Source organism: Coptis chinensis, chromosome 7 (genome assembly GCF_015680905.1).
Source record: "Coptis chinensis isolate HL-2020 chromosome 7, ASM1568090v1, whole genome shotgun sequence".
Classification (NCBI taxonomy): Eukaryota; Viridiplantae; Streptophyta; class Magnoliopsida; order Ranunculales; family Ranunculaceae; genus Coptis; species Coptis chinensis.
In genome coordinates this window covers 4030514-4100566 of record NC_141462.1, presented here as the reverse complement: position 1 = coordinate 4100566, position 70053 = coordinate 4030514, and the positions used below count along the sequence as shown (strand labels likewise).

At 36.6% G+C, this 70053-nt stretch overlaps 9 protein-coding genes across 13 annotated transcripts in view; 6 read left to right on the top strand and 3 right to left on the bottom strand.

Annotated features, from left to right (window-relative positions):
- LOC147485343 (DTW domain-containing protein) overlaps positions 1–6484 on the bottom strand; it is a 7970-nt gene extending 1486 nt beyond the window's left edge. For 3 of the 4 annotated variants that reach the window (XM_086574854.1, XM_086574855.1, XM_086574856.1), the window contains exons 1-2: positions 5996–6484; positions 1–110 (exon numbers count right to left, since the gene is read on the bottom strand). The exon at positions 1–110 is cut by the window's left edge and continues 367 nt beyond it. In XM_086574854.1, coding sequence (XP_086430980.1) covers positions 1–110; positions 5996–6362 — 477 coding nt within the window. In that variant the 5' untranslated portion in view covers positions 6363–6484. The remainder of the gene's footprint in view (positions 111–5995) is intronic. The other variant, XM_086574858.1, reaches the window with a different exon arrangement.
- A 10465-nt stretch (positions 6485–16949) lies between these two features.
- Positions 16950–20423, top strand: LOC147485342 (amino-terminal glutamine amidohydrolase). Of its 2 annotated transcripts, XM_086575268.1 has the most exons (7): positions 16950–17143; positions 17223–17328; positions 17933–18010; positions 18127–18254; positions 19334–19458; positions 19650–19713; positions 19811–20423. In XM_086575268.1, the coding sequence occupies exons 1-6, from the start codon at positions 17058–17060 to the stop codon at positions 19667–19669; spliced, it is 543 nt and encodes a 180-aa protein (XP_086431394.1). In that variant the 5' UTR covers positions 16950–17057; the 3' UTR covers positions 19670–19713; positions 19811–20423. The 2 variants fall into 2 exon arrangements, with proteins under 2 accessions (XP_086431394.1, XP_086431393.1); XM_086575267.1 differs by lacking the exon at positions 19650–19713 and having other exon boundaries at positions 16958–17143.
- Positions 20424–20748: 325 nt separating this feature from the next.
- EMB3126 (Ribosomal protein L1p/L10e family) lies at positions 20749–25074 on the top strand. The gene is made up of 7 exons (XM_086575266.1): positions 20749–21130; positions 21580–21759; positions 21900–21954; positions 23005–23132; positions 23972–24055; positions 24459–24584; positions 24696–25074. Exons 1-7 carry the CDS (start codon positions 20792–20794, stop codon positions 24819–24821), a joined length of 1038 nt encoding a protein of 345 aa, XP_086431392.1. The 5' UTR covers positions 20749–20791; the 3' UTR covers positions 24822–25074.
- A 727-nt stretch (positions 25075–25801) lies between these two features.
- LOC147485340 (Tetratricopeptide repeat (TPR)-like superfamily protein) lies at positions 25802–27028 on the top strand. The gene has a single exon (XM_086573514.1). It carries the CDS (start codon positions 25802–25804, stop codon positions 27026–27028), a length of 1227 nt encoding a protein of 408 aa, XP_086429640.1.
- Positions 27029–28144: 1116 nt separating this feature from the next.
- LOC147485339 (protein XRI1-like) lies at positions 28145–33852 on the bottom strand. Its single transcript, XM_086575269.1, has 11 exons — positions 33799–33852; positions 33643–33694; positions 32181–32232; positions 30421–30476; positions 30216–30332; positions 30031–30136; positions 29594–29657; positions 29394–29496; positions 29265–29305; positions 29080–29163; positions 28145–28957 (listed from the first exon to the last, which is right to left on the bottom strand). Coding segments are annotated over exons 3-9 (489 nt in total). The 5' UTR covers positions 32222–32232; positions 33643–33694; positions 33799–33852; the 3' UTR covers positions 28145–28957; positions 29080–29163; positions 29265–29303.
- Positions 33853–41140: 7288 nt separating this feature from the next.
- LOC147485338 (uncharacterized) lies at positions 41141–41836 on the top strand. Its single transcript, XM_086570075.1, has 2 exons — positions 41141–41432; positions 41736–41836. The coding sequence occupies exons 1-2, from the start codon at positions 41158–41160 to the stop codon at positions 41812–41814; spliced, it is 354 nt and encodes a 117-aa protein (XP_086426201.1). The 5' UTR covers positions 41141–41157; the 3' UTR covers positions 41815–41836.
- Positions 41837–42218: 382 nt separating this feature from the next.
- On the top strand, positions 42219–43075 carry LOC147485337 (uncharacterized). Its single transcript, XM_086570074.1, has one exon. The coding sequence runs from the start codon at positions 42364–42366 to the stop codon at positions 42868–42870; it is 507 nt and encodes a 168-aa protein (XP_086426200.1). The 5' UTR covers positions 42219–42363; the 3' UTR covers positions 42871–43075.
- Positions 43076–43601: 526 nt separating this feature from the next.
- Positions 43602–58278, bottom strand: SMC5 (structural maintenance of chromosomes 5). The gene is made up of 30 exons (XM_086570073.1): positions 58106–58278; positions 57846–58023; positions 57602–57758; positions 57438–57511; positions 56818–56967; positions 56604–56708; positions 56370–56515; positions 56032–56143; positions 55786–55941; positions 54765–54886; positions 54499–54643; positions 54288–54353; positions 53088–53216; positions 52864–52962; positions 52420–52585; positions 52197–52342; positions 51982–52045; positions 51762–51886; positions 51578–51655; positions 51150–51222; positions 48561–48664; positions 47280–47396; positions 47123–47200; positions 46395–46494; positions 46249–46303; positions 45168–45216; positions 44995–45082; positions 44847–44919; positions 44429–44532; positions 43602–43841 (listed from the first exon to the last, which is right to left on the bottom strand). Exons 1-30 carry the CDS (start codon positions 58168–58170, stop codon positions 43795–43797), a joined length of 3171 nt encoding a protein of 1056 aa, XP_086426199.1. The 5' UTR covers positions 58171–58278; the 3' UTR covers positions 43602–43794.
- A 5829-nt stretch (positions 58279–64107) lies between these two features.
- On the top strand, positions 64108–67974 carry LOC147485335 (Plasma-membrane choline transporter family protein). Its single transcript, XM_086572388.1, has 4 exons — positions 64108–64616; positions 64725–65633; positions 66584–66817; positions 67166–67974. The coding sequence occupies exons 1-4, from the start codon at positions 64350–64352 to the stop codon at positions 67337–67339; spliced, it is 1584 nt and encodes a 527-aa protein (XP_086428514.1). The 5' UTR covers positions 64108–64349; the 3' UTR covers positions 67340–67974.
- The last annotated feature ends 2079 nt before the right edge of the window (positions 67975–70053 follow it).

Genomic DNA, 70053 nt, shown 5'->3' with positions numbered 1-70053 from the left:
ATGTTTCCACGTCCCATCGAACACAATCAAAACTAAGTTGTTTATATCAATTTTATCTCTATTTGCCGACACCCATTGGTTTAATTCAACAGAAGGTGAAGATTCTGTACCTGGAAAGAGGAAAAATTAGCCATCACTCAAATATCCACGTTGACTCGATTCAAGATAAGACGAACTAAAAACTGTTATTGAGCTCAACTACATAAATTTTGAAGAAAGTTATTAAAATCTAACAATGCCTGTAAGTATATATATCTACCTCTACCTATCAACCAATCACAAAGAGACACATGTTCGACCAACTAAAAAATTCTCTAAATACAAACAATGACGTCCTATAAATAACGTCTTAGAAACGACGTCCTACAGACGTATGTCCTATGCCACCATGCTTTGCACCTACTACACTATTCCACCATGCTTGGCACCATGCCTCCCACCAACTACAACAACCATACTTTCCCCCATGCTTTGCACCTACTACATTATTCCACCATGTTTTGCTCCATGTTTGGCACCATACCTTCACATCTATAAAAAGCCAACCCCAGAACTACGTGGACTTGATTCCACTTCCCCCAAGAGGAACGGATACGTAGACACCTTCTCCAACAAAGAAGGGTAGCCATTAATAAACCTCAACCCCATCTCCTCTCTCAAGGTCTCAATCTTCAATATTTGGTGTAGTATCAAACCATGTCTTAGAGACTAAATTTGGTATTTACATTTGGCCGAGATCCTCCCACATCTGTAAGTACATTCATACACCACATCCCAGATGCCCCAAAGGCTCTAGCAACTACAACTACTCCATCAGTTCCACCTACCACATACGCCACACCATGCTTGCCACTCATTACCACACCATGTTTCACCATGTCTACTTCACCTATATAAAGAAAGATTCATAACTACAAAGAAGGGGACTCTCTCTCCTCTCCTTCTTCCTCTCTAATGGCTTCCCCCCTTTTCAAGACCATTCTCCACCATCACATATATGTTCATGCAATGGGTAAACTATAAACCCATTCCATACCCACTTACATCAATGTAATCTCTCCACAATACACATCATTAATACATAATGATCTTACCCTTTTTTTGGATGTAGGCGCCCACTATGCCGAACCACATTATATCGCCATGTCTATTTCTCTTTATTATTTACAATCTTCACTAATCAAATACTTCGCTTCTGTTGAAGTAGTTAGTTGATTTAGTCTTTGTTTGATCAAGTCTTTAGGGCTTAGTTGGATTAGTGGTTTGAATAACCCTATTGTTCAGGGATAGTTAGTTTGTTGTTACTATATTAGTAGAAGTGTAAAACGTGGGCAGCAAGTGGTTTCTTTTGCAAGGCTATATATATAGCCGAGTTGCTTCAATAGATAAGCAGTAGAGAACATTCTTCAATCAATAAAACAATACAGAGAGTTCTCAGCATTTGGTATCGGAGCCTTAGAAGCAACAACTTTCTAAAGCGTAAGAGGAGCAAAGAGATGGCAACAAGCAGTTGGCTTTGTGCAACCTTCCATTCCTAAGTTCGACGGGTACTATGATCATTGGTGTATGCTTATGGAGAATTTCCTTCGATTGAAGGAATATTGGGGTCTAATTGAGCATGGGATTCCAACCGAAGAAGAGGGAGCCCAACCCACTGAAACTCAGAAGAAGACAATTGCCGATGCAAAGTTGAATGATTTGAAAGAGAAAAATTATCTTTTTCAGGCCATTGATCGATCAATCCTGGAGACTATTTTGAACAAGGACTCAGCCAAAAGTATTTGGGATTCCTTGAAGCAAAATTATCAAGGAACAGCACGAGTGCAACGTGCATAGCGACAGGCTCTCCAGAAGGAGTTCGAGGTTCTCAACATGAGGGCGGGGGAGTCTGTGAACGAGTACTTTGCTCGTACTCTAATTGTGGTCAACAAGATGAAACAAACTGGTGGAAAGATGACTGATATAGCAGTCATTGAGAAGATTTTGAGATCTATGACTCCAAAATTTGACTACGTGGTGTGTTCTATTGAGGAATCAAACTATCTTGATGCGCTTTCCATAGATGAATTGCAAAGTAGCCTGTTGGTACATGAGCAACGTATGAATGCTCACGTTGTAGAGGAGCAAGCTTTGAAGGTTACATATGGAGAGTCATTGGGAGGACAAGGACGTGGTCATGTCAATACTCGTGGACGAGGAAGAGGAGGTGGCATACGCAGTTTTGATAAATCCATCATTGAATGTTACAATTGTCACAAGCTTGGGCACTTTCAGTATGAGTGTCCAAATGGTGAAAGACAAGCAAATTATACAGAGGCAGGAGGAGATATGCTATTAATGGCATATGTCGATAACAAGGTGTTGATCAAAGAGGAATTGTGGTTTCTCGACTCTGGATGTAGCAACCACATGTGTGGTAAGCAGGAGATATTTTCAGACTTTGGTGATTGCTTTAGAGAGAAGGTAAAATTGGGAGATGACTCAAGCATGGACGTGATGGGCAAGGGAAACATTAGGATGCTGGTGAATGGGTTCATGCAAATTATCACCGGAGTATTCTATATTCCAGGATTGAAGAACAATTTGTTGAGCATTGGACAATTAGCTGAGAAGGGTCTTGCAACTCTCATACAACAGGGAATATGCAAAATATACCATCCTGAAAGAGGCTTAATTATAGAGACTACAATGTCTTCAAATCAAATGTTTAAGCTGTTTGCTCAGATCCATTCGAAGAAGCAAGTGTGCTTTCATACTCCCACAGAAGATACAGCTAGGCTTTGGCATTGCAAATATGGACACCTAAGCTATAAGGGTCTAAAAGTTCTTCAACAGAAAATGATGGTGAGAGGATTGCCTAGCTTTGAAGCTCAATTGAAGGTGTGTGAAGATTGCTTGGTTGGGAAGCAGCAAAGAGATTCATTCCCTAAGGAAACTACATAGAGAGCTACTCATGTTCTTCAACTCGTGCATGTTGACATATGTGGACCCATTAATCCTATTTATAATAGCAAAAAGAGGTACATAATCACGTTCATTGATGATTTCAGCCGGAAAACATGGGTTTACTTTCTTGTGGGGAAGTCTGAAGCATTCATTACTTTCAAACATTATAAGAGTAGTGTCAAAAGGAGGTTGGTTCATGCATCAAAGGTTTTCGTACTGATCGTGGAGGTGAATTTACTTCACGAGAGTTCACTGAATTCTATAACGAGAATGGTATACGACGACAACTGACTGCTTCTTACACCCCGCAACAAAACATGGGTTGCGGAGCGGAAAAATCGGACTATTATGAATATGGTTCAAAGCATGCTATCAGAAAAGCATATCCCAAAAACATTTTGGCCAGAAGCTGTTAACTGGACAATTCATGTTCTGAACAGAAGCCCAACACTTGCAGTGAAAAACAAAACTCCGGAAGAAGCTTGGAGAGGCGTTAAACCCTCAGTTGATCACTTCTGAGTATTTGGATGTATATCATGTTCATGTTCATGTCCCTGATTGCAAAAGAACCAAGCTTGATGATAAGAGTATAAGGTGCGTCTTGCTTGGAGTCAGTGAAGAATCAAAAGCTTATCGATTATACGATCCTACTTCTCAAAAGATAATGGTGAGTAGAGATGTTGTCTTTGAAGAAAACAAAAGCTGGGATTGGGACATGGGTCACGAGAAGGCTATTGTTGCTGATTTGGAATGGGGAGACAAGGAGACCGAATCAGTTGTGCCTCATGGAGGTGATGTTACTGAAGCTGATCAACATGATAGTACAGGCGAAGAAAGTGGTGGTTCAGATATGAGTGGAACTGAAGGGAGTTCATCAAGCTCGAGTGAGAGTCATTCATCTTGTGAAGAAAGCGAGAGAAGGCAACATGTCTAGATGAAGGACTATGTGAGTGGAGAGGGTCTCTCCAAAGAAGAAGAAGACTTGGCATACTTAGCCATGTTTGCTTCCAATAATGATCCAGTTCTTTTTGGGGATGCTGTGAAGAGTTTGAAGTAGAGGACAGCAATGGATGAGGAGATAAAGGTTATTGAGAGAAATTATACATGGGATTTGACGGATTTGCCTGCTGGGGCAAAGAAGGTTGGTGTGAAATGGGTGTATAAGACAAAGCTTAATAAAAAATGGTGAGGTGGAGAAGTACAAGGCCCATTTGGTTGCAAAGGGATACGCCCAAGTACATAGGGTGGATTACACTGAAGTTTTTGCACCTGTAGCTCGTTTGGATACTGTTCGATTGGTGGTTTCTCTTGCAGCTCAGAAAAGGTGGACGATTTATCAATTAGACGTGAAATCAGTTTTCCTCCATGGAGAACTTAGTGAAGAGGTTTTTGTCGAGCAACCTCCTGGTTATGAGAAGAAAGGTGATGAGCAAAAAGTATACAGGTTGAAGAAAGCTTTATACGGACTAAAACAAGCTCCACGTGCTTGGTATAGTCGTATAGAGTCATACTTTGCTAAGGAAGGTTTCGAACGGTGCCCTTATGAACATACTTTGTTCATAAAAGCGAAGGAAGGAGGTAAAATGCTAATTGTCTGTCTCTATGTTGATGATTTTATCTTTACCGGGAATGATGAGCATATGTTCTTTGAATTTAAAAGATCTATGATGCATGAGTTCGACATGACAGACCTTGGAAAGATGAGGTATTTCCTTGGTATAGAAGTGATGCAACGATCAGAGGGTATTTTTATGTGTCAAAAGAAGTATACACAGGAGGTGTTGGAAAGGTTTGATATGGATAAATGCAATTCAGTTCATAATCCGATTGTTCCAGGTTTCAAACTCATGAGAGATGAAAATGGAGTAAGGGTGGATAGCAGTCGTTACAAGCAAGTAGTGGTCAGTCTAATGTATTTGACTGCTACTCGACCAAACATCATGTTTGTGGTGAGTCTTCTTACCAGGTATATGGATCGTCCCACAGAGATTCATCTTCAGGCAACCAAAAGGGTGTTGAGGTATTTGAAAGGGACCTTTGATTTTGGGATACTTTATAAAAAGGGAGGAGATGAGGAACTGATTGCTTATACAGATAGTGACTACGCTGGAGACTTAGACGATAGAAAGAGTACTTCAGGTTATGTATTCATGCTATGTTCGGGAGCGGTTTCTTGGCAGTCGAAGAAACAGCCAATAGTCACTTTGTCCACTACTGAAGCTGAATTCGTTGCTGCGGCTTCATGTGCTTGTCAAGCAATTTGGATGAGAAGGATTCTAAAGGGGTTTAATCTTGTTCAAAATGATGGGACAACAGTCTTTTGTGATAACAGTTCAGCCATTAAGCTTTCGAGGAATCCTGTATTACATGGTCGAAGCAAGCATATAGATGTCAGGTTTCATTTTCTTCGCGAGCTTACCAAAGATGAAGTTCTGAAGCTGGTCTTTTGTTACACTCAAGAACAGATTGCGGACATAATGACCAAGCCACTGAAGCTTGATGTATTCGTGAAGCTGAGAAGTCTGTTGGGGGTCTGCACTGATCCTGGTATAACCTAAATGCAGGTGGCATTCAGATTAAGGGAGGATGTTGAAGTAGTTAGTTGATTTAGTCTTTGTTTGATCGAGTCTTTAGGGCTTAGTTGGATTAGTGGTTTGAATAAACCTATTGTTCAGGGCTAGTTAGTTTGCTGTTACCACATTAGTAGAAGTGCAAAACGTGGGCAGCAAGTAGTTTCTTTTGTAAGGCTATATATATAGCCAAGTGAGTTGCTTCAATAGATAAGCAGTAGAGAACATTCTTCAATCAATAAAACAATACACAAATATATAAAAATCAAAGGAAAACTGTTTACTAATGAATTTGCAAAGACACCCATTGATTCAATTCCACAAAAGATGGACCTACAAACAGTTAATGAGCTAGAGTAATCAAAATCAATACTTTACACAATCTTACAAACATTTAACAATACCCATTGCTTCAATTCAATAAAAAGCTTATATAACATGCTTGAATTCAACAAAAAAATGTGAAAAAAAACTTATACCTGGGAAGAGAAACACAGCATGATGAGGAAGTAGTGGATCCATAACAGAAGCATTGTAAAGAGAATCAAGAAAAGAGAAAGAAGCAGAACGTAAGCGACGACCAATCTTAATTTGGCAATTGGTCAAACACTTGGTGAGAATGGGAACAGTGGCTAGTTTGTGACGATGTTCATGAGGGTGGTGTAGGATAACGAGTTTGGTTGAGGTAAAGATGGGTTGTTTGGGTAGCACGTTACATAGGCACACGTTAGCAGGACGTGCGCATCCTTTTGAACATATTTGGCGCGGTTTGTTTTGGTTGGGTTGTTCCTCAAATTCGAATTGGGTTAGTTGTGGTTCTGATTCTGATTCTGATTCTGGGTCCATAGGAGAGAGAAGAGAGGGAAAGGAAAAGGAAAACCAATGGAAAATGGAAGGAACTTTTTTAGAAGTAAAAGGCTGGGGCTATTTGCACCCCAGTTGTAATTTTACTCCAGTTAAACAAAATTTGGAAATTTTTTTTTTTTTTTAAAGTGGAAATTTTATTAATAATGATAACGAAGTTTTATTAAATAATTAGGGATGAAGCAAGCAACAAGCCGCTACCGCAAGTCCTTTCTCGAATGGCAAATCCTATCCTCCTAAAACAAACTCGTTAACCAATTTGTCATTACGTTGCAGCCCATAACTTTTGCAATAATTCTTAAGCGAGCTCAACGTGATCAAGGCGCCAAGAAACCAAAAGTGTCAAAACCGAAAGGAATGAAACAATCTTTGGGTTAGCTCTACAAGCCTCCTCGTGTTTCTCAATTTTCCCTACCACGCTTCTATTAGCCGCTTCTCCCACCTCAAAGACTCCATTCCCAAGCCCTACCAATGGAGAGGCTCCAGTTACATCAACACACGATGCCTCCCTCGGACCAACTGTAGATCAATACATCCGCAGTCGGGCGCCGATCTCCCCTCATTTGGATCGGTGAGAAAATTCACAGAGCCTCTCCTTCTTCAATTGCACTCAACCCTCCAAAATGCATCACATAAAATATCTCTAACATGATCATGTCGGTATTTGAAACCTGGGAAATATCTACAATGTGCCGCGATGGTCCCCAAAAGCATCTAGTCCGCTTTTTTGCAAACGGGGCATAGACCACCATCGAGAGTACAAAGGAATCATGAGACGGCACGGAGAATAGAACGATACTCTACCGGGCGACATATGTCGGCCCAAGTCCCTCCATCGAATAGCAAGTAGGAAATCCTTTGCATGTTCTGACTGTAAGCATCCAATGACTGCTTTCTGACGAGCAGATAACACAAACTCCCTCTCAAGACCAGCAACAAACTCCTTTTTTTTTTTTTTTTTTTTTTGTAGGTAAGCCTGTTTTAAATGAGATCAGTAACTCTTTAATGCTGGCGGGGTTCGAGCCCCATACCTCTAGTATCATCACCCAAAGATTTTACCGACTTTACTAGTCGACACCTGCAAAAAAATATACTATTAGAGACAAGATGGACCGTGATTAGTTAAGTTTTGATTCTACTAAAAAAAAGTGGAGACCGATGTAAAGAGAAGAACAAGAAGATAATGGTGGTGTAGGAAAAAAAAATGAGAAAAGAAAAAGATGAATAGAGATGAAGCTGATAAAAAGATTGAGAGATTGTGTGTTGTATGTAGGAAAGAGATGATATATTTTACCCCCTTTTAATATACTAAATACCTCTTTACATCGAGCAATCATGCATGTAACGACTCACTCTCCTAACTTGCTAATGGGATGATTGTGCACGGATGTAATGCCAAAGTCAGTGTGACTAGTTGGATTTTGATGTAATGCCAAAAATAGGGAAAAAAATGAATTTCTATAACCAAAATTCACATAATGTGCAACATACTATTTTTTTAGCACGTGGTTTTTATTTTTATTGTTATCTTTTTATATTATTTTTGCAATTTTTTTTATAGTAGTCCACGTGTGTAATTAAGTGTCCACCGGAGTTTATGCTAACTATTTGAGACGGAATCCCCCACATTGTTACAATTATAAACCACAATGTCCATAGTATTAAAAAAAAAAGTTCTTTGCCTATTTTGTGTGTGTGTATATATATATATAATCTCACGCATTTTCTCTCTCCTCACCATATACATCTATTTTCTTAACCAATCAATATTAGAGACTCCTAAAAAAAATAAGCTCAAATTAGAAATAGCTCCCCTACATTTTTTTAATTCTCCTTATTCTATTATTAAATTACTCTAACCTCTTCAAACTAAATAAAAGTAGTAAAAGAAAACCATAAATCATAATCCAGCTACACATTCAACTCACAATCTTTTTCATTTTTCCAAAATTTAGATATATACCAATACAGTAAAACTAGTGTGCGCAGGGGAGAGAGTGGTGTATTGAATCTAGGCCACTCATTAGGCAGGAATGAGGGTATATTGCACTAAAAAGTATTGTAATCAATGTCTCTCATGCCTATGTATAGGTGCACCCTGCACATACTGGACGTCCTCATACCAATAAACCTGCGTATTCAAAAACACACAAACTTCCACCAATAAATCAACAGCGGCAATATTTCTATCCAAAAAAATCAATTTAATTCTCATCACCCACCGATGACCTGTTTCAGGCTAATTTCGATAATTTGATAGATGAGTGGAAGGATGCAATGCGAATTGTGAGAAATGTGAAATGCATAAATGATTTTGAGTTGACATTACAAATGGGCTTTTTGCATTTTGGGGCAAGTGATATTAGGATTTGGTCCACAATTAATTGTTTATTGCACTTTGGCCTCATCAGCCCATCTAAAATTTCATAATACCGTATTTACCCTTAAAATCATTAGCTATCATTTAATAATTTGATTTTAATCAACAACTCATTTTACACCATGTGTATCTCAACTATAACCAAGTCCCAAACTTACATTTTATCTTCTTCATATCTTACCACCACAACCACCACCACTTTTTCCTCCACCACTCAATTATCACCTCATTCATTATCATTCCACAATCACCGTCATCTAGCTCTCTCAACTTTATACAAAGATCAAAATCATTTGTCCTATTGAACTTAAAACACTATATGACTACAAAAATTAATTTTGAATTTAAAATAAAATAAAATAAGATTGGGTATTTGAAATTTCAACTTAAACTCCCTAATAAATGAGACAAAAATTTTAACAACCCTTATCTTAACCTGAAATCTAAAAAAAATTGAGTATCAAAGATCAACAACAAACTTGAATGTTTAGAGATCGCCAACAAACTTGAAAATATGATCGTAAAGTGAAAATGTGATAAATAGATTTTTGATTGGTAGTTGATTATTGTGTTAATGGCGGCTAGTGCTTTTGGATGGTGGTGGTGGTGGCGATTCAGATTGTTATGGAGAGTGTGGTGGAGCGGTGTTCAAGAAAAAAAATGTTAACTATCTAAACTCCACGGTTGGATTGAATGAATGAGATGATGTCATATATAGTTTTTAGTAATTGGTCCCACTTTTAATAACAATATTTGCAGTTTGGTCCTCAAGTAAGTTATGTGTACGACATGTGCAAAGTATTATGGGCATTTTAGAAAATATATGGACGGAATAGACGTGGGTCGTTCGGTCAACTCGCAGTCAACACACTTTAATAATGTCAATTTTGGCCAAAGTTCAATAAATGATTAATTGTGGACCAAACTCTAATATCACTATTATCACCATAGTTATCAGACCCAGCCCGGACACTGACCCGACAAAGTAACTGGGTCACTGGGTCACCGGTTCGACTAGTGGGTCAATACTTAAGTTAAAAATATTATATAATTCACTTAGTACATATATTTTCACAACTTCATTAGTGGCTCAGGTGGTCTTAGAGCCATTTCATTTTCCAATAAACCAAGGTTTGAGTCTATACAGATTATGTTTTTCAAAATTAAAATGTTTCTTTACTAGTTTATTATTAGATGTTATTTATATTTCTTATATAGTTAATAACTAGCAAGAAAAGCTGTCGTGGTGTAATGGTAGAGATCCTAGCTTACCCCATTACAAATAGTAGAGTTTGAAGATTGTATCGAAGTGCAAGAATTCTACATGCGACTTAGGGTTTTAAATGATTAGACTTTACCCACCAATCCTACCATGCTTGATGTGCATGGTTATATAAATAATTGTAGGTTAATTACGTCTTAAGGAAAGATTGGATGCTCGTTAACAACTGATAGATTTTGCTGTAAGAGTGCTGAAATTTATACTTTGGATTAAAAAACGTTTATGAAAATAAAGTACAACAGATGGAGCTCACAACTTTAGACATTTTTTTTGTTTGTTTGTTAATAGAGTGAACATTTTATTAATAACAAGTTTTACAGATAATTAAGACAAACGTGCAACAAACTGTACCGCAAGTCCTATCTGAATAGCAAATCTTTTATGTATAAAAAATTTTATTGTTTTTTTGTTGGTTTTTTTTTAATGAGCCAGTGACATGCTGAGATTGTGGTCGGATTTGATATATTTTGCACGGTATAATTTTGTGGTTGAAAATAGTAAACTAGATTATGCAAATAGCCTGACTATAGTCAAATGGGATTGGGCTGACCCGACCCACAATATCACCAGGGCCGGCTCTGGGGCAAGGCCATCTAGGCAGCCGCCTAGGGCCCCCACAGTTAGGTCAAGAAAAAAGGCCCCTAGGTAAACAATAAACACTTGTATGTTACATACCTCCCAGCCAGCCCAAGCCAATACTTTCATGGTCCAAGCCCAATAATTGAATCATCTATTCATGTATTAGATTATAAGCCCAACGATCTACATGGTCCAAGCCCAAAAACTAAATCATCACTCATTCAATTCTTAAAAATGAAGAGGAATGCATACGTTGGAATGAAAAAATGCAAAGTTCCAACCCATCGAAGCCAAGGCTTTTGCTGAATGCTGATAATATTACAAGTTTACACCGAAAAACCAAATTAAAGGTTTTGTAATTGAATAGGCCCTATATTTTGTGCTCGCCTTGGGCCCCAAGGAACTCAGAGCCGGCCCTGAATATCACAAGGTTAAAGTTTATCATCATTCCAACCAACCATGCAGCTGAATAGGTGTGCCATAAGCGAATGTAACAAACCCTAAAACCCAAAATTTAGATTCTCACAAACCCTAAAAACCCAAATGATTGATCTTTCAATATACGATGAAGACGATAAAATACAGATAAGAATAGATGAAGTTCTCTCATCACCCTCCGATGAATTGTTTCAGACTAATCTCGATGAGAATTTTGATAACAAGTTGGCTTTTGAGGTTGTCTATGTGGTTGTTTCAACAAGATTTGTCAAAAACACACCAAATAGGTTTGTATTGATCTTTACCCTTTACCGAGTAGATTGCGAATAAAAGAAAATAAAAAAGTTATTTGAGAGAGATGAGACTAGACTTTTTGTGTTTAATAAAATCTTGTGGAAACTGGGGAAAAAAATGATGATTTGAGACAGAAAACAAGTTGATGGAAATAAAGCTCAATAGATATAGGGTCTTTTAGGCATTAGTCCTAGCTGATAATAGAAAATTAGACATTAAGGACTAAATAATGTGTATTTAGGGATTGACCCTAGTTTTGTCTGTGGACCAGTTTGGCCGTGAGCAATCTGTTTATATTTTCCCCTTTTTATATGATGTCAGGATTCAATATTTTTGATACCCAAAATACCCATGGGCAGTCACATGAGTCACATGTATTAATAGCCGTTGGGAATTGTCACTTTCCTTATTCACCTATAAACACCATCATTTTTCATGACCTTTCTTCCCCAACACATTTCTTCTCCATAACCCTTCTTCTTCAACATCCTTCTCACAATCTGCGTGCAAGTCGGTACTTGAAGAAAGTATAACAAATTACAAATGGGTGGAGCTGATGTGGAAGTCTATAGGACACCAAAGGTATATGTTCATGCTTTAATGGTAGAAAAGTAGGACTTAAACCTAATTTTCTCATTTACAGGTAGGACTTAAACTTGATATTTTTATTTTACAGATTTGTCAACTTTGTGTGCAACAAGGGCATAAAGCACCATCATGCCCTTACTTGAATCGTAGATGCAAAGAACCTGGGTGTAATGGCATCATGGAAATTATTAAAGGAGGTGATGATGAGGGTAATGTGGATGTGATGCTTCTCAAGTGTGAGTATGATGATTGCAAAGGTGCTGAGTATCTCTACAAAGATAACAAGCCCATGGTCCCTGAAGAGAGCAAAGCTCCATTTGTAATTGAGTATGATAACTGTGAGAAAAAAATGCACATGTCTTGTTGAACTACTATCTAGCCCTTTGTTGTTGCTAGGGAGGCTGCTGCTGCACATTTGGTGGAGGCTGTTGCTGCACATTTTGGGGAGCTTGTTGCTGCACATTTGGGGGAGCTTGCTGCTATTGTGGTGGAACTTGCTGCTGCACATTTGCTGGAGCATGCTGCTGTTGTGGTGGAACTTGCTGCTGCACATTTGCCTGTTGCTGCACACTTGGAGGAGCTGCTTCTTGTTGTTGCTGGAAATTGCCTTGTAGTTCATCTTAAATTATGTTTTTCTTAGCTGTTACATGATTAAAATGTTCAAATCCAATAAGTTGGGACAAATATACAAAAACTATGTTCACTTTTCTTACCTCTCTTCTTTGGCCTAGTTCCATTCTTCCTTGTATCACATGTCCTTGTATTATGATTTAACTTACCACATTTGCCACATTTTCTTAAGAATTTACTAATTGCTTCAGGTTCATCTTCATCTCTGATTCTTTGCTTCTTGGGCCTTCCTACTTGGGGTTTAAATTCAGGAGGGTTTACCAAATCCTCAGGATCAATCTTGAAAAAACAAATGAAGTTAGCAAAGAAATGAACTTACTTACAATTATGACCTTCAAAAAAAAATAAAAAAAATATAACACTTACAATTATCTCCCAATCTTCTTGATTGGCAATATGATGTATGTGAGTATGATAAGTTGACTTGAATGCCTCTACTGTAAAGTATTCACTACAATACTTGCTCCATTTATCTCTTCTTTGTCTGATCACACATATTGCATGCACACAAGGAACTCCTGACATCTACCAGACAATGCACTCACATGCCTTGTTCTCCAAATCTACACAATAATGCTTATTATTTTTTGTGTTTTAAACTAAACTGATATGGTCTGACACCCCCACAAACTTTATAATTCTTATACTTAGCTTTTCTCTTCTTGATAATATGAATAACTGTTGGAACTACAACATCATCATCACCCAACTCCCTAGACACCATCATCCTATCATACATGAGTTTCACAAGAGAAAGATTGTACATGTCTACAAACTGCACTAAGGGCTTGTCTCTCATTTTTAGAATCCAGGAATTAAATGACTAAGAGAAATTATTGGTAATTTCATCACACTTACATGTGTGGTCAAAGTAAGCTCTAGCCCAACAACGTCTTTCTTCTAAATCTAACCAATCAGCTGCCTTTTGATATGTCTTCACCATATCACCCATTTTCTCTGTAAATGAAGCCATTATGTACTTTCTAGTTGCATCCCATGCAAGTTTCTCCCACATATCACCTTTGAACACTTTCTTAAAAAAATTAAACATATGTCTGAAGCAAAACTTGTTGACATAATAATATATTAGTTGCAAATGTTAATTAGAAATGTTACTTACACTTAGAATCAGTTTAATCAATGAAGGAAATATTACCTATGGTTAGTCTGGAAAGTATGCATGCACAGCTGGTATCAGTCCTTTGTGTCTGTCTGAGATGAATGTGAGTTTTTCCCTGTGCTGATCAAGCTAAGGTCAGGTTTTAGAAGTTTCAACAACATCTGCCAGTTGGCTTTGTTTTCACCTTGACATATGTATATGCCAATTGGGAACAAGTCATTCATTGCATCAAGCCCAATAACAGACAAGCAACACCCACCATACTTTCCCTTTAAAAATGAACCATCAAGACCAAGAATTGGTCTTCACCCTTCCAACCACCCATCAATTGATGCCTTAAAGGCAATAATACACACACCTACAAACTCTCTTGTATTCTTAGTACATAACCATCTTGCAATGGTCCAAGGATTTTTGTTCTGAACTTGCCTACAAAGCTCTGGCAATAACCTATACCCTTCCTCACAGCTTCCATTGATATTTTATAGAATTTTCACTCTTGCAGACCAGGCAGTCCAATAAGAAATGTGAACACTATGTCTTAACATGATTTCAACTTGAATATCATCAGGCCTGTAAGTGGGATGCGTCATAAATTCATCTTCCAAGGCATTTGCAACCCATGGAGCTGTGCATTGTTTATACATATCCTTCTCATTTGCCTCGACATGTGCTTACCACAAAACTTCCTCAATGGAAAGTGTACCCATCAAGAATAAATTGCATTGATCCTCCACTTGCACTCTGCATCTATACACTTCAAGATGTACCTTGTTTTGTCATTTTTACGTGGTTTGAAACTAAACTTGTTTTTATAGCTAGATTCTTAAAAAATTCTCGCAATCATCTATCAGTAGGCCATGTCATCCCACCTAATTAAGGCTAAGCTACCCATTCTGTCTACATGATCTTTTGTAACCTTTTCCATTTCTTCTTTTTCAAATATGTTATTGCTCAACATAGAAATGTCTACATCAAGATTCACAGCGGTGGTGGTCTCATGTCACCATCACCATTCTCTTCTCGCAGATTATCCTCAAAGATTTGTCACAAATTCCTCTTCCAAGCTGTCACTCTCATCTCCTCTAGTACCTTCACTCATAAATGGTCCAAAATTTGAACTATATGCATATTCATCTCCCCCATCATCTCCACTTTCAGATTCTTCTTCTTCTTCAATATCAACTTCAACAAATTCTGATATATTATGTGAAATTGCAGATATCTTTGATCATCAATTTGTAGGATCAGATACCCTCATCATACACAACATTAACTTTGGGTGTAGTGGGAATATGAGATAGGGATTGACTCAGCCCTTGATTCAACCTAGGTGACCTCCTAATAACCCCATCACTTCTGCTTAACCCCTTTTGTTTTGGTGTAGTTGGAGTGGTAGGATTCTGTGTTGTTGCTGGAGGAGATAATGGTGGGGTTAGTTAGAGTGGTAGGATTATGTGTTGTTGCTGGAGGAGATAATGGTGGGGTTAGAGTGGTAGGATTCTGTGTTGTTGTTGGAGGAAATAATGGTGGGGTTAGAGTGGTAGGATTATGTGTTGTTGCTAGAGGAGATAATGGTGGGAAGTGGTAGGGGACACTTGTGGAGGGGGATCAGCTGTAAAAGACAGAAATAGATGAAACTTCTTGTCTTTTCCAGGTTTCATAAGATTCCACAAATGCATAAGTACGTATTTGATCACTTTTAATCTTACACAAATCACCACCAATCAAACATGCAATATCAACAAATGAACAAGGACTCATCCCTAGACCCAACAACTTGTTCACATCCTTGTTTAGATCCATAAAAGAGAGTTCATCTCCATTTAACTCCCATTTCTCTATCTTCCCACCCTTATAGTTAGACATCTTCAAAATCCTAGTTCCAATTTTCCCCCAACACCCCCCATAATGGGTAACAAACTTTCTTACACCTAATAAGTCGCGAGCCATACATGCATACCACTAGAAATAACACAATTTAATTAATGATTTCACATAATTTCACACAATTTAATATCACATAATGTATAAACACAATTATATACAGTAATTTAGTCAAATTATACAATATAATTGCATGATTACTGTAAACAAAAAGACCCAACTTGTTAGAGTTAAGTGCAAATATGCAATGGCAGACATCAATTGACAAACAAGGGTACCCAACAAACATATATATTAATTAAGGGGCCCATATACCCATTAAAGAATATTCAGTGCCAATTAAAGAATTAGTAAAAAAAACCCCAATTTCTTCTAAACAATTAGGGTTCGATCCTACCACATCAATTAAAAATTGGACTCAAAATTTGAAGTGGTGAAAGCCTTTAAAAACAAGTTTTCAACACGCACAAACATACAGAAGAAGAATGCAAACAATTAGATCGAGTACTTACATGCAGAGATTTGTTTTCGTCGTATTTCGCTTCCAAGAGGTAGCATTCACTTTATTTCGTAAAACCTTCAATTCATATATAAGAAAATGGCTGAGAGATTGTGGGAGGTAAGGTTCATATGAGTGTGAAGTGTCAGAGGTGACCAAAGTAAAACCCTAATTAGTTCCATAAATTTTGTGGTTTATTTGTGTTAGATTCCTCGAGATATGTGCGAGATAGACGACACGAGATTAAAGCACTACACGCATGACATGTGTGACCTAATACTGATTCTAAATGCTCACGTGCAGCGCACATGGAAGGGTATCATAGGCATTTCACAAATATAAACAGATTGCTCACGACCAAACTGGTTCACAGACAGAACTAGAGTCAATCCCTAAATACACATTATTTAGTCCTTAATGTCTAATTTCCTATTATCAGCTAGGACCAATACCTAAAAGACCCATATATATAGCTCATCTTTTATTATTTTATTTATTTATTTGCGGTTGGATTTGATGATTTTGCACAATTGGGCGAATAGTCGAGTGAGCGGAGCGAACGATTTTTGGGAGAAGGGGGGCAATGCGAGACAAAAACCAACTTGGTTGGTTTCTTTCTGTCTGTCTGTCCTCATCTTCTCTCTTATTTTATTTTTTTTTTCCGCCCAAATACCTTTCTCCTTCACCCATCTCTCTCTCTCCCCCCGCATCACCCAACTCTCTCTCCACCGCAGCTCCGCTCACTCCCCACTGCCACGCAGTATACTAGTAAACTAGGTGATGCAAATCGCGTGACTGTAGTCAAATGGAATTGGGCTGGACCCGGCCCACAATGTCGCCTGGTTAGGCTGAGTCCAATTTGGTTTGAGAACATTCTACGCCTCTTCAAGTTAACCCCGCGTGCCAACAACAGCCATTTATATTCTCTTCCTTGACCATTTTCTTCTAATATAACTCCATTAGAATGCCAAGAAGCAAACATGGCTACTTCAAAGCTTGAGTTTCCACCAGTCACCACTTCATCTCCTTTGAACATCTCAGACTTCGATCACACCCCTTCTTACTGGTAATCCTTCTTTCTTTTTCTTTCTTTTTGCATGTGCGTTTGTTGTATTTTTTAATGCTGTGTTTGGTTTGTTATACAGTGAGGAGAATGTATACTTGCTTTGCAAGAAGCTAAGTGAAATTGGTGTATCAAAAAACGATGGGTCTGACCTCTTTGTTGCTTTTATCTCCAATGATCACAAACAGGTATATGATCTCATGATCTGTATTCCCTGTTTTTTTTATATATATATATATATATATATATATATATATATATATATATATATATATATATATATATATATATCAATGCCTCAATACTTTTGAAGTTGGAAATGAAAAAAGTAGCCTATTACATTTTCTTATAATTGAAAAGATAAGCCTTTAATACTTGAAAAGAGAAAGAAATCGCTTCCTCTTGTGATACATGGCGTACTTGCACCGTCTCACACAATGACATGTTGGTAATGCGCTTGGACAGCGTATGACTTTGTACATTGCTTGAAGTTTTAGTGACATTGTGCCTTGTAGTCTCTGCAGAATTTAGCGCAGTTTTTAGCTGGTTTAATCAATTAGAATATAACGCCTATACCTAACTTAAATATCAAAGTAATTCCAATCATTGTTTGATGCATTGGGTGTACATCACAGATTAGATGTAAGTAAAAATAGAGCTTCAGTAAATCAATAAGCACTCGCCAAGTCTTGCTTTACTTTTAAATTTGAGGTTGGAATAGAATGTGGTCTTTGGTCTCTTCACTTTTTTTCGAGATGGTATTAATTTCACACCTTGTAATTCAAATAATAGGTCCCTCTATGGAACCAAAAGGCCAGCATACGAGCTGATGGACTAATTATATGGGATTACCATGTGATATGTGTTCAGGTGAGTACTATATCATTTTGAACTGTGCAGATCTCAACACTTTAGTTTTTACTTGGTTCCGTTGGTTTTATACCATTACAAGCTGACGATAGCTCACAATTGTGCTAAAACTACAGAGACTTGGTGAAGGCCAAGCTTTCCAAGTGTGGGATTTGGATTCTAGTCTTCCCTTTCCTTCTCCCCTAGTTCAGTATGTATCAGAAGCTATTCAGCCATCATTTCAGGTCTACCCTGAATATCAGAGGTAATTCCTAGATTGTGCTTTTGTATATTTGGTCTAGGTTTTCGGCTGGGACTTGCTCTGTCACTCTACACATCATTAATAAAATATATTCTTTATTTCTTTTGTCGACCCAAAAAGGAAAAAATAGAATTTGGATGTAATTCCTACAGTTCTGCTATTTTAAGTTATGCATGTATCACTTCCTAAGAGTAGTATTGTTGCTCTGCAAATATGTTTTTTGGGTGTGGTCTTTAAGTATGGACAATGGACAGATGGTTTATTCATACTTCTCAAGGAGGATAGATCCTATACCAATAAGGATTGGATATTTGACGACACAAATTGATGTGTTTTGTGTGCATTCGTGAATTACAACAAGGGGTTGTTTGAATTCAGGGGAAATGGCAGGAAAGAACAAGAATTAAAATAAATAAATAAGTAAATTAAATAAAACTGTTCTTTTTGTCAAAGCAGAAGCAGACTTTTCCTGTATAGTGTTTGCATGCTGGAAATGTTTTTTATTTTATATCTTTGTTTTCTAGGGTTGGTCCTCCCTACCCTCATTGTATACTTTGTAGAGCTGTTATATGTCTTCTTAATAAAAACAAGTTTGTTCTTAAGTACTATGTATGGTGCACAACATTCTCCAGACACTAGGTCTGTACCAAAATGACTACCTCAGAAAAATTCTTATGTGCTTACCGTTGTTATTTACTTATTCTTCGAGGGGTAAAACTTGCCATATAATGGTAAATATTGATAATGATCTTGGCACTATGTTCTTCAAAAATGACATTTTCGTTTTTGATCTTCACTACTTTTTAAGACATTGTATTGATGATTCATCAGTTTGAGTTTGAAGTCTTTGTTTTGATTTTATGGTTTTTTTCTTCTTATTTTTATTTGAAAGTCTTGTATGGTTCTTTGATGTATGCTACAATAACATGTCCTTGTGCCATAGTGATAGCTTCATAGTTGAATACATAATATGTGGTTTTATGTGCAACCTTCTATCTCTTCAGAGTTATGTTGGTCTGATGTATGTTGTGAGAAAGTGAAGGTTTCATATTTTCCAATTTAGAAAGTGTGTTTCTATACAGGTTTTTCAGGGTAGTGCATGCCCCAATTTTTCTTCGTTTCTTTGCTTCTGATAGAAGACACATGAAGGACTCTGCTGGAAACTGGATATCTCAACCTCCTGTGTATGAACCCATAGCTGCTGAAGGTATGCTTCACTTAGCTGTGTTCCTAATACAAAGCACATGAGTAGATTTTTCGAGATTCATTGATTCACTATGAAAATTTTATGCGCCAAACTATTATGCACATCTCAAATAAGAGTGTCTCAAGTGTTATGGCACATTGGGTGGGTAGCAATTGGCAAAACTAGTCAAAAGCCAGTTTAGGATTAAGTAGGAAAAGAGAAGGCTGAATAAGTCTAAAGAGCGAGTGGTCCTACAAAATGACATATATGGATTAAGTAGGTTGTTCCTTCTTTCAGTTTTATTAACTGAAACATTGTTTAAAGTTTTCACAATATGAATTGTCAGTTTGATAGTAATCTGTTGCTTACATAGATGGGACGTTGCACAACCTGGACAAGTACATGAAAATCGGTGCTGCAGATGCAACAAATGTCAAAGATGAGTTAATCCAGAGACTTCTATCTGAAAACTTTGGTGCAGTTGTTGGTGAAGGGCAGTTTGAGGACTTGTTTTCGCTACTTTCTCGATGATCGTTTCTTACCTCATAGTATCGCGCTTGCATTCTCACATTTGGGAAGTCTTAATTTGAAGCTGAGTGGAGAATACTCAAAATGATATATTTCTGTTCAGCTGACCACCCACCAATTGTATAAATTGGTCTTTGAGGAGATGCTCAGTCCACCGTTTGAGTGTAAAGACTTGGCATCATGATACGATGTAAACCATACCATAACAGCCAGACGTTCATACTACTTCCAGTTAACAGATCAAACGTCAGGGATAACCCAGACAGCAACATGCAACTATGTGCATATTCCTACAAGGTGGAGAGGGAACCTGCACTATAGCTACTTCTTTCTAACGGGTTATTTATATCAGTGTGTTATCTTTACTCTGGATTTGGTGTATATTTTCAGAATCATCTCACAGACGTGTAATTTCTTAAAAACAGAAAGTAGTTTAGTACATGTCGCTCTTCTGATTACTACTGCTCATCATCTTCTTCTTCTTTTTTTGCTTTCCATATCATCAGCAGCTCAAAATGTCAATTCATTATATAAGTCAAAGATTGTGCTGCATGTAACTTCGTTTAAACTATAAATTCATCGCCATTCTAGCTATGAGTTGCAATGAAGCTGCATTATCCCATTTAATATACCAAAACCACATAACTCTCGACATTTCAGTCGACATGTTCACGAAATATCATAAATACCAGTATTGCAGCGGATCTAATGTTTGAAATACTACCGAAATTTCAGTTTGAAATTTTGCATGGAAACGATTCTTATCTAAAGTAAAGTGGATAGAGCTATAAAATCAGTCAGCAGAAAACTTGTTTTGGAAAAAAAAATGGCCTGTGCCTCATCTTCTTCAGCTCTGATTCTAACACACAGAACACCAATCACTGTACTTCCACCCGAAGAAGCTTCATTTTGCTATAAAGTCAAACCCTTTTTCTTTTCATCATTCAAGACTTTGTCTATAAACCAAAGTAGGCCAAGAACAAGTTGGCCTTGTTTTTTTAATAGAAATAATCAACTTCTATTTGTCACTTCAGCTGTTTCTACCCAAGCACAAGTTGAAGATGAAGAAGAACTTGAGGAACTGGAACTAGCTGCTTCTGTTCAACCAACTGCTCCTTCTAAGCCTAAGAAAGGAAAGGCTGCTCTTTTATTGAAGAGTGACAGGGTAAATTTTCCTGCATTTTACTTAATATTCCCGTTGTAATTCATTTAGTTTTGATTAAATTATGCATCTTGTTGTCTTTGAATACTGATGTTTTGGCTATTTTTATGTTTGATTTTGTTAGTCTTTTCGATGTAGTTGTCTTGCATAAGTTCTTTTGTTGCATTGTCAAATGCCTATGAGATTATGTTATTTCGACACTTTGGACATTGAGGAAGTTTTTAGAAAATTTCGAAAGATTGGGACTGATAAATGTGTCCATCTTAATATGTTTATCTGACATAGATGAAAATGCGCTAGGTATATATATGTATTGGAATCCAATAAAAAAGTGATTTTCATTATTGGTGACAATGTTAGTATTAGGTCACATGCACAATGTTCATATCTTATTTGAATTATCCGTTTTTAATTTATTAAAAACTTTGTGCTGTGTAACCCTGTGGTTTCAGACGAGGTCGAAGAGGTTCTTGGAGATTCAGAAGTTGAGGGAAAACAAAAAAGAGTATGATGTGCCCACTGCATTATCTCTACTCAAGGAGATGGCAAAGACAAAGTTTGTAGAGACTGCTGAAGCCCATTTCCGGCTCAACATTGACCCCAAATATAACGACCAACAGCTGAGGGCAACTGTGAGTTGTAGATCCCCTTTTTTGTTTTTTGATAGGACTATGTAGATCCTCAATTGTGTTGGAAATCTAGTAATGTAGGCAATGACTGTCTGAGTTACCATATGGTATTTTCTTCTTCTGACTTGACCGTTTTCTTGTAGGTGAATTTACCTAAAGGAACTGGTCAGACCGTGAAAGTGGCAGTTCTTACCCAGGGTGGGTCATCCTACTTAGTTCTTGGGCTTCTTTTTTGTCCTTTTCTTTTCGGAGTCATAATTACTTAATAACTTCTGATTATATTAATCTAGATGAACTTTGAAGTTGGGCTGTGAGCATCATGAGATAAATATATATTGATTACATTTCTAATTTGTTGGGAGCCTATGAAGTTCATATTATTAATAAATGATAAAATAGGGTTCTGATAAAAAGAAAGGGTATTCCTTGGGTTGGTTCAGTCTCGCATGACCACCTATAGTTCTAGCTACACTTACCCGGGACTCTGTACCTGTTTAGCCATGAAAAATCCATAGAGTTATCATATGGATAAGCACCAACACAACTGAAAGGTATATTTCATAGTCCATAGAGTGAGATCCTGCATGCAACTACAAGGTCTGTCGGCATTCCTCCAGGCTGCCACTGAGTTGCATCCTGGTAGACGAACGAAAAGACCTACTTGAAAATTGGGCGAACATTTTCAACTTTAAAAGCATGGTTTCATGGTTGAACTTTGGTTCTGTATGCTTGCACCATTGACTTTAAGGCAGTATCGCTTTTATGCCTATACATAAACGGGTGATTCACCTTACGCTAATGGTGCCATTATCTTTGGTCTGTCGGTCAGAGGATCTTGGTCAATATTAGTGAGTTCCATGAGGTGGACTTGCTTATTTAAACTTTGTAATGTTACTGTAAGGTTTGCCAGGGCACACTGCACATTGGCTGTTTTCTCGAAAGAAGCAACAGGCTTAACACCAATAGATGATTGAACTATTTTCATACTAGAAGCAAGTCACTAACATATGGCATTTGTGAACTCGTAAGTTTAACTTCATGTGTTCTGCATACAACACAAATATTCATGATCTCTGGAAGTGTTAGTAAATGTTGTAACTTATAGGTTTCAGTCATTTGTTCCGAGTTTGTTCCCACACTTGTTGAAGGAAACTACAGCATTTTGTTCTCTTTTTATAGTTTGCGTAAGCTCAAAGAGTTATTCATTTCTCCTTGTGCTCATCACTTCATAGGTTTGCAATTCTTCAGGTGAGAAAGTTGATGAAGCAAAAAGTGCCGGAGCTGACTTGGTTGGAGGAGATGACTTGATAGCGCAGATAAAAGGAGGGGTAATGGACTTTGATAAGTTAATTGCTTCTCCAGATATGATGCCCAAGGTATTATTCCAAACACTTCCTGTTCTGAATTTTTCTGTCCTGCTTTTATATGATTATGGTCTTCAAATGTAAAGAATTTATGTTTGCTGTTGGTTATGAAGATCCTATTTAGCCATCCAAATTCATCCCCATTACTTCCTTGTTAGCATAGTTCTACTTGAGGTAAAGAGTGAAGACGCCCACCAACCCTCCTGATGAGAATTTATTGTATTATTGTTGGCCATGATAGAAAACCTGTCTATCCTTTGCATGTTTTATTTTCCTCTCAAGGGGTTTGTAATTTTCAGACGTCCTATTAATATAAATCAACTGGTTTTGTATGGTTAAATTTTTTCTTTTACAATCACCAGACTGGCTTTTTAATTAGTTCCGTAATAACCGGTTTCGCTGTAATGCTTTTCATAATTGAGTTATCATGATGCTTGAACAGTTGAACTGGTCATTTTAACTTAATGGCAGCATAGTGATGAAAAAACCAAGGATAACTTTGGGATTCTCACCAAGTGGTTTACTTTAAGGTGGGATGCAATTGGTAATAGTGTCATTGGGACATTCAGACAAGTGTGAAATTGCCTGATACTTGATTCTATGTAGTCCATAACTTATGCTTGTGGATTTGTTGTCTCAGGATTTTTAACTGCTAATAAGTGACACACCTAAGTAGGTGTATCATATATACTCCGGAGTTGTAAAAACAAGTTGAAATGTGAATCAAGTAATATTAGCCATAGAAATTCCTTTTTCCCTCTCATCCTTAATTTGATACCTCATTCTTGTGCATATTCTTCTGAATCTGGTACTTGCTTTTGTGCTTTCTGATTACTTGTCTCTTATATTAGGTTGCCAGTCTAGGAAAGATTTTGGGACCACGAGGGCTCATGCCAAATCCTAAAGCTGGTACTGTTACAACTGATATACCTCAGGTATGATGAAAACACAACCTTTAGTTTGATAAGTTGGGTATTATAATCCCGTATTGTAGATATATGCTGGCAAAAACATTCTAGAACTCTTATAGAAAAATGGGCATCTTTTTCACTGCACACGCTGCTAAGATATGATACCTGGATTCTCAAAAGACCTCTTCCACCTTGTGAAATACTTCATTTTATTGGAAAATGGCATAACATGTAATTTTTAAGGTTTAAGGTAACATAGCTGCTGAGGCAGCAAAAAACCCAAGTTTTCCTTCTCAAGATTTCTTATAATGTTTCATCTCTGGTGTACGTGGAAATACAAAACATATGCATGTGCAATACAATACAATATTCCAATTGCAAGTAATATGATCTGGATATGAATGGATTAATACCAAATTTATTTCAGGCAATAGCAGAATTCAAGAAAGGGAAGGTTGAATATAGAGCAGATAAGACCGGAATAGTTCATCTACCATTCGGAAAGGCAGACTTTTCAGATGAAGATCTTATCATAAACTTGATGGCTGCAGTAGTATGTTGAAAATTTTCTTTTTTTCTTTCCACACTCATGAATTGCAGGAGTGAAATGAGTTTCTATTTTGTTTATCTGTTAACTGTTTTGTGATTCTTATTAATCCAACAGAAATCAGTAGATACAAACAAACCTTCGGGTGCAAAAGGAGTTTACTGGAAAAGTGCACACGTATGCTCGTCAATGGGACCTTCAATTCGGTTGAACATAAGAGAGATGCTGGACTTCAAGCTGTGAAAACTTTAATAATGCTTTCCGAAATCAGAATCTATTGTCTCCATGGATGCCACTGGCAGGGTTTGTCAATGTTCCAGGAAAAAATTGTAAAAGAGAGACCTGGAAGCTATGTTTATGATCTACTCCAATTTTGTTCAGCTGATCTCCACAAGTCATACCTTCTCCATAGCTCCATGTAATCCTGTATATTATATTATTATGTATAAGCAGTATTCGGATAAAGTAATTTTCCTGAATTGTTATTTGCTAAAAATATGTCTTCAGGCTAGCAACCCCGTCTCCACTTCACCCCCTGTGCAAGTGTGCAACTTAAACGGCCTGGTGGTCACATTTCACAATCATGTTCATGCATCTAACTACCTAAAACAAACCTGTAAATCAAAGTTATAAATCAAAAGGTACCCGGAAAGTTTGGCAGGCCACATCCCTATTTAGGTTTCCATCAGAAGTAACAGCGTTTGACTCTCTTTTCAAACTCCACAAAGTCCACAGCTTTAAACTTTGAAGCCTTTGTTCGAGCAGACATGTCTTTGAAATGGCGTAAACAAATCCAACAAACCGAAATCATATCTAAAATATCTAGTCTTTTACTACAAAGACAAAACTGGATTCCATTACTCCAAAAACTCAATCTTTCTTCCAAAAAACTAACCCCTTATATCTTTACTCAAGTTCTACACAAACTCGAAAAGGATCCACACCTCTCTTTAACTTTCTTCAACTGGGCTAAAACCAATCTTGGGTACAAACCAGATTTTAAATCCCACTGTAAACTTGTCCAGATTTTAGCTTCTTCTGAACTAGTACAACCTGCTAAACAGGTTTTATCAGAATCTACTTTTTTACAGTCTGTGCACGTGCAAGTCATGATAGATTCGATGATGGAGACGTGTAAAGGTGATAGAGAGTGTGAGTTATTAGTTTGTAGTTTAGTTCTAGAGTGTTATTCTAATCATGGGCTGCTTTTTAATGGGCTAGAAATGTTTAGGAGAATTGTTGGTGTTCATCAACCTTTAACATATAGTTGCAATGCATTGCTTGATGCTTTACAGCAAAAGAATGAGATTAGATATGCTTGGTGTTTTTGCGCCTCGGTTTTTCGACATGGGGTGGAAATGGATTCGTTTACTTGGTGTTTAGTTGCTCGTGTTTTATGTAAGCAAGGGAAGGTTGAGAATGCTGTGAAGTTGTTGAAATCAGGTGTTGTTTCTACTACTGCTGGTATGTATGATTTACTTATTGATTGTTATTGTAAAATGGGACGGTTTACGGATGCTATAGATTGTTTGAATGAGATGCATATTAAGAATTTCACTCCTGGTTTTCGTATTTATAGCGCGGTCCTTGATGGGGCTTGTAGAGTTGGAAATAATGTAGGAGTAGTTGAGATGGTAATGAGAGATATGGTTGAGAGAAAGTTGATACCTGCCATTCCATTGTCTGATTACAATTCGATTATACAGAAGCTTTGTGACTTTGGGAGGGTTTATGCTGCAGAAATGCTATTTGAGAATGCTCTTGATGAGAAGAGTGAATTACAGGATGGCTCATATGGGTGTATGATGGGGATTCTGTGCAAGGAAGGAAGAGTAAAGAAAGCAATGCAAGTTTATAAAATGATCAGGGAGAAGGGTGTTACTGTGAGTCATAATAGTTACAGGGCATTTGCAGATGCTATATGTCAGGAAGAGCCGTCAGAAGTAGTGGATGAGTTGCTGAAAGACGTTATAGCAAGGGGATTCATTCCTCATGGTTTGGAGCTTTCAAAACTTGTAGCGGAGAACTGTAAACGGGGTAGATGGAAAGAAGTAGAGGATCTTTTGAATGTTATTCTAGACAAGGGAATTTCGCTAGATTTGTTTTCTTGTAGCTCTTTGGTTGAACACTACTGTAGTATTGGGGAAATTGACCTTGCAGTTGTATTGAATGATAAGATTCAGAAAATAGGAGGAACATTGGATGTTACAACTTATAATGTACTTCTCATTGGGTTACTCAAACAAAGGAAGAAAGGTGGAGCATTACAGGTTTTTGATTATATGAGAAGACGAAATGTTGTGAGCAGTATAAGTTTTTCGATCATGATACTTGGGCTTTGTCGTGAAAGGGAAATGAGAAAAGCCATGGAGATTCATGATGATATGTTGAAGATGGGACTAAAACCTGATGAAGCCACATATAAGCATCTAATAGCCAAATTCTTGTAGATATGTCAATAACAAAACTCTTCTGTTGTTGAGCTTGACAGTAGAGCAGGGTCCAGGCCGAAGAAACGAGAGATGAACCCCATATCCGCCTTCTCATCTTCTGACACCACTCCTTCTTGTACACACTGCTTCAACACAGACGGACACAACAGCTTCACAATTCTTCTTCTGCTGCTGCTGCTGCTCTCGGACATAATAGTATGTAATAAAGAGTTGCGGACTACCAATTTTCTCTAAGGCTGAGTCCAATGGTTTTGGACTCTTTATCCTTATTCCTCAATTTAACAGTGTTTTACAGATATAGATAAGGAAAATGGGTCCAATGGTTAATGAAAACCTCAACAAACCACTCCACTTCATCTGGCTCAGAATACAAATAAAGAAAAAAATAATAAAATAAGTCATACCACTCCACTTGAACTGGCGCGGAATAGAAAAGTAAGTCATACCACTCCACTTGAAATGGCGCAATATACTTTGTATCTCAATAATACTCTCTATATATAAAGTAAATTACAGATTAGAGATGAAAACCTCTACTTTGGCCTCCATTTCTAGGGGGATAAAGAGCACTTGGCCTAACCAATACAATTAGCAGCTTTCTCTATATGCACACGTGGGTACACTGAGAATTTTTACCTCTCTTAAGTTGCAACACTTCTCTCTGTCTAATGTGTATGCCAGTTTCTTCTCGTAGTGTCTCAAAAGCGAACTACAAGCCATTAGTAAGAAGTAAGAACTGCTCCGAGGAACTATTTGAGTAGTCAATTTCTTTAGATTTCCGTGTTAAGGCTGATACCAAATGGGTCAGGCCGACCAAGCCAAGCCCAGCTAACATGACACGCCATCACACCTGAGTATAAGCGGCCTGACCCTCATGAAAACTGCGGAACTGGCGCCCAGGGCTACTGCTTTTCTCTTCTTTTCTTTTTTTGCTTTTGACAACAATGAAAATATTTTGATATGACGTTTTGGGACTTTGGATGAGATATGAATTGGCGAAAACTGCCCTTTTTAAAGAATAAATCATTAGCAACAGATGGGGAAGAAATGTTTAAGTTAGCCCAAACTTTATCTATGGTTCTTACAAGGAAATGGATACTGACAAGCCAGCCATGAGATCAAGTAAAAATGATGAAAAAATAAACGTTTTATTACAGACACATCTTCCATTTGATAGCAAATGTTGTGTATCAGAGGAATAGTACTGCACTACTGCAACACCAGAGGAATAGTAGAACACAATTGTTTAGCCCCTCGTGACATTTCCCAATCTTTCAAAAGAATCAAAACAGTGGTTATGCATTAAAAATTACCACTGAGCAACTTTCAAAAGAACCAAAACACACAACCAAACATCTCAAGAGCCAGGAGATACCAAAATACTTTGCACATTTAGGTCCCACCTAGTAGAAGCAACTTACAGTGAACTGAAAGCCTGGTTACAGGATCTTCAATACAGCAAGATCCTCATTCTGATCTTTGATCATTGTTACTGTGTACAAAACATCCACCAATGCACTTGGAAGAATGAATTCCAAGAAAACACCCTACAGCAAAAAGGACTACTCTTTCTATACAGCCCTTCAGTAAATCCAGCAGACCCAACCAAACCCAAGATACAAAAGAAAAACTTGAAGCTCAGCCTTTAGCCTCTCGTTCTCATGATTGTAATGCTCCCTTTCCCTCCTTCAGTGCGGATTTTAATTTTAACAACCACAGGTTTCCCAGAAAAAGCTGAAGTTGGGTAAGAAACCGAAGGGTTGTCATCTCTATCGTTCTTTGATATTGATTGAGCTGGACTCAGAATATGCTGGTTTATCTCCTTCAAAGTCATATCTCCATGGACTCCGCAGGGTTTGATGAGAGCAAAAGGATAGGCGACAGACGAAGCCAAATTTGTAGGAGTCAGGATGTGAGATTTCCTACCTAAATTGTTTGAATAAAAAATAGTTCTATTGTTATCCATGGTTGTGCTGATTTCCAAACATAACATCTATATATAAATAGTACTAGAGAGAGTGAGCGAGAGAGAGAGAGATGTCAACAACCTTTGTAAACTATTTTAGGAGATGGAGTTGGAGTTGGACAAATCTTCACCAAATCACTCTCCATTTCAGAGATGTTGCAGAATTCTACAAACCATTATTTGATGTTACAGGTCTGATCGTGATACAAATATCAAGAGTAAAGGAACAAGAAGAAGAATGTTCAGAAAATAAGATTCTTCACACACCTGAAATATCAATTTGATCATCAGAATATCCAGAAACATTCCTGCAGGTCCATGTATTACGATAATTAATACGGATTAAAACATAACATTCCAAGGTCTAATATGAAAGTCAAATGAAAAGAAGCATACATATCATCCGAGCTGAGTTGCATCCCACCATCACTAAAGCAATTGGAAAGCCATTCCTCAGAGGACTGATCCAACCCACCATTACTAAAAGCAGATCTATCTCCTAACATAGACCAAATAATTAGGACAAAGCTTAGCAAGGGTTTACATCCCTGCATTTCTTGCACTATAATGGAGAAGATTTAGGAGAAAAAACAAACCATAACATCCCGAATCCCACTGTGTATTTTCAGGTGAAACCTCTTCCATGTAGTCCTCTTTGTCCTGCATAAGTAAAACCGGATACATATGAATATAGTAAGTGAAGATGTTCCATCACAGAGAATGGTACTCTTTTGGGGGCTACTAACAACAAGCAATCATTACAAAGTACCGACTGATATATCGAGTAATGGCAATTCAACCCCACCCACCCACCCACCCACCTCCCAGAATGACGTTCAAATGAACCCTAAAAAATTTGAAAATTTGTACACATGAATATGCCAAGTATCCACAACCATTATAGGCGCATATAAGAGAACTGCATATGTCGCACAAACTGCATTATAAGCATTTTATAAATACATACTCATATACATGACAATCAATACACGGCAAGAAAACTGTCCTCATAATAATGGTGGAATATACAAACCTTAATTGGGTGTTTTCATCGCAAAGTAGAGAATCAGTAGATAGAGGGCTGAACTGTAGCATTCGCCTCCGCTTTACTTGAGATGAATATTCTTTGTTTGAGTTTTCTGGATTCCACATTTGCAAATCATTAATTCGTCGGGCAAAAGTAAGAAATCATTTACTAGGACAGAGACTAAGACACACTCCTACTATTGGAGACACTGTAAGCCAAATCCCCACAAGCTTTGATAGGGGTTGTGTCAACAAACATGTATGGAAGGTGTTCATTCTGGTTACTGTCCCATAGGGAATGAGAAGTATCTGTGTCAGGCAACAAGAGTGGGAATGTAAGAAACCTCAGAACAACCATTGTGTACATACAACACGATACACCACATCAAGGACTTACTGAGATTGCAATCCTTTTGAAGATAATAGTCTTCGCCCCTCCATTCCCACAGTTCACTGATAACGAAAAACAAAGATAAAAAGATCAATCACAAGAATTGAATAAGAAGACAAGATTTGAAGAAAGATACTTTATAAAAAAAATGCCCTATTGGCATTTGGCATTGGTGGAATTTTTAAGCTGCTTTCCTTTTTGTTAGAATAAACCAAGTGAACAGAATCTTCTTTACATGAGTCAGCCATGTAAAATCAATTCACGCAAGTCTTAAGGTCATACAATATGTCATATAATACTTAGGCAGAAGGCGTACATACGATTAATAAGAAGGTAATATATAAATGAAAATATCTGAACTCACATAGTCACATATGCCAAAGTTTAGGGGTGATAAAAGGGCCGGGCCGGGCTAGCCCGGCCCTCAAACCATAAAAGCCCTCATGATCATCTATTTGATATTACAAAGGGTCAAGCATTTGAAAACTCAAGCCTTAAATCCCCCTCGGCCCTCCAAATGAGGGGCGGGTCGGCCCTGGCCTAATTATACTTCACTAGTTTACTATTTTTTTGTATTTTTTTTTTTTTTTTTTTTTTTTTTTTTTGTAATTGATTTAATGATATGTATATAAAGATACAAAACTAATTCTTATATCTTTAAAAAAAATAGATAGAGATGGTGGAAGAGATGATATTCTTAAAATATCTACATTTTTAATACTTTATGTTGTTAGGTTGGATTTACTTTATGTATGACTTATATACATATCATTAAATCAATTACAAAAGTGCATATATTATATTATGTTATAATTTATCTCCTATTGAAAACTAATTTAATAATTTTTTTATGCAATTTAGATAATTATAGTATAATACATAAATATAATGTAAAATAACAAGAAAATATGGTTTTCTTTTAGGGTTTACACAAATATATAGTATAATACATAAATTATCATCTCTATTTTGGGTTTACACAAAATAATCATAATTCACTTTTCCTTTTATATTTGAACTCTTTTACTTCAAATTACAAAATTCCATATGATATGTGGTAAACTACTATTATTAAACATCATTTGTAGTGAAAATATTTAGTTCAAATAGGGATAATTGTGGTACCTTACATATATAATATAAAAATATATATATATATCTTAGAAAAAAAATACTGAGGGGCCAAGTAATGAAGTTATCTGAACTGTATATGAGGTATGATAGCCCCATCCCTCAAATCTGTGAGGGGGCCAACTTTTGACGATTTTGAGGGCCGGGTTGAGGGCCTGAGGGCCAAATTATCACCCCTATGCCAAAGGGACGAAATGAGACTACTCATCACGCCAATTACAAAGTCCATAGAGTGTTATTCTTACTCTAGTTGAAGTATAGGGGTGGCTAGATTGTGCAAACGATTCAGTTTATGCTGACATTACACACAAAGTTGATTTGCTTTTTTACAATCCAATAATATTTAGCAAAGCCATAGAGTTTGTGAAAGACAAATGGAGTTGAACGAAAAGGGGGCAGAGCAGATGAATAGATCTATCAGTGTTACTTGTAATTAGTTATAGATTCTGTAGTAGGTAGGCTTCACAACAAATGAAATGCAGCAGTAAACAAGTATGATTAAATGTCAATCTGAAACAGGAATAACTCATTTTGTGAAATAACTAGTGACCACATTATTTTCTATAAATAGCAAAAACCCAACAATCAGAATCAGAAGTTAATAGTAATAATAATAATAATAAAATGGTACTGACTTATCATAATCGTTAGTAGTAGTAGTAGTACTGTAGTCCATAGCTGCAACAACTGAAATGTCGAAAGAGGATCTGAAGTTTCAACCGTTGTTAATTAAGCATAAATAATAAAGAATGAAATGTTGCAGTTTGGATTGGATTGGGTTGAATAATAATGTGCAAATGCTGCTGCACGCCGACCTCGCCCTCTCTTCTTTTTCTTTTTTATGCTCTAATTATTTTTATTAAATCGTTTTAAATCGGAAATATAGGGACACATTTATTACTACTAGTAGGCAAACATCGGAGAATGGAGTGAGGGGATGCCCAAAATTTATTTCTTTATGGGATTACTACTATCTATATATCCACCTCACTTGGTTATAGGGACTTTTTAAGATTCAGACGGTATATATATATCCTCGTTAAAAAAGAGAAAAATGACGCATCATTGACCACTACTTTTGCTTTGAAATACACGTTAACCTAGTAAAGAAACACGTAGATCAAATATAAGATGCCTCGTGGAATCCAAATTCACTAAGGGTGTGTTTGTTAACCGGCAAACCTCTAGTGGAAAAATACAAGATTTGTCAGTGTTTTCACACTATAGATTTGCCAGGCAAATCTCTAGTGGGAAAATATCAATTTGCCAGTGTTTGTTTACAAAAATTTATAGTGGGAAAATATGAGATTTGTCAATTTTGCCAGTGTTTGTTTACATGGTTTTTCTCCGGTGGCAAATGATATTTCAACTTTTTGGAGATATTTTTTTTTGTTTTCAAACTCAATGAAGTATAACAAAAACAAATAATAAAATACAAATTAAAGACAATACAACTCAACTTTAATAATATCCATAGGATGTCTTCTCAAACAACCATAAAATAAAGTGAAAGCGCAATGAACTATAACAACTATTGTTATCCAAACATAAAAATGTCATTGTGCTTTCGAAAAATTCTATTTTTGTATACATCCTACCCAATGCTCGTGGCAGAATTTGTCAGTGGTTGTATACATCCTACCCAATACAGTTCTCTGCACTTGATCCCAATTCCTACGAGGACCTCTAATAAGAGCCGGGGGAGCCCTACGCCTAGGCATATACCTCCCCATATACCTTCTCCTATACCATCATGTCATCATCATATGTGCACTTATAACCATAAGTAGAAATGTCTCTATTAACTCAAACTAAAATCTTATTCAGTTCGAATTACTGTTGTTCACATTAATAATACATGATGCATACACAAATAACTTGTTCTAAGATATAGAACTACTTACAGAAGTAAACTAGCATTCAAGTACAAGTTAGTAGTGATAATGTATCTTCTTTTACTAAAAACAAGATCTCATCACCATATAAATTTACGAATTAAAATTTTAAAATCAAAACCAAAATGAAAACAAATAATACATTCCAATAACAGTGACAATGAAATGAAAACTAACTAAATTAATTAAAACCAAAACTTACCTGACGGAGGCGAGAGCTGGAGAGGGATTAAAGTGAGAAGGAATATTAAAATCTGAGAAAGACAGAGACGAAAAAAAAAAAACAGTGAGAAAATGTGAGACAAAGAGACAGAGAGACAGAGAGCTATTTTCTATTTTCGAAGTGGGATAATTTTACAAGAAATTGGTCTCGAGTGAAAATCACTCTCAAAACCAAAACCAGCGATTTTTTTTCGTCGTCACCAATGCGGGCCCTCAATCAAAATAGAGGGCCACATCACCGAGGAGCCTGGTATAAAGGATCTCTAAATCATGTGTTATACAACGTGAGCCTTATAATCAAAGTTAAAATTCATAGAGTTTGACCAATCTGAATTGTGTGTAATATGGAAAACGCCTGCTCAAGGTGAGTGAGGTGGTCAACCGCTCTCTTACTCTTAACCACTATGTCATCGATATAGACTTCTATGGTGTCCCCCAACATGTCTTGTAACATGTCAGTGATGAGCCGTTGGTAGGCTGCTCCTGCGTTCTTGAGGCCGAACGGGAGGACGTTATAACAGTAGATTCCCTGTTCTGTGATGAATGAAGTTTTCTCTTGATCTTCTTTAGCGAGTGGGATCTGGTTGTACTTGTACCCCACTGTATGCATCCATAAATGACAAGAGCTCATGTCTACAAGTCTAGTCCACAAGTCGGTCAATTCTAGGTAAGGGGAAACTATCTTTAGGTGTTTCCTAGTTGACATTGGTGAAGTCGACGCAGATGCGAACTGTGCCATTCCTTTTTGGGACTGCTACTATGCTAGTGATCCACTATGGATAGTCGACCTTCCGGATGAAGCCGACTTGTTTGAGTTTGTCGATCTCATCATTGATTTCTTTTTGAAATCTCAGGGATAGCTTCCTAGGTCGCTGTCGAATTGGTTTAGCATTAGGGTTGACGTTTAATCTATGACATGCAACACTAGGATCGATACCAGGCACATCGATGTACGACCAAGCGAAAACGTATTTATTCAATGACAAAAAGTTTACAAGTTGTGCTTTGAGTGTGGGGTCAAGATTAGCCCCTACATAGACAAACTGGGGATCATCTTCAGTCCCTAGGTTCACTCGCTCCTTTTCTTCAGTTTGAATTGGTGCTTTAGAGTCTGAAGCGACCTCCGTGGAGCTAGTCGCGGGTGCTACTTTGTCGATCTGAGGAGTGGAAATCTTGGCCATGGGAGTTGGAGCGACCTCTGTGGTTACGACAACAGGGGTTGATGCGACCTCTGTGGTCATGACAACAGGGCCTGGTGCGACCTCTGGGATCTTGACTAGTGGATTAACAGGACCTGGGGCGACCTCTGGGGTCCTGACTGGTGGACTGACGAGCTTGGGCGACTTATGGGGTCCTGACTGGCGGATTGACTTTTTTTATAAAGCCCCCAGCGTTCTGCTTTGGTGCTTTGGATTTGACCTCAGTGATTAAATCTTTGGTCATCGTGTAGCTGGTGGGCTTGCTCTTAGTGCTGATAGAAGGGCCAACAAACTTGCTTGCTGAGAGGATCTGGTTGCAGTGATAGATAAGCCTCGAGCTGATTGCTGCGAAGCTCCATCATACCTCTAGGGCCAGAAAAACGGAGTACCTGATGTAGTATGGATGGTATAGCTTGCATTTAGTGGATCCAACGCCGTCCTAGGATGGCATTGTAGGACGAGTGGATGTCTAGAATGCTGAAATGCGTGTTGAAGTTGACTTTATCCTCCCTGGATCCAACGGAGACTAGGAGTATGATGTCACCAATTGGATCGGCTCGGGAGCCATTGAACCCATAGAGAAGGGCTATTGGATCTATGAAGACCGATTTGGGCTGGTTCATATCTTTGATGGTATGATAGAACAAGATGTCACACGAACTTCCAGGGTCAATCATGACACGTTTGACTGTCCAGTCACTGATTTTGATATGGACAACTAGGGCATCATTATGAGGGAGGCAAACCTTGTTGAGGTCGGCCTTTGTGAAAGTTATATCACCTGAACTGTGGCCTGAATTGCGTGGGGCAGGTGTGGCCTGTGAAGAGAACTAGTAGACTTCTTGGAGAGCGCCTACGCGCCTCCTTTTTTCTCTAGAGGATGTAATAGAATCATCTTGGAACGTGATCATGGGTATCATTCTGTCGTTATCTCTGCCTGACGAGTGCTGACGGCATTAATGACGGGAACGGTTGCTAGGGCGTCCTCTGCTACGGGAGCGAGCTTGGACACTATGGCGAGGTGGAGATCTACTACGCTCTCTGCGAGCCATGAGCTTATGGCGCAGGTCGCCATCAGCGATATTTGTATAATGCTTGATATGTCCTGACTCGATGAGGTCTTGGAGGTAGTGCTTAATCCCCCATCACTCATCGGTCTCATGACATTTTGCTCGGTGGAAGGCACAGTAAGGCTTGTCAGGTCGATCTTCTGGCTGTCGCATGTCAGGTCGGTAATATGCAGCTTTCTTGATCTTGTCCAGTATGTAACTGGGAGATTGGGTGAGCATAGCGAACTCGTGGCTGTTACTTGGTCTGTTTCCAGTCTTCTGTCCTTGCGGTCTGGGTCGCTTTTTTGAAGGTAGGGAGTCATCAAAGATCGCTACCACTTCTTGTTCTTCTGTTAAGCCATGACGTTTCAGGCCTTCTTGCAACTTGATGTACTTGTCTACTCGAGCGTACAACTCAGACAAAGTTTCTAGACGATCCTTCATGAGCGATCTCGAGAGCACTGTGTTGCGCACTCGGCAGGCATTGGAGAATGCCAATGTTGGACTCTTTGAGACTGCTTTCCATTCCAAGTAGTTCGGTTTTAAACCGACCTAAGAAGGCGCGGATGGTTTCATTTTCGCCGAGTGAGAGTTGAAAAAGTGAATCTAGATCTGCCTTCTTACGCTTGTTGTGGACGTACTAGCTAGCGAATAGGTCGGTAAGATTCTCGAAGTTCTTTATAGACTCTGGCTCAAGTGAAAAGAACCAATCGAGAGCGCCATCTTGCAGGCTGGCAGGAAACAGACGACAATGGAGATGATCAAACTCCTGGGCACTATAGAGTGCGAGGCTTTGAATGTAGCGAGCTACGTGTTGACCTAGACACGTGCTGCCATCTTACATTGCGAAGTTTGGTTGGACGAAATCTGGAGGAGAAAGTTTACTAAGTGCCTCAGCAGTGAAAGGGGATACGCGGTACGTCTTTAGCATCTTCTGAATGATCTGGGTGGCATCCTTCTTGATTACGCTCTAGTATATTCTTTGTGACAACTCGTTAATTTGCTGATTGACTTCGTTGATACCGTCATCTACTAAAGCACCAGGTGGAGTTTGTGCATCCACTTGTGCTTTCAAAGCAACATTTTCCTGCCTCAGCAGGGTGATGCGCTCGTTCATGGTACCTAGTTGGCCTGCTAAGCTTTGGATTTGAGCTTCGAGGCTTGCCATGCTTCGTGGGCTTAAGTATTTTTGTTTTTGTAAAGTGGTTTCTCAAGAAATCGAGACCACAAACGGTGCCAATGTAAATGTATGATTTAGTTCTACCTAACAAATGTAACTAGGGGAAGAAAAGGTTTGAAAATGGGAAAGACTGAGTTCGTTGTTGAGCGAACTGCCAACGTATCTATCTCTCACTTCGGGAGTAGAATCAGCTCTAGCGTAATTCATATAGGGGGTATTTATAGCTGGTGAACGTGGAGATCTATTCAACACGTGTACTGACAAATACAAATGTATGGTTGAGATTGAGAAGGAGTGGGGAGTGGTTACAGTGGTTCGTAATTTGCGGTAATGGAATGTGTAAGTATGGCTTTGGCAATGATTGCTTCTAGAAGATAGGCTGTGTCACGAGATAGAATGCTCTGTGTGAGGATGTGCGAGTTGATCTGTTCTGGAGCGATCTCGTAACTCGGGTGTGTGAGCTAATGATGTAGGTCGCTTTGAAGGCATTTCGGGGAACGAAGTCAGATGTCGGTATGATATTTCCGCTATGTTGGACACGTGCTTGATATTCCTGAATGAGAATATCACTCCCTCACAGGATGCACGCCATCTTGTAGACAATAAACTATTGCAGCAGAGTTAGGCATTAAGGTTGGTTGCTTACCAGAGAAATATCTAGGAGTGCCTCTGATCAAAGGGAGGGTTACTAGACAAGCAGTTGCACCTCTTTTGGACAAAATAAATAAAGAGGAAAATTACTGCAGGGAAAGGAAAGTGTCTACCCTTTTGTGTAGTATCCCCATACATAACATGACTGTGTACAAATGGCCTATCAGTGCAATTCGAGAAGCGGAAAGGATCATTAGAAACTTCTTATGGTCGGGGGACCTTAATGAGAAGAGAGCAATCACTGTGAGTTGGGATAAAGTTTGTACTCCCTTATATAAAGGGGTCTCGGAATCAAGAAGCTTGGAAACACTAACCTAGCTATGCTCATGAAGTTGGCTTGGAGTATACTGAATGATGAGGGTGACTTCCTAGAGTTTATGAGGAAAAAGTTCTTTAATATGGAGGGAGAGATGATCAAATACTACTACAAACCAAGTTCTATATGGGCTGGTATTAAATTGGCTCTAGTTGAGGTCCTTCCTAAAACTCATTGGATTATAGGTAATGGTAAAAAGATTGACCTATGGAGGGATTGTTGGGTAGAGGGTCAATCTCTGCAGCAAATCCTAAACTTCAGTAGTGCACATCTGAAAGGTTGTACAACTAATCTTGACCTCATTATTCATGGGGATGAATGGCAAATACCTGATGAGCTGTAGTTTCTCTTGGATGAGCATGGTGTGAATCTTCATGCTCTTGCAAAACCTAACAGTGTAGCTGATGATGAAAGAGTATGGACACCTGACTTGAAAGGGACTTTCACTGTTAAATCAACCTTTGTTGAAATCAGTACCTCAACATGTCATCATGGGTGGAGTTGAGTAGTGTGGAGGAGATTCATTCATCCATAATTATCACCTATAGCTTGGAAACTAATTCATAAGTGTGCAGCCACTCAAGAATCAGTTAAGAGGAAAGGGGTCCAAATAGCTTCTCGATATGCTGTCTATACAAATGATATTGAGGACCTGGATCACTTACTATGGAGATGCTCCTTTGCACAAGATCTTTGGAAATGGATAGCTAAAAATTTTAGAGGGGGACCACATGCTTTGCCAATTTCACAAAAGCCATCAATGGAGGTACAACTTGCAGTCCCAAAATTAGAATCAGAGATATTTGGTTAGCAGTTGTTCTTGGTGGAACTGTGGGTATTTGGAAGCATTGGAATATCATGTTTTATGAGGGGGCGGCAAGAAGCTTGACTTTCAGTAAAGTTTTGTCACAAAACAGATTTTGATTATAGGTGCTCTATCTAAAAGCTGTTGGAATCTCTTGATTGGTATTTCAAATTACTATTTCCAGTAGGAGTCATTCTTTGATTTGGAAACCGAGTGTCTATTCCAAATAGGAGTCTTTATTTGTTTTGGAATCACACGAACTTACCTCTATATAAACAAGGAGTTTGCATCCATAAGAGGTATTTTCAAGAGAGAAACACATCTCACACTTCTAAACCCAAGCTACTGTTGATGCCCTTTTCTTCTCTTCTTACGGTTAGTCGCCAGATAGAGTTATACTGCCGTTCTAAAGAGTAGCCTGTTCGAGTGCAAGTCAGCCTGCTAAACCATTGTATCCTGTGAGGAAGACGCCACTGTTGATTTTCTGCACCATTGGAAGGAGCAAAATCTTTCCTTAAGGACAGCCTAATCCGCGTCTTGGTTGTTCACTGTTTGTCTACTGTTCCTTCTGTTCTACTCTAGTTATTGTTTTCATACAACTATTCTAACAAAAGCTTCAGTAACCCACAAGACAGAGATGTTTTAAGGAATTGGAGTGTTGATGCCATTATGAGGAAAGCTCCCAGGATTCAATCTTGTTTCTGGAACCTTTCATGTGTTGGAACTATTAAAGTTAATACAAATGGAGCTGCCAAAGGAAATCCAGGACTAGCTGCGGTTGGCTCTGTTGGGCGAAATTCAAATGGTGCATTCGATTTTGTCTATAGCATAAATTTGGGAGTTACTACTAGCTAATAGCTATGTTGCTGAATCGTTGCTATTCTTGAAGGCATAAAAGTGGCAATAAGCAAGGGTCACTACTTAGTATAGATGGGTGGAATCTGATTTGAAGGCCGTTGTTGCAACTTTTAACACGGACAAATTCCCTTGGCAACTCAGAGAAGAAGTGGCGAGCCCTGAAGCCTAAACTCTCTAATTGCACAATCACAATCACCTAGTGTAAAGTTAATTTCGCAGCGGATTTGGTAGCAAATTTTGGGATTGGATTAACTAGTAACAATAGTTTTTTATGTGAAGGTAAACCCCCATGGCTCTATAAATGGGAGGTGTCTGATCTAACTTACTATAGATTTGATTGAGTTTGATTGCATCATGGAAGTTAAGAGATTGAATTCTCTACTTCTGTATACCCTGTACCCTGTAGTTTTTTTCTTTTTTCTTTTGTTTTTAATACAATACAATCCCACTTAGCAAAAAAAAAGGTGAGGTGTGGTGGACAGCAGCAACTGACTATTGGGAGATTGACTGTTTGGTGAACTTACACATCAAAAACACTCACGGCAAAACTCACCTTACATGAATCAAAAGGTAGCAGCACACATGAGATCGAGGGTAGTAGTTTCTACACCTACCTCAGTGAAACATCAAGGATTATGCTCATACGTTGGGCATAGCTAGTAATTCGCCGTTTAATTCGCGAATTATTCATGTATTATAAGGATTTCGTATAAAACAAACAAGAAGGCGAATATTTGAAAGATGCGGTTTAATACGCGAATTTCTTGGGTTGGGCTTATTATTGCCAAATTATAATGTCCGAATTATTGAAATTAAAAAAAACAGGGCTTTTATTATAAAAGTTGGAAACTGAAAATGAAAACTCTCGTACTTTAATACTTGGAAAAACTCAACCCACTAAAAAAATAGAGATTAAATAACCCCTAAATGCTTAGACTAAAGAATAAGAAAAGCGTGTGTTTAGTTCTTGAAGGCTTTAAGCCATAGCTAGAAAATATATTCCACTATTTTTAAGTTCTTGAAGCCGTAGCCTTGAAGATCAAAACCCAAAAGCAATCTTGTTTACCAAAAATGGATGTGTTGGTTGTACGTTTTTAATTTTGTTTGTGTTAGTAATAGTAAGTAGAACCAAAAATTTGACATTTGTATTATTTTTTCATGAATAAAATTGTAAAAATAAAAATAAAAACGTTATATATTTATATATCAAAGTTTTAAATGTAAAATATATAGCCGAATTTTAAAAGAATGTATTCGTATTATATCTGTTTAAAACATGTATATTTTATTTTTGTTGTTAGTATTTTATTGAACCGAATATTTAAAAGTATTATTGTTAAATATTTCGAATCTTAGGGAATAATTTCCGTATCGAACTTTTGCCATCCACGAATTTACTAGTTTATGACGTTGTCAAAAACGTTCCCATTATTATTCATGATGAAGATGGGTTTTGCCTCTCCTTGTTCTTCTCCTCCAACTCTTCCATCCCCTCTTCCAATTAGTGTAGGTTCAGGTCATCAGCTATACATCTTCTCTTCATCGCCATATCCTTCTCCACCTTTCTCACCTCTCTCATGTCCTACATCTCCTGAAACTATTCCTATCCTGGCCAAAGATTCGTTGACACAGCTGAGAGAACCATCAGCATTTTCGCTCGACCGAAGCCCCACAAACGAACTGGACTCAAAAAGCACCTGTATCAAGGACTTGTGAGTCTCCTCCTAACTAATCTTCAGAAATAAATAATTTAAGTCTTCATAATAGTCACTCTCCATTATCCCGTTGTCAACCATTTCCTGAAATATTAAGCAATGTTACAATGTGATGTACATATTATTGATCGTACATGTGAACTTTGATAGAAACAGTTCTCCTTCCAAATTTCAGTTTTATCAGTATTATAAAAATCTTGGTGTGTATGTATATATTGAATGAGCACCAAAAAAGAATGAGAACCAAGGTTTGATACACTATTAGCTAATATCAGTTGTTATGCTTCATCATGGATGCAGGTTGGAGTGGTTATTGATAAGATGTTGTCATTGCTGTAGATTGCTCTCTTGTTTTTTATGGTTCTGTAGATTGCTCTGAGCCTCTGGGAGTTCATTTAATTAGATGTAGTTGTACACTTGTACGTGAAGCGATGAAACTAGAAAGTACTTGTTGACTATTATTACAAAAGACATCTCGTTTGTGTTCTTTATAATCAAAGGCATCTTGTTGTGCGCTAATTCAACGTGTGGATCGAGTTATTTTAAACTCATTTTTGATGAATTTCTTTATTTATCAAATTGCCAAGAAGAAGAATCACTTATTCAGTTCACTAACAGCCAAAAAGTTTGATATTGCGTGATTAGTTTTTTTTTTGGTAACCTGCGTGATTAGTGATTACAGACTACAAGTTATCGAGATTATTATTGGTACTTAGAACCATCTCGACGACTTATATATCAAACCCCAAGTCAAATGACGTTGAGGTGCGATCATTTGTACCGCTCTACACCTTTCTTAAACTATAGTCTATACTGACCACTCTTAAAGTGACAACATGTGGCCTAAACCAAGCAACTATTATACCTTATCCCAAAATAATACCACAATTCTTCTCGTAAAGCTTCTGGTACTTCCACAGTTCCACCAATGTTAAAGCATGGAGGTTTCTCCAGCCTGCTTTCAACTTCAAAACCATTTGCACCAGTCTTCTTTAACAAAACTTCTTCCTGTTGTGCCAGTGAAACAGCATCCTTACGCATTAGAAATTTGATAAAACAGGGTCAGAAACTGGGGTGTGTCCGTTGTAGTGCAAGACGAAGACTGAGATACGAAGAAGATGAAGAAAATGATTATGGATATAATCCAGACATTGCCTTGCTAGAATCTTATAGTGAATCTGCAACAAATGAGGCACTTTTAGTCAGAGCAATGGTGAATGGTCAAGAAGAAGAAGTCCTGATATTTAAAGGTTTCTCATCCTGCTTAAGCTATAGCACTTCACCGAATCCATCAAGAAGTATTCTTCCAGCCAGAGCAACTATAACATCCATTGACAGAATCATTGGTCCATTCGACCCCTCAAATATTGAGTATATCGAAAGAGGTTTAACATGGGACAATTTTAAGAACCGTCTCCAACCCAACCAACGTTAGAACTTCGGCCTGTTTCTTAAAAAAATTTACGCAAAATTATCTGTAATTGTATTGTCTTATTCTTTTTGTTATTCTATGCGATCTTCTGGAAAGATGATGTAAATTGCAGTCATGCTCATTTATCCAGAAGTTGGACAAGTAATGTTGTGTCTGTATCATCTTATATGCTGCATTGAAGCAATGAGGACTTGAGGACTTGAAACAACTGTTACTTCCGCTTAAGTATGTTTCCTATCAAGCCTGCCTCCAGCCTCCTATTCGCATAGGTGCCAGTCCTAGAAGTTATTTATTTCTCAGGCCTTCTAAAGTGTCATTTTTCTCTAGTTTACACTTTACACGTTAGCTCTAGATTGGCGTGGCGGAGCAATTAATATTTCATACCAGTAACAATATATTATAAACTCATAAACTGTCAGCAAGGCGCTTGAAGAAGAAAACTGTCGATCACTTGCCGTAGAGTATATAAACGTTGAAAATGATAGAGCTTAGAAGATTCAACGAATCATATGATCCCTATACACGGACTATTATAGGGGGGCCACTGCCTATAAAACTTTTCAAATGACGGGGGTCTTTGACGGCACAAGGGAATTTTTACTTGGGAGGGATGAAGCCAAGCAATCTTTCCATTATGTGATTCTGTTCTGAGTTCACAGCGATACCCATTTTTTCTCTTTTTATACAATTATGATTCAATCCTCAGAAACTAACAAGGTCAAAACCATCTTACAAATGCCAACAGTATCTATATAAATAGTTAAGACAAGGAACTGTTTCACAAACATTACATTAGGACGTCTGGCAATAAGTTGGTGCATTAATGTTTAAATATTTACAAAAGGAGCAAAATGGGGTAATGTTTAAGCTTTTAATTTAATTACAGGGGATTCCAGCACACTACCTTTGGATATCATCGGAACACACTCAAGCCAAACCCATAATCTGTCCCCATCGTCCGCCATCCTTCCAGGCTAAATCAGCAAAAAACAAAGATTAACAAGTAAAAAAGATAAGATCCCAACCCAACAATTAGTATGCAGATCCTGGGCTCGGCAGCATATGAGACACATGTTTCTAAAGAGAATGTATTTTCATCCATATCATGAGAAATCATCTACCAAGTTGATACTCATATTGTTAATGTCCAAAAATAGTATCTTGTGCATTCAATAACACACAATAATGGAATTACGGAAATATGACAAACATAGATGGAAGGTATACCGCACCAACAACATAACTTTTTTTTTTGGCTTTGGAACCTCTGGACATGCTTGTGAAAAACAAAATTAGTACATTTTACCTAAACGCTAGCCCCCTAAAAAAAATGTAACACACTCTTTTGAAAACTTGGGTGGATAACATTTTCTGAATTGTCTTTTAATGGGATTATACATGAGTAAAAAATTTCTTATATATTTTCAGTGTGTAGGAAATTGTAGGAAGAGAAGGTAAAACACATTATACCATATAGCCATGTAGCAGCTAGCCCCAAAAAAAAACACGGTGAACTATTGAGTTCAGGTTTGCAACAGAAAAAAAAGAGGAAAAAGCCTACCATTAGAGGGACTCTCAACCCAAGGCCCATTCATGACAGTAAGAATACTACATGCCTCACCATACACCAGATTTGGCAGCAATTTTGGAGTAAGCAAGAAACACCTGGAAGCAGTAAGTGGAAACACAATTCCCATCAGAAGTATATCTGTAATGCATTATCCTAATAGATTGCAGTCAGTAAGCATTCTCTTTAAAATCCAATAGGAATTTTAGTTCAGGATTACTGCCAACAGTTTCTGCAAAAGCCAGCATCCTACAGTTTTGGGCAACGAGACATTCTTGGAAGATGCCTAAAAGGCGATAGATATGCCAAAATGGCACCAAAATGACAAGAAATACAAATAACTGTAATTTGGAGCGGGTAGGCCAATCAGAGCATATGGACATATGGTATGTAAGTTCAAATCAGTCCTTACTGTGGAGAGTTTGGTTGGCTGGCTGCACGTACTAATTGCTGGAACATATTTCTTTCATTTATAGGGTCCATTCCTGAATAATGGAATGTCAAGTGATTAATATTTCTCCAAAAAAACATAAAATAATTAGAAACCAATTAGAACTTACCTTGGTTTATCTCATCGACTACACGGAATGGACAGTTAGTGATGTCTTGCAGTGAAACCAGATAGAGAATGGTTGAAACAGAGCGTTCCTAGAAATGTAATTATCAAATCACAGTGCGAAATAGTTACTCTAATGCAAGCTTTTAAGTCATAAAAATGTGGTTAGTGTCATACTCCTCCAGATTGATGATGAGCACTTAGCACTTGAAGCTCTCCTGCTTGCCTGTCAGTAAAAAAAGGGCAATCATTAACTAAATCATCAAGACACTCTACATAATACCAGATAAGAATAAATAGCACGAATTCCTTTTAACAAGTGTAGTCTATCTCTTTCGTTTCACTTATATTCTTTTTCCACTTTCACCACCAAATTTTGTTAGTGGTCAATATATATATATAAGGGAGGGATCAATATACCACTATATCATGCCCCACAACTTAACCTACAAGATGAATTGTAACCTGGTTTTTAGTGGATATGTTCAACTAAACATGAAGATCACCTCTATAATATTTCAGCTCATTTGAATATTTGATAGTGTTTAACTATGCCAAAAGATGATTGCAAAATAAAAATTTCAGGACCGTAAAAATATATATATATATACAAAATTGACAACAATTTTTAGCTAGTTAGATGTTTCCAAATGAGATAAATTTTTGTGGAGATGTTTAGTAGATAATGTCCACAAATTATCAGCACTTAGCTCATCTTGTAAGGGAGTGGAGTATAAACCATAGTATAAAAAACCCTCCCCATATGAAAACCAACTCCGCAAAAATTTATTTCATTTAAAAACTACTAACCTTGTAAAGACATGGTTTCACTTTGATTTTTTTTAACGGTCCAGAGATTTCGACTTTGCAACCCTCTTTTGGCAATGAGTGTTGAATGTTTGTGGAGATGATATCCATGGTTGGTATATCAACTTTACAAAAAATTAGTTCATCATGTATGTGCTTTTGTGTTAAAATTGCAATTTTTTGATGGCCTTCATTTTTACAGTTTTGTAAAACACATTTTACATGGCTAGAGATTTCAGAATGAGCTCATTTTTTGTATACATGATCCATGTGGTAAGAGGTTCATCTCCACCAAAAATCAGCTATTAAGTCATTGTGGATGTACACTTTTTGGTAGTGGTGTCAAGGTAGCCTATCTGTATATATATCAGTGTTTAATCCATCTTGTAAAAGGGCATGGTGAATGTGGTTAATATGAAGTAAAAAAATATTTAAGAATAGAATAACTTACCTGAATTTAACCTTAATAAGGATTCCAAATTTATCAAAATCCATCTCATGTTCATCTGCAAGACATAGTATGGACAATAAATGAATATCAAATGAATGAAATTTTTCAAAGAGATCTAGCCAAAATCGTAAGGTATGGTTCTTTACCCAGTGAAACTTCCCCTGCAACGGCCATCTCTTGGAAATTACGACTAAATGTATCGTTTATATGGGAAACGAGGTTTCTCAAAGTGAGAAGCCAACTTTGCTGCATACACCATGAGGGGAAAACAAAAATAGAGTTAGCCATACTGTCCTCATAATAGTAATAAGATACTTATCCGAAAAAAAGAAGAAGAAGAACACGAAGAAAATAGTATAGTCACAAATTTTATTTAGAAAATCCATAATATAATGAAAGATTAATTATTACTTCCATCATAACTACTGTGATGTTATAGATGGTTAAGAGATTTACAAAGCAATTTGCATTGAAGTGGTTGCACTACTTGTTTTAAGTGTTTTAACTTTTAAAATGCAATTCATTGCATTGAAATGAATTGCACTACTTGTTTTAAGTGTTTTAACTTTTAAGATGTTTGTTGGCTTACACTTGTGTCAGCACTGATGAAAAATTCAAGCCAAATAAGAAGTGGTTTTGGCTTACAACAACTAAACTTACCACGACCTACTTAACATGCTAAGTATAAATCAATTTTCTTTTTCAAATGGTATTTTATAGTACGCATTGGAGCTAGTGAAATATTTTTACTTGGTATGGTAGATACTATCATATTTTAGATGTTATAGCCTTACGTTTCTTCAATAATCCTTGTCCTCAAATATACTGAGCTTCAACTCTTAAACGAAGGAAAATAATTTAGTTATGATCTCACCTTCAGATTGTCTATTTCCAATAAGCACGCTTTTAATTCTGTGTCAGCAGCACCAAGTTTCTCAGCAAAGTTTTCAATCTGCAAATTGATATTAATATGGATTGCGAATCACATCCGTAACCAAACAAACAAACCAACCAAAAAAAACTAAAATTACCTTACGCTGTCGATTTTCATATTCTTCTAAGACGTTTTTATTTAAAAAGAGAATGGAATTTGCTTGAGATGTATTATCTTGGATAGCGGCATCCAATTCTTCAATTGTACCTGGCATCTGCAGTTAAACATGAAGCGCACATTTATAACAATACAAGTTAGACAAGTGCATAAAATCTTGTCAAAATTAACTTCGAAATAGATCCGAGACTACCATCTGTAAAAACCAAATAAAGCCTCACAAAATAGTAATTTTAAGAGTTTTGACAAATATACTATTTGCCAACTATGAAACAAGTCATATGAATCCTTTACAGAAATCATCGCGTTGCTTTCAAATTTCAATATATTCAATAAGTAAACAGGTAACATGATGTTACAGTTAGCTTCAGGTAAAAAAATCTTGATAAACTATCTTTACATATGAGTAGAGCAAATTCAAGAGACAATACTGTAGAAAAACAATAATAGAAGACATTGGTACTATGTCTCAGAAGATATTCACAACAGTGATCGGGGATTTAAAGTACATAAAATTCATCATACTAGGGTTGGTCATCGAGCTACCCGAGTCAATTTTTGCTATACTCAGAAGCTCGACTCGCACATGCAGAAGCTCGACTCAAACTCGCCTTCAAGCTTAATATTGAAACTCAAGCTCGACTCGTTTTACACTTCGAGCTCTAGTTCAGTTATGCTCATTTGAACTCGAACTCGAGCTCAAACTTGAAATAAATGTATATAAAACATTAAAACTAGTATAAATTGTAAATTATAGTTGGGTATAAAGTATAAAATGGCATATAAATTATATACTATGTATGGGCTTATAAAACGAGTAGCTCGCAAGCTACTTGAACTATTCACTATTTAGAATGAGTTTTAAATTAAGCTCAAGCTCGACTCATACTTTTGTGCGGATGAGTTTGAGTCGAGCCTTCGACGAGCCGAACTCAAGTTACTCACAAACAGCCCTACATCTTACCATGTGGACAAAAGGTTAACTTGCACAAATTCGGTAAAGTACAATGTAAACACCACATGGATACATTTCACGATAAAGCATGAAATTGTAAATATGCTTATCATCCAAGCATCGTCTTTGGTAAGGATGAGGTCTACTTCCCAAGTTCCCAGTACAATAGTCAGATAAAGGGTATGAACCGTTACCAAAGACTGGACCAAATGACTTCTCAAACATCACTTTTTAAAAAAAAAATCATGAATACAAAAGCATGTATTATATTGCACAATTATAAAGTCTTAAAAACTGTAACCAAACCTCAAGAAATTCTTTGCTTAGCTCTGGAGTAATTTTGGCAATAGATTCTGCATGTCTCTTCGCAGCTGAAAGTTTTTCCTTGTAATGCTCCGTACTTTGCTTACCTGTATTAAAAGGGAACATGAGCACCGTGGCAACATAAGCTTGTTCATCAGTATATATGTAGTGTATAAAAAAAATTAAAGACACAACAGAAAATTGCTCCTGTTAGTATAGAAAACTGAAAACATAATAGGAAACACAGAAGAAAAGAATACGAAAAAGAAAACAAGAGAACTATAACTGCAGAGAGAACTTGAATTTAGCCCAAAGAGAGAAAATTCAAATAAATGCAGAACCGAAAACATAAATTGCTAAACAAAGATGAAAATACAAAGCTTCTGGAGCACTTCTTCCGTCCCAATTTCCTAAAAGTTGAATATACATCAGAATCAACACATAAAACACTTCTCTATTCATTTGAATTAGGCCACAAATCCGTCAAGAGTCAAAACACAATGGTCACAGTCCCTGCTAAATATTTCAAACCGTGGACATCTAAGAAAATAATATTAGGTGGTTTGAGGGCAATGTCAAGTACTAACAAGGCAGATAATGTTCCAAGTCGCATTACCAATGAACTCATAAATGATTTCAGTATAGCCCCCGGTCCCCACATTTTAATTGTTATCACAGTCCCATCAGGATTCACGTCAGATTAAAAAGATCTTATATATCTAAGGTCCTGCTTTTGCTCACCCAATCTCTTCAGCTTTCTAACTAAGGAAATTCTTCATTTGTGATTCAATTTTAACTAGGGATCTTACAACTGAAAATTGAACAATAAATATAGTATATAGAAAGGATCTGAGTTTTTTGGTAGTAGGGTATACTCTCTATTTTCTCACGCATACAAACAAAAAGGTGAAAATTTAGATATTCTCATCTTCTATGTTGTTTTTCCCACTAATTACCCAACTCAGGTCTTTAACCGCATCTCAAATATTGTTAATTCTCTATATTATTTTCAGTTATTAAGCAAAACATAAATCTAATAAAAAATATTAAATACCAGTGCAATCTTTACTTAGCCAAATGCTCTTGTTAGGCCTGTTTTTCAGCTGGATCTAATAATGTTGAGATGTTTAGTCCCACATGGAACATGTTAAGCCTTGCTTTGAAATAAATAAGTTCCTGGGCCTCTCCACTTATCACCAATTGATTTTAAGTTGGATGCCCATCTTCAATATGGTAAACTATTATTTTGACATTGTTTTTGTCATGTTTGATACAAATAATAGCATAGATGTTTAGTCCTACATGGGACATGTTAAGCCTTGCTTTGAAATAAATAAGTTCTTGGGCCTCTCCACTTATCACCAATTGGTTTTAAGTTGGATGCCCATCTTCAATAAATAAGAATAGAGTGCTTCGGAAACTATTTTGATTTTGTCAGGATACATAATACCTGCCAATTCCTCCAATTTTTTCCCTAAATTACAACTTTCATTCCAAGATCCAAACTTTTGGTAAACCCAAACTTTCAGGAATCGAATATTTGTGCAGAAAATTTGATCAACACTTTCAAAATAATCATTCCAGCTTTAGGACTAACACAATGTTAATAGGGATTGTAACTAAAACTATAACAACAACCTGAACAATATAAAAAGGTGTGTGGTAGAGAGGAAGAACTGGAAGTAACTTTTAGGTTTTGTTTTGTTTGTTTCACAAAGTATATTATAATAAACTAAATGAACGGTGGAGATGGTCAGATGGACGGTTATGTCATACATCTTTTTTTTTTTTAAATATTGGAAATGATTCTGGAAACTGGAAAATTTGGATCGGTAAGTTTTCTGGAAATCAGAATCCTAAGTTGCTTCCAATCGGAATATCAGAAATCGGAACATGAACAATAATGCAAAATCCAGAAAATAACAGATCCGATTTTGAAAGTCCATTACTGGCGTAGTAGTTTGACACCTGATGGAAAGAGATGACTTCAGCTACATATGACGATGATTGAGTTCATTTTCTTTGCCAACACCCCTCCCCAGCGAAATCCAGCAACGACACAAAGGAAGTCAAACTCAAAAGAATTTTCCTTCTGCAAGAAGGCAAGAGCACCCCAGTTTCTGAACAATGCCTAACTAAAATAAGGGAGACCAAGAATTATATTACGAATGAAATACTATAGGCTGACAAACGCTTACTCCAGTATCCAATTTATTTCCCCACTCTTTTGCTTCTGACTAATGATTTGATGAAATTTTGTGTGAGCAATCAAAAGAGATGAATGAAACCAACATTTATACTCATTACTCAAAACATTACGGAGTGTCCGGTTTGAAACATACAGCGAGATCTGAGAATTAGGGCACTGTTTTGCTTGTGTCCGGGTGTCCGTATCTGTGTCCGCATGACACGGGCACACGATACAGAGGAAATTAGGGCGTACCCATGCAACAGAGCTGAAACATATATCATACAGAGCTTAAGAAGAGTGTATGAGAAATAGTCTACATAGAAGAAACATGAAAATCTTAAATTATGTCAGAATATTTGGTAGAATAATTTAAAAAAGAAAAGTAGAAAAAACCAACTTACAGTCCTCAAAATGCACTGATGCTTGCTTAACAAGCTTTTCTTGATCCTTTAAGTTCTGCCTCAACTTCGAAATCTAAGATGAAAAGTATCAAAGAGAAGGTTAAATTAAGACACTGAATTAAGAAACCATAAATATTATCGTGTTAGGATCAGGATGGAGTTACTCATCCTGTTAACAGGGCACCTCAGGTGGGATGGGTTTGGAATCACCCATCCGAGATACAAGTTCATGGTCTACATCCCCATATTTCAATTATGCTTGTAGCCTTAGATGCGTAAATAAGGCTAGGGTCTACAAAATAACAACCTAACAAAATAAACAAGGTCAAAGTGACTCCTGTTTTTCTCTTGTATTAAGTGGAATAGGATAGAAGTCCATTAAAAATCAGTGTAACTAACAATAGCAACAAACAATAAATCAATAGTACCTTTGCTTCAAGCTCAATGCATGTTATGTGCTTTTCAGCTGAACTCCGTTTGAGAGAAACAGCCTCAATGAGCATATTCTGGTAAAAGTAAAACCACAAAATAAGGACCAAAAGCAGTAGAAGATTCTCACAGAAAAGAAAAAACAAATAGACAGCTATGAAACCTAAGAAAGTGCTACCTGACCTTAATTTCAATTGCATTTTGGAGTCGCTGCATGTTCAGTCTGGAAACTTGATCGACAAGCTTTTTCATATTTGTCTCCATATCATCCTCATTCTCAATAGACTCTAACTTCCTTTTTCTTTGATCTTGAATCCAGCCGGGAAAGTCAGTCAAATAGATAAAAGTAAATCAAACTTAAGTTGCCTACCGAATCAAACTTATAAATTTAAGGTACACTTACACACACGACTTTCCATGTCACGTCGTTTTTTCTTCTCCAACTGTGCGTTGCTGCTCAAGTTTTCCTATTAAAAAAATAATAATAGTAAATAAATAAAATAGTAATACTGTAATAGTAATAGTAATAGTAATGCAACTTTAACTTAAGAAGCAACGACACTATATCAAACTATCAGCCTATATATTTAATCAACATAGTGCAGGCAGATGGAATACACGTTGTTTCCGAAGTTTAGCAGCTTCATCCTCAAAATGCCTTTGTTCGGTCTGAAGAAATCTAATGCTCCCCTCAAGATGAGAAATGGACTCTTCCAACTCTTCTTTTCTATCCCTATGCTTTTGGATTTCCCCAGCATCCACACCTAACAAAGGCAGCAATAACACAACAGTGTAATTATATGCAGGAGAAACAGAAAAGTGAGAACTTATAGAAACTTACTACATAGAAAAAGGTGTGAAGGAGACACTGGTTCAACACTTGCAGAGATATGGCCACCATATCGAGAAACAGTCCATCTATAGTGATTATCTGGGGTCCAAAGATCCGAAATGCCTAGCTCTGGCACTCCATCAGCTTTCCGATCTGTTTCCTCTGAGCCAATGTACTGGTCATAAAATTAAGAACATGTTAGGACCATAGTGATCATGCATATTTTTCTTATATAGTTATTATAACCAGAGTACGATAGTTTTGCCTGATGATAAGTTGATAACCAGCAGTCAGATTGTTGAAAAGAAGATACATAACTATGTTGTGCATCATTTACAACTATGAACATTTGGGACAGGGAGGGTAGGGGTCTGATAATTCCCTGTCCACACTGAATCCTAGAAAGAATTACAATAAAAGATAATAAATAGATAAACACAAGTGCATCATTACCGAATTATCAAGCATGAATTGGCTAGTTAAAACCTCCTTCACAGCATTTGGTGCATCAAAAACTTGGTCAAGTCTTGAATAGATGCCAACCTTCTGCATCTGAAAATCACAAAATAATGGTTACATTGTAAAGAGCAACAATTAAAAAAAAAAAAACAACAACAACAACAACAACAGCAAACAAACATACATACAAACAAAACTATCCCCGTAGAGATAAATACCTCCTCAGAAACTTCAAAGGGGACTTTATGGTTTCCTCTATCTGCCACATAATTTAAGATTGCGACATCAAACAATTTCAGGTTTTTAACCAATAAGTCTCGATCAGCAGCGTCCTGAGTTATGAACGACTGCACTCAAATACATACACATAGTGAAGATTTTTTTACAGGTAAAACAAAAACTCTTACGAAAAGAACATGAAGGAGAACAAGAAGAAAAACATGGATGAAGGAAAACAAAAAAGCACAATAGTGAACAATATATTGGCTATTGGGAAGAGTGGGAGTTTATCTTCAAAGTCTTTCTATTATGCTCGTTGTTCCCATCTAGCAGTTTCACTTCATGCTAGCAACATACCAAATTATCCAACTATCTATATTTGGAAATATAAAATCGCTTGTCAAGTGTCTTCCTGCTTCTGGTATACGGCACAGCATACAGTTCTTACCACAGATAACCTAATCAGAGATGGAAAATTATCATAAATTTTTGTCTCGTGTATGTCAGATGGGAAGCCGCTTAGTCACACTTTTATCTATTGTCCGTATTCCTACGAGGTTTGGAGCTACTTTGTACATCACTCAGGATTGGTGTAGTTAGTCCCCCAATTAGTGAAGGATATATTATCGTTCTAAGTCTTGGCGGTTCATTCCTCACAAGTTTGCAGACTACGGAAGTATCATTCCTTATGCGATCACACAGGGCTCTAGATGATAGAGCTTCTTTACAGGAGGTCGTTATCTCCACCAAAAAAATTGGATTTTTTGGCTGCAGATATGAGTGGATGGACATGCCATCCGGGAGATTCATGTCAGCTTAGGTGTCTGTGTTGGGCGTTTGTAGTAACACTCATGGAGGTCTTTTGTAATTGATTATGCGGTTTTTCTGTTGGGTTGTATCTTCACCTAAATTTCTTGTATAATAGGATATCTCATCCTATAACCTCTTAGATTTCAATGAAACAATTTTAACAGGTTTTATTGGGAAAGCCAAGTTGAATTTATGCAACCACCCATCTAGCTTGTGATAAGGTGAGGAGAGTGAGGCACTCCAACCAATTGCTACTTAGTTGAAGTACTATTTCATAGTCCATATTTCATTACCAATTTAATGCTCATTCATCAAATTAGGAAAAAAAAACTCTTTTTCAATTAAAAATAAAACTTGTATATTAAAACAAAATTTTCTTAAGAAATTACCCTCCAGATATAAAAGGAAACATGATTCTCCACGTAGGCCGCATGTTCACGGTTTGGGATTTTAACCTGAAAGGCAAGTCGACAAAGTTAAAAAGATCCTGAACAAACTACAAGCAATTAATAGCAACAGCAGTAACAATAACAATAACGACAACTATAGTTATCCTCTTTGATGCATTGTCAAAGGATAATGTGACATTGACCAGTTTACCTCTAAAAGGACTGGGCCAAACACCTCTTTGTTGAATTCATTACGGTGTTCTTGTACCCAGCGATAAGCCTCAAATATATATTCTGCCCCATGTCTTTTCAATGCTTCTAAGAGTTTGGTATGTATGCTCTCCATATCTGCTAGCCTGTAAAAGATAGATTCATACAGATATGAGTAAAGATAAAGATTAAAAAAATAAAAAATAAAAACACGAGAGAAACAAAAAAGTTAAAGATATCAAAATAAAAAATCCTACACGGACTGACCTTTCTTTGCACTGCCACAAGGTTGTTTTCTTCTGGTTTAATACCTTTTCCTGTTCCGATTTCTTAGATGCCTTCTCTTTTGCAGAGAAGTCTAGCTCCCTTATTTGAGCTGCTAAGTTGTCCTATTAACGCAGGAGTTGTAAATAGTTTAGGATGGAAGACATAAAAAAGCAGGAAACATGAGTGCACAACGAAACAATCAAGTTAAAGACAGACCAGACTTAATTTTACTTGGTCACATCGTTCATTTCTAAAGTCTAAACAATCAGAAACAGAATGTACTGCACATATCCTTATTAAGAATCTGCCTGATAAATAACGTATTTCCTATTTTTTTGTCCCCACTTTATTGTATATATGACACTTCCGTGTCGTTCGAAGATACCTCAGAGAATGTGGTTTAACTGTCATAAATTAGTACACATAGTGCGCTTATTATCCGTGTAACATTCTCTGCAGTACTACGCATATTAAGATGATCGGGAAAATGACGATACTACTAATTAAAAAAAAAAGTACATAACTAGACCTAATTCAATATTAAGGTCTACTTCTAGGTATGCATTTCTCTTGGTTGTATATTGCAATCATCGGCAGGGAATTTCAGTAGTAGACTAGTATCTTTTTAAGTTACAACTAGCAAAACCAATACAAATTGTTATTCAAATGACGAGGTTCCTTTGGTTCAATCAGTGGAAAAAGACGGAATGTCTTGCTATTGACAGAGTTCTTTTTTGTTGGGACTGTATTGGTTTTACATCTCGCAACATATGGTGTTCTGGGGTTTTACTCCCTTCTCACAGTTTAAAGTTGTTCACTTGTTCTAAGTTGCGGGTCCTTTCACTAATCGTATCTTCTAACCAGTTTTATCTTCTTTGTTTTTTGTTTGTTTTTTTGCCACTCAAACAGAATCAGTATTGGCCATAGTCAATACAAGGCTCACATGAATTAATAACATATAGCCAAGATTAAGTAATTAAAACTGAGATCGATATAAGAAAACCAAATGACACTATCATACTATTTCACTCTTAGGGGGTTCAAAAATGGGCAGGCTTGCGAGTTCAAGTTCAGCAGAAGCGAGATCCTCCTTGGCTCGTAATATTCGGTGTTGGCGAGATTCTTCCTGCCTTCTTAGCTCATCCATCTCTTTGTAACTTCCTACCACTTGCACCCCCTGTAAATGCATGAAACTTTGAAACAGTTGTTGCAACAGAAACAAGACTTGACCCAGAAGCGTGAAAACCAATTTATAACTTCAACTCACCAAACGACTTTCATTCTCTAAACGTTCCATTCGCTTTGCATTATTTTTAGCAATGAGCTTGCTCACATTCTTAAGAGCTATGTCTTGCACCTCTCTCAGTTTTTTCTGCTTCCTACAGAATGAAATTATTTTAGATGATCACTATAAACTAATATTTTACACCTCATACCGAGACAACTCTATCCAGGCTCTCAAGTTCAAGAGATGGACACTCAAGAATACTTCATCCAACAGTGTGAAAGAGAGCATAACATAAAGGGAATGCCAACCATGCCACTCAAGATGACATTTGGAGTGGCAAAAAAGGAATTTCCTTAACAAAGAACCAAGGAACATACTCTACAGGTAAGTTCAGGTCATTGAGAATGTTTATTGATTCATTCATTTTTCCCTCTGCATCCTTTTCAGCCTCTTTTGCTTGCAGAAAATCCACTTTCACCTTGTCATACTTCAACCAAGGTAACTTCTTTCTCATGGATTCAACCTGTAAATGCCACCAGACATCATACATACTGTCATTGATTAACATATGAAAAATAAAAATAAAAGTGACACTACATTAAATGACAAACCTTTGCAAGAAGTTGTTCTCTTTGACGAACACGCTCTACATCTTTTTCTTGCTCAGCATTTAGCGCTTTCAGTTGATTCAAAGTATCTCCATTTTGCTTAACAGACTATCCAAGAATGGACAAAAGATGAACACTCGTTTAAGAACCTCAGACAGAAAATTTTGATGTGTAGTACTGAGATATGAAGAGTAATATGCAAAATCTTCAAACTCACAAGTTCAAGTCTCTTCAGTTCACGGCTTTTTTCAATAAGTGCACGATGCCGAACAGGGAGTTCAGGATCCCCAACAGCTTTCTCTGTCTCTTCTAGAAGTTGTACAGGAGTTAACTTTGCAAACTCGCAGACCCGATCTTGTGGCAAAAACTAAGGACAAAAGATGAAGACAGTGTTTGTGATTTTACTCAGTTGACTTATTGTCATGTGCAATTGTGCAAAAGATACATATCGAGTACACAAAAGCAAGAAGACGGTACATATAACTAAAACCTCATGACAAGAAACCAGGGCTAATTCAGGGAAACTGAGTATAGTCAGCTGAAGAATCTAGTATATCAAATCTTAATACGACCCAGACACTAATGGATATAGGACTGAACATTTATGATGGTCTAAGTGTCTTTCCCAAGGGAGTGAGCTATATACTCATAGGTCAATAAGGTCATAACACATTGTACTAGCAACAGATTATCAAATTTAAAGTTCATAATGTCATACTCAATGTACATTTACATGCAAGATATCAATACACATAATGATAATCAATGGATAAAAAAAAACACAATCATTTCTAATCAAAGATAGGTATTTAAACAGAGGGAGCACAAGAACCTTACTTGAGTTAAATTGTTCACTTGTATGTTAAACCTTTTAATGATCTCAAGAACATCTTTCTTCGGAACTGATTTTCCTGAAAACAATAACATTATTACAGCTCAACACTACTGATAACAACAAAATTCATCACAATATACTTTAACGTTGATAAAAAAACACGTACCATTAAACAACCATTCAGACTTGTTGCTCTTACTTTCAATCTGTCTAGTAATAGTAAGTTGCTCTCCCATAGTATCTCCTCTAAGAGAAATCCTAATAAACCCAGCATCCTCTCCTCGTTTCACAAACGCCCCAACGCTTGTAGCTCTTCCAAGTAACTAAACACCAAATTCAAACACATTCTAGTACTATATATATATATTAACAAATCAAACACAATGTAAGGTTATAAAAACAATTAAAACCTGTGGTTCACCACCAAGACCAAGAGCAATAGCGCAAACAAGAGAACTTTTACCAGAACCATTAGGACCAATAACAAGGTTAAGTCTTGGACCAGGTTTACATTTAATTTGAGAAAATGTCATGAAATTATGTAACTCTATTTCAGTTATGTTTCCAGGCATGTAATCATCTTCACCTCTACAGTAAACAAAAACAAAACAGTTAAAAAAAAAACAGTAAAACCCTAGAAACAGTTAAAAAAAGATGATAAAGGTTGTACCTTTTTATTAGTTTAGCTCGTTTGGCGGATCGTTCAGACAGTGGGGAGGAATGTTTTCTGGACATGGTGTTTTGTGGAGAGGAGAAAATGAGGTTTTGAGAAACCGTTGAGTTAGTTTGCCATTAGAATTGAGGAGAGAAAAAAAAAAAAAAAAAATTAGGGGTTTTGTGGGGAGAGTGTGAAAGTAGATGGGGATATTATATTTTGCGCGCCAAATTTAATGGTGACCGTCTACTAGGCCCATCATTAAGCCCGTATGCGGCCCATTAGAAGAAATTCATCTGAAAAAGCATCTCTAGGTAGGGGTGGAATTTGGGTTCGGTTAGCCCAAGCTCAATGAACTAAAACTCGATTTTTGTTGGTCCTGTGCTAACGTGTTAGATCCGTGGTCCAGGCCAAGGCCCAAAATAACGTCAAGATTTCTAAGATATCGTTGATATATCTCGTTTTTGGGTACGAGATGGAAATATTTGGTATATCTCCACCGAATATTGAATCTTGTTTTTGACGATATATATCTTAATTTATAATATATTGATATATATCAATCGATATATATGATGTATATGATATAATTTGTTGATTTTGACCGGTTTTTATTAATATGTTGATAATAATTCTGATATAATCGGTGATATTTTTTATATATCGGCATATAATATGAAATTTTGACTAGTCAACAAAAAAATAGATATCTTCAATATTATATCGTTTTTTGGGTATACAATATATTGTCTGAATTCGATATTTTGGTCTTTGGACTGGGCTTGGTTTTGTAAAATCAAACCCAACTCAGTTTTAGGTTGGGCTCGAATTAGAATATCAAAAAATCAAAAACCTCGCATGTGTGCATATATGTACGTATATTTTTTAATTATTCTATTTTTATAAAAAATAAAGTTGACAATCTCTATTTTATAGAGAATAATATAACTAACAAGATTAGTTTCTCTTTAAACCAATCAAATCTCTTTGATTTTATTAGAAGATTCCAATTTCGGTGTTTTTTATCTCCTAATTCAAAAAAAAAAAAAACTCTCGAGAAAATTGACAACCTGACATAACCTGAATTGGTTAGGCTAGGGCTTGGGCTCAGGGCCCGTCCTAAGTTTCCAAAGGCCCAATGCAAAGTCCGCAACATGGGGCCTATTTGTTTACTTTTTCTGGGTTATTGTTTGGGGTTTTAATACCATAGTGGGCTTTGTATAGCTTAATGGGGCCTTTAGTTTCTGTTTAATTTGGGGGCCCTATGCAAGAGCTTAGACAACATGGGTTCAGGGTCGGCCCTGCTTGGGCTAAAAATTTAAAGACCGACTAGAACTTGGTCTCGGATTCGAGTTGAAACATTTGAAATTCAGGTTAGACTTGGATTATACCTCAACCCCATCCAACCCAACCCAACCCAAGTTCCACCCCTACATAAATATATAGTGGTAGCAAAGAGTTGTCGTTCTCAAATATGCGAATAAGTTTGTGTACGCGCTGAATTTTAAGCCTCACGCGCCAATTTGATTGTCACCGAGATTTTTGGTCCCACTTTTCCAACTATTTGGAAACCGCTCCAACTGGGTGAGGGGTAGCCGGGTAGGGCCCTAAATTCATCTGAGCTTTGGTAGTTTGGTTTATCATTCCCCGCACGCTGCAATGTAGAAAATTTAATGTCATTCATGGCAATAATGCAATGCGGCCTGTGTTCATTGTCTTGTTGCGGACTGGTGGTGCCTTGCACGGTGTGCAAACTGCAAAGTAAGTGACATGTAGATAAGGTGCTAAAACTGCACCAATCCTTTTCTTGTTGGTCCCTTTACGAAAAAGTAGGCATCACCACATACATGATACATCATCATCCTAATTGCGCCCACGAGTGCTGATCCACTCATCAATTTTCGTCCCTCGCATAGATCTACACTGCATGAGCAACAGAGAAATTCAGACAAACAAGCCAATCCCAACCACACAAGTCCTATATCGCGATATCCCGACATGTTTCAATTGGTATATTCAACGATAGAAAAAGACCATGTTTCAAATTGTCAAGATAAAAAATTAAAAATGCATGGCTTCGTTTACTCGATGTAGCTGGATTTGGAACGTTAAATAGTATATATTATTGAGAATTTGAAACAACCTAAAATCATTTCAGCTTCTGTTCATTTTTTTACCTAAGAAGTGTTCTCCACGTTTATTTAGTTACATTAACAATTCTCTAATTTAAAACTTATGTTTTTATGAGCCCAGCCATAGTAAAAATATTCCTGATATATTACGATATTTGGAGATATATATTCAAATTTCAGAGAAAGATATATAAATATCACGATATGTTTAGAGATATATACGACTGCAAATATCAGTGATATTTAGATAATATTTGTGATATTTTGGAATATTTGGAGATATTTAGCGATATTTTGTGTATATAACAATTTTATTTAATATTTACCATTATATTTCAAATAAATATAAATAATATATCATAATATATCAAAAAATATCCACAATATTCATGATATTTGCATGTAAAACAATGTCAAATATCCCCAAAGAAATTGATATATCCACGATACATATCTAAAAATTGAATATCGATAAATACTCATATCCTAATATTTTGTATTATGAGCCCAGCTATCCCAGAGATATCCTTATAGGTACGATATATGGGTACATCGATAGATGCACACATGCAATGCACGTCTCAATGCATCTGTTAAAACTTGATAGATAAAAACAAATGCAAAAAAAATTAAAGAGAAAAAAGGACCCGAAAACAGGAAGAACGATAAACTCACTTATAGACTCAAAAATTGAAAGTCTCTCCCTCCCTATCTTCTCATCTCTTTTCCGCCCAAGTTTCAATTTATGTTCGAAAATGCTAGCGAGACTGGTATAGTTGTTTCTTTTTCTCAAGTAAAAAATTCATTGAAAGTATCAATCGATAATTTCTAGGTTTGGCATCAAATTGTATTACAAGACTTGCAATTCTAGAAAAGATAAAACCCCAAAAAGAACAAATTTATTTTTATGGGTTGATTGAAGTGAACCATCAGATGCTATAATCTCTAAAGAACGGACGCACCTCCTAATAAGCTGTGTCTGCGTCGGACGCGGTCATCGAGGTCAAGACACAGTCAATTAAACCAGACGCGGTCAACATGACTAATACGCGGATTTTGACCTAAAAAATAAAAAATAAATCAAAATAATATTAAAAAACTAAATGTTTTCATTTTTTTGTTTTGTTAAGACTTATGACATGTTTTTTAAGTTTGATTAGGAAATATTAAACTTAATTTTATCGCTATTTATTTTTAATAGTTTTGAATTTATTAATGTTGATACATTTAATTTAGTTTTTAATGTTTACTTTATATAAAATAAAATTATAAATATTAATTAATTTTCGCGTTCTTTGCCGCATTAGCGTCCTACTTTTTTAAGATATAACCGAGTCACTGCATTAGTGTCCACGTCCGTGCAACATAAGCTATAATTAAAGATTCAAGCAAGTATATATGTGCTTTTAATCTTCTTTAACCTGAATCTTAGTTTAGTTTGGGGCAACAATTACTGTTTGTCACTCATTTTTTACTAATTAAAAAATCCTGACCCAAACCTACATTGACTTATAGTAACGCAATAGTATTTTAGAATATTTTATGAGTAACTTTTCGTCTATTTTTTTGGACGGTTTTATCTCTATTTAAATTATTAAATTTCAGTAGTTGTTTTGTCATAATATATGGTAATAAGTGATGTATTGTAAGGGTATAAAGGGAAATTGAAAAAAATACAGTTAGCTGCTACATGTTTCCTGCCTCTATACGTGCATAATGCTAGTCTATCTCAAGGTTGAAAGTTTCGGAATTTGAAGATATTTCGGACCCTCACAAAACCGATATATATCGAAAAAATTGAAAAAATGGATTAATATATCGTTTTTGTCTATTTTGGTGATAATATTCAAACAAATTGAAAAATCGGTATATATCAAAATATCATTGATATATAACGATATATATCGGGATATATCAATCAAAAGTCAAATTGTCCAACCAAGTCAAACAATATATATCGAATATGTCGAAATATATCACTGATATATATATTTATATCGGCTTTACGGATATATATCGGTTTAAAAAATATTAAATTTCCATAGCCGATATTTCATATTTTTCAAAGTCGGATTGCTAAAAAAAACGATATATATCGGTGATTGTTCGATAAATCAACCAATATTTTTGACCTTGGTTTATCTAATAGTTATTTGCATTTAAATAGTCTTTCACTTGAATTTTGGTATTTTTCACATTTAATTTCAAACAAAATAGATGGTCCAGATAGAAATGAGATACCCAAACAAAGACAGAGGATTGAAGATAGAAGTTTACCATTTTTTTTCCACCCATCTTTTTTGAGGATTGAAAGGCAAAAGTTTACCCCTTGTTTTGTTTTTCCGCCCATATTTTTAAGAGCATATCTAATGGAGGGTATAAACCGTATGGAGTATAAAGTTTACACTCTAAACTATCAAAAAATTATCCCAATAGAAGTGGTATACCGTAGATAATAGAGTATTAGCTAATAAAAGAGGTGGATAATTCCTCATCTCACTATCAATTTGATAAATATATACTTTAACGGCGTCACGAAAAAAAACTTTAACGCGTCACTTTAAATAAAAAAATTTATAATTCTAAAGTTTAAATAACTTAATTTCTAATTCTAAAGTGACGTCCTAATTTAAATTAAAGAGTGTGGATATTTATAGGTTATACAATATATATATGATAGCCGGATCTTTAGGAGGAAAATTTATCAACCGAACTGTGTATTTGTAATCTCTATATTTTATGATTTTAGAACCACCTTCCTTAATTATTCTAATCAACTCCATCTTTTTTAAACAATTTACCAAAAACTCTCTCACTTTATTGAAATTAGAATTAGCTTCATATTATTTAAAATAATTTAGAAAATCTCATTCACGTTACTCAAATTATATTCAACCCTTCCTAATATTTTTATATTATTTTTTAGATTATAACTATAATTTAAAAAATCATACTATCAGAGAAATGTTAGAGCGACAGATTTAAAGATTTGAAAAAACACCGAAGCGAAGCACGATTCGCATACTCGTACAATATAATATGCAATTAGAGTTGTAAAATTATAATGACACCTAGGTAGAGAGATACAGACTATCCATTTTCAAAGAAACCCATAAGTTTTCGGGCGTTTTTTTTTTCTCTTTAATTTATCGTGGCTGTATTTATCTTTTAACTTTTAACTTTTAACTTTTAACTTTTAACATGTGCATTGAGATGTGTGTAGTGTATGCATCTAACTTAGGACCCAGGTGGTCCCTATAAGGAGATCCCTACGATAGCCGGGCTCATTGTTTATTTGGTTTTTAGCTAAAAGTAGATTACTTATTCTTTTCAAAGCAAGTCATAATTGTTGTTTAAGCAATATCTATTTTGGTAAACGATCTGGAAATTGGAATACGAGTATACGACCATGATGGGAGATATTGACGTGCAATTTAGTCTTATTAATCCGTGGAGGTCAAAAACATTGAAATCGAGAATTCTCTATATGCGAAAACAGTGAAATGCCATACGCCATTTATATATGAATTTTGAATTACCATCGAAGTATTGGCTCACTCTCAACATTTTCATGTGAATTTGATATGCCCCATTGCCCCTTCACAAATTGATATAAACTTTAAATTATAACACCACGTCGAGATCACCGTCACCAAAAATTACAACCTTAATTACATACTTTGTCAGCTTTCGTTGGCCAATTATATGGTAAAAAAACTACAGAAGTACTATTATTCTGAGAACGTTTTTTTTGTGTGGATATTCATATCTAGAAAATCTAAAAGGGGAATATTTTTGCGTTGGAAATTGAAGTCCACAAGGTGAGAAAGCCATGAGAGGATCTCTTTATTTATGACTTTTTTATCTTTTGAAACAAAAAAAAAAAAAGGAAAAAATGTAGGGGACAAAAACAGGCGAAACACAGGGTTGTTTGTGCAGTCTCACTATTGTAGGTAGATTAGTCAGGACTCAGGAGCATCTATGAGCTAATCTTAAAAGGCATTTTGCCTACCGTTAAAAGCAAAGCCAACCAGTATACGGCCGCCCTTAATGACTTCACTAGTCCATATCTAACTTCAACTCTTTTTTCAGAAGTTGCAGAGTCAGTTATCTTTTGTTGTTTAGTGATGGAGAAAGAAGGGGTTAGAGAAGAAGCTGAGAAAAAACAGGTAGAATGTATAGAAGTGAAAGAGATTGAGAGAAATGAGTTGGTTTTTCATGAACAAGAAGAAAAAAGATATGAAAACAGTGAGTTTATTGTTTCCAAGTTACAAACTTTGAACCCAACGAACCCTTTAAGAATAGTGATTCAAGGTGCTCATCAACATCCCACTCATCAACATCATCCTACACCTTCTCCTCCACAACCTCTCGCTGTCTCCACAACCCCACAAGTAAGCAAAGAAGAGCAACTCCTTTTTCTTGTTTACTTTATAAACTCTTTTTTAACAAAGTTATGTACTGATGTTTTTTTTTTTTCTTTTTTATTGAACTTAAAACAGGATTCTTTGGTGACTTTGAACTCAAGGGCATATACAAATAAAATATCTTTATTCATATTTCTTCTCCACGCGGTTGCTGCAATTGGGTTAGTATTTTTTCTTGGATTCAAGGCAATTCAAGGGATGTTAAAAGAAGGAAGTGTTCAAAGAAAGGAGAGAAGGATATTACAATATTGGTTTCCACAAGTTGAATGTGCAGCAATTTTAAGTATAACTCTTGCCTTTGTATGGCAAAAGGCAATAAGAGAATGGCCTAGTTTCATGGTTAGGTTCATATTATGGTGCAGTTTTGCAACAAGTTTAACAGCTGGAGTACTACTTCTTTGTTTCCAAAAAGCATCAACAGCGGGTGTAGGTGTTGCTCTTGTTGCCTTTTCAATTGGAAATGGTCTATATGCTTGTTGGGTCACCAGAAGAATTGGGTTCACATGTAAAGTTTTAACAAAATCTCTTGAGCCTATTGCTAAGTTTTCAGATATAAACCAACCAATATATTGGATGATGGGAATTGGTTTTATGTGGATATCTTTATGGGTTTTAGCAGTCATTGGTGCTTTGAACTTTTATTTTCCTCCGTTGGTTATAATACTTCTTGTGTTGAGTTTAGCCTGGACAGCTGAGGTACTAAGAAATGTTGCTAATTTGACAGTTAGTAGAGTTATTGCTTTGTATTATTTAAGAGGAATGCAAGCTAGTACTCAATTTTGCTTTCAAAGAGCTATGTCTAGAAATCTTGGAAGTGCTTGTCTTGGGTCATTATTTGTGCCTGCAATTGAAGCTCTGAGGATTATTGCTAGAGGTTTGAATTTACTTGAAGGTGAGGATGAGTTCATGTTCTCTTGTGCACATTGCTGTCTTAGTGTTATGGACTCCATCTTTCGTTATGGGAATAGTTGGGCCTTTGTTCAGGTATTATTTTTTCTTGCACATTGCTGTCGTCGTATTAGATTTATTGTTTCTTCATATCTTTCTTTTCTGTGCTATCTTTTGTCCAATTCTTCAATTTTTTGTCTGGGACTCTGGGCATGATATGATTAATAGGGCGTTTGGTAGATAATGAAGATACCAGTTAGAGATGTGGTCCTTCTCAAGAGCTGTGCATTGTGTCTCTAAAGGACAATTTGGTGCCCACAAAAGTAATTCCTATTAGATGCATTATGCATGTTTATATTAGATCATAGACATAATTCTGTCTTAAAACTCGAAAGTGTGGCAACTTTTGATGTTTTAGCTGACTAAAAAGTAACTGGTAAGTATGAAAGTGTTGAGAAGCTATGAAATTTGGTGAAAATTCTGAGTTTCATACTTACATGTTTGTTGGAATTTTGTGAATGCCAAAACTATGGTGTGGGAATTAGACATTTAGACCCTTTCTTGAATATGGGCAACAGTAGGAATCACGATTTTAATCCCCGTTTATTAATTTCATTAACTTGTTTTTTAGATTGTTAGGGGGATTTTGTATAATTAATTTTGAGAGGTCAACATTGGACAAAATTTAGTTGGTAAGCCTCCACCCTTCAGACCCACTTTTCATTAATCTTTTGCATAAAATCAATTTCTGGTGTGAAGTGTGACCTTGAAGATTACGACAGTACTCAATGTGCCGTAATGCGCTAGCTATAAGTAATTAAGTATATAACAATAGTTTTGGAACATTGAACAGGTATTCAATTGTAACCATTAACCAACAACCAGCTAGTCATCTAGGTAACTTGATTCTATAGGAATTCTAATGTTGTGATTTTGTTCAAGTACCCTTAGCTTGGTGGGAAAATGATCATATTTTGTAGGTTCAAATGAACAAATGCATATTCAATTTGCTTATAGACTTATTGCTTCTCTTGTATTTGATACAGATAGCTACCTATGGCAAGCCATTTGTAAGAGCATCACAAGATACATGGGCACTGTTTGAGAGGCAAGCAATGGAACCCATTGTTGACGCAGATATAACAAGTTCAATTTGCTTCCTCAGCGGAGTTTGCAGTGGCTCAATTTGTGTCATTGCTGCTGCTTCATGGACTTTTGCGGTACAGAGGAATTTCACAGCCACTGTAGCACTTCTCGCCTTCTTTGTTGGGTATCTCATGGTAGGTAGCTTATTTGATACCTGCACGTATTTTTCTATACACAAATACAGAGAGTCCATATATATTGAACTTATAGTAAAACACACTATTTTGATGTCCAAAGAAGTTAAGGACAGCATGGTGTTTGACTATCAACGCATACACATACTGCTTCAGTACCAATTAAATATTAGCGCATCTCAAGTTCTCAACTAAGGGCTAAACTACTTTATTATGAATGGATTTTTTTTTTCATTTTTTATGCTGTTATAATATGTAAGCTTGCTCAACCTGGGTTTAAGTATTCATTCAACTTGTTAATCAACTCTTTAACTACTTAACTAACAAGTGTTTTTCCGTGTGTATCAGACTCGGATAGGCATGGCAGTACCTCATGCATGTGTTAGCTGTTACTATGTGTGCTATGCAGAAAACCCGAATAACAGACTTTTCGACAAAACCATACCCGACCGGCTCGATTTCATTAACTCTGGCCGCGATGTTATGGTACCGACCCCTCGATCTCATCGTTTTGCAGCCTAGATCTTTCCATGCACTATGCAAATTCTGTGGACCATAAACTTGAAATCAAGATTTCATATCACGAGGATGGACTAAAATTGGGTTGGGTTGTATGGGGTTGGGTTGCCCAATTGGGTTAGAAGATCGAAACCAATCGAAGTACGATTGTGATGGTGCCATGGTGGTGGGTTTGGTACAATTGGTGCTGACTAGACCTATTCATTTTATATGGATTTGTATGATCAATGGAAGAAAGGAGCCCACAAATATTCCTACAACAATATGCTACACAACATCCAACATGGGGAATCTCTTGTTTTATCCTTGTATTGCATGATTGCGTGTCAATGACATGCATATCAGCATATGGATTGTGGAGTAGTGGGTGGGGAAGTGGGATGTACCTCTGCACGTGATTACAATAATTATTAGTTTGTAGCATTCGTAAGTCCAATGAGGTCAATGTATCTTTCACGTTTTTAATTGGAACACATTCTTGTCACGGGCCATGGCTCGTTTAATTATCGAAAAAAAAAAGAGTCATGGCTCGTGAAAGTTCACGACGTTTGCACACATTTATCACTTTATTTTTTGGTAACTCGAATCATTTGTGAAAAGTATGTTTATATGACTATGAAAAAATGAATTTATGACTATTGTCCATTTTGTCAATACAAAACGAGGTTGGACGACGAATAAAGGAGCTGGCCGAAATGTCTCGAATTGACCTCTCGATTCTATGGTGCACATGGTTTGCGGGCTATGGTGCGCACTAATGTCTCCATCAAATCCTACTCTTCAAACCTAGAAGATCTCAAGTAGATGTTTAGAGCATCTTTAATGTTAGACCTCTTAAATGCCAAATACTAATTTTTTGAAAATTTAGTAAAAACCATTTTAATGTGAGACTTTTTGAATATCAAACCAAACACTAAATTGGTTCCAATTTAGGATTTGTTTTGGTGATGTATTAAATGAACACCGCAAAAACACTTTTTCATTTCTAGATAAAAACAAGTCTCTATTATGGGCTTTTATGTTGCGGTGTTCCGAAAGCAATGGCTGTGCTTAACCCCGAAATTTTTGAGCTTTCTTAGATAAAATAAAGTTTTGGAAACACCACGACAATTATATTTGGTGTTTTCTTTTTTTGATATTTCCACATTTTAAAAGTTCCATTTTGGTGTTTATTTGGTTTGATCAAAAAAATTTAGTGTTTTTCAGATCTCACTATTAAATATGCTCTTATGTGCCAATGAATCTTAAAATTGTTAATGGACGAGTATGTAAAGTAAGAGGAGAAATAAATGATGCCCAAAGAACACACAAATAGTAAGATTCCTATGGATTATAGGCCGAATAACCGAGTGACGTGTACATATCTTGTTTTCGTGTTGTTTTACTTGTTTAATAGTACACTGGCTGGTGCGAATTACTAAAAGGTGAACTGAGAGAAACTGTGTACTGTGTACGTCTAATCCTATGAAGACGTATTTTTTCTAAAGCCCAATGGCAATCTCACCGGTCTGAATTTTACTGTACAAATGGATAATTTTACATAATATTCTTTTAACCATAATCATAATAAATTCATTTATGGAGGAGTTAGACAAGTACATGAAATGTTTCTTTTTGGGGCATGAAAAGCCGCAGCCTACATTACATTTATTTCAATTGGCACCTTAGGTTTAAAGAATGAGGGTTGGGTGTTAAAGACTTGGAGGTTCAAAATGTTTCATTATTACCCAAACAGGCTTGGTCTTTATTGAATCCAAAGTATATGTGGGCGACATATATGCAAGCCAAATATTTTACTCGTGGCAATTTTCTTAGAACAAATTGTCCATCTTTTGTTTCATTGGTTTGGAAGTCAATATATAAACTTAGACATCTTCTTGCGCATGTTATTCGGTGGAATATTAGAGATGGTTTATCTATTCGAGCATGGTTAGATTCTGGGTGCCAGACACACCTTGCCCACTACTATTACTTCCACAACTAATTGGCTGTATGTTAAACCGGGTGGCAGATTTTATTAATCCAGTGAATCAGTGCTGGAATGAAGAGCTTGTTCTTACTCATTGACCAACCCCTTATGCTAAGAGAATACTTTCACTGCCTCTTCGTATCGTGGCTCATGAGGATTCCAAATTCTGGGAACCTGACAAGCATGGCATATACACGATCAAGAGTGTCTATACAGCAGTGATGAAGTGTCTTAATCCTGAACGGGATATTTACTTTTCTTTATATTTGAAGATATGGAACCTACAAGTGCCATATAATATTTGTTTCTTCTTATGGCAGGGTTCTCAAGGGGTCATTCCAACGACATATTTTTTGGCTACTAAATCTTTTTTAGTAGATTCTACTTGTTACTTATGTACACAACATGAGGAAACTCAGTTACATCTTTTATTAGTGTCCTTTTGCTCGGGCGGTCTGGTTTGGACTTAATTTTTCTCAGGCTCTAACTGCTGCAAAGAGAGATCACATTAGGTTATGGCTATTGGATATATTCTCTATGATTAGCAAAATGATTCTCAATACCAGGCTATATTGTTCCCTATGACTATGTGGCTGATTTGGTAGGAGCGGAACAAATATCGGTTTCAACCTACAACAAGCCACCCAATCCTTTCAATGTCATTCGCAGTGCTCAACAACTATCTAGTGAGTTATTGAATCTGCATTCTAGCATAATTTTTTTCAAACATGTGAATAATTCAATTGCA

Bases quoted from the DNA above. Each gene is read 5' to 3' on its own strand.
- LOC147485342 (XM_086575267.1), top strand. From the start codon at position 17,058: ATGGCTACTTCAAAGCTTGAGTTTCCACCAGTCACCACTTCATCTCCT. The intron at 17,329-17,932 runs GTATATGATCTC...TTCAAATAATAG, and splicing joins TCTCCAATGATCACAAACAG to GTCCCTCTATGGAACCAAAA. The intron at 18,255-19,333 runs GTAATTCCTAGA...GTTTCTATACAG, and splicing joins GTCTACCCTGAATATCAGAG to GTTTTTCAGGGTAGTGCATG.
- LOC147485335 (XM_086572388.1), top strand. From the start codon at position 64,350: ATGGAGAAAGAAGGGGTTAGAGAAGAAGCTGAGAAAAAACAGGTAGAA. The intron at 64,617-64,724 runs GTAAGCAAAGAA...AACTTAAAACAG, and splicing joins CTGTCTCCACAACCCCACAA to GATTCTTTGGTGACTTTGAA. The intron at 66,818-67,165 runs GTAGGTAGCTTA...CGTGTGTATCAG, and splicing joins TCTTTGTTGGGTATCTCATG to ACTCGGATAGGCATGGCAGT.
- LOC147485340 (XM_086573514.1), top strand. From the start codon at position 25,802: ATGTTTAGGAGAATTGTTGGTGTTCATCAACCTTTAACATATAGTTGC.
- EMB3126 (XM_086575266.1), top strand. From the start codon at position 20,792: ATGGCCTGTGCCTCATCTTCTTCAGCTCTGATTCTAACACACAGAACA. The intron at 21,131-21,579 runs GTAAATTTTCCT...CTGTGGTTTCAG, and splicing joins TTTTATTGAAGAGTGACAGG to ACGAGGTCGAAGAGGTTCTT. The intron at 24,585-24,695 runs GTATGTTGAAAA...TTAATCCAACAG, and splicing joins TAAACTTGATGGCTGCAGTA to AAATCAGTAGATACAAACAA.
- LOC147485338 (XM_086570075.1), top strand. From the start codon at position 41,158: ATGATGAAGATGGGTTTTGCCTCTCCTTGTTCTTCTCCTCCAACTCTT. The intron at 41,433-41,735 runs GTGAGTCTCCTC...TCATGGATGCAG, and splicing joins AGCACCTGTATCAAGGACTT to GTTGGAGTGGTTATTGATAA.
- LOC147485339 (XM_086575269.1), bottom strand. From the start codon at position 32,221: ATGGACTACAGTACTACTACTACTACTAACGATTATGATAA. The intron at 30,477-32,180 runs GTCAGTACCATT...TTTCGTTATCAG, and splicing joins ACTACTAACGATTATGATAA to TGAACTGTGGGAATGGAGGG. The intron at 29,497-29,593 runs GTTTGTTTTTTC...GGTCTATGTTAG, and splicing joins GTGGGATTCGGGATGTTATG to GAGATAGATCTGCTTTTAGT.
- LOC147485337 (XM_086570074.1), top strand. From the start codon at position 42,364: ATGTTAAAGCATGGAGGTTTCTCCAGCCTGCTTTCAACTTCAAAACCA.
- SMC5 (XM_086570073.1), bottom strand. From the start codon at position 58,170: ATGTCCAGAAAACATTCCTCCCCACTGTCTGAACGATCCGCCAAACGA. The intron at 52,343-52,419 runs GTAAGTTTCTAT...TGCCTTTGTTAG, and splicing joins TTCACACCTTTTTCTATGTA to GTGTGGATGCTGGGGAAATC. The intron at 51,223-51,577 runs GTACTATTGATT...TTTTCATCTTAG, and splicing joins GCATTGAGCTTGAAGCAAAG to ATTTCGAAGTTGAGGCAGAA.